General features: G+C 37.6%; 4 protein-coding genes across 5 annotated transcripts in view; all 4 read left to right on the top strand.

Annotated features, from left to right (window-relative positions):
• pprc1 (PPARG related coactivator 1) overlaps positions 1-14,966 on the top strand; it is a 16,780-nt gene extending 1,814 nt beyond the window's left edge. The window contains exons 2-14 of the mRNA XM_056471025.1: positions 1,209-1,346; positions 1,485-1,637; positions 1,764-1,829; positions 2,282-4,019; positions 4,092-4,145; positions 5,285-5,345; positions 5,620-5,684; positions 7,064-7,718; positions 9,358-9,555; positions 9,801-9,876; positions 9,968-10,089; positions 10,169-10,320; positions 14,371-14,966. Of these exons, the coding sequence (XP_056327000.1) occupies positions 1,209-1,346; positions 1,485-1,637; positions 1,764-1,829; positions 2,282-4,019; positions 4,092-4,145; positions 5,285-5,345; positions 5,620-5,684; positions 7,064-7,718; positions 9,358-9,555; positions 9,801-9,876; positions 9,968-10,089; positions 10,169-10,320; positions 14,371-14,471 (3,579 nt within the window). The 3' untranslated portion in view covers positions 14,472-14,966. The remainder of the gene's footprint in view (positions 1-1,208; positions 1,347-1,484; positions 1,638-1,763; positions 1,830-2,281; positions 4,020-4,091; positions 4,146-5,284; positions 5,346-5,619; positions 5,685-7,063; positions 7,719-9,357; positions 9,556-9,800; positions 9,877-9,967; positions 10,090-10,168; positions 10,321-14,370) is intronic.
• Positions 14,967-16,737: 1,771 nt separating this feature from the next.
• oga (O-GlcNAcase) lies at positions 16,738-36,385 on the top strand. Of its 2 annotated transcripts, XM_056471367.1 has the most exons (17): positions 16,738-17,400; positions 17,612-17,663; positions 20,244-20,341; positions 20,438-20,568; positions 20,653-20,824; positions 20,938-21,036; positions 21,119-21,403; positions 22,620-22,778; positions 22,869-23,494; positions 24,020-24,194; positions 25,738-25,791; positions 28,716-28,801; positions 29,794-29,898; positions 31,703-31,794; positions 31,886-32,078; positions 34,159-34,318; positions 34,470-36,385. In XM_056471367.1, the coding sequence occupies exons 1-17, from the start codon at positions 17,241-17,243 to the stop codon at positions 34,604-34,606; spliced, it is 2,784 nt and encodes a 927-aa protein (XP_056327342.1). In that variant the 5' UTR covers positions 16,738-17,240; the 3' UTR covers positions 34,607-36,385. The 2 variants fall into 2 exon arrangements, with proteins under 2 accessions (XP_056327342.1, XP_056327343.1); XM_056471368.1 differs by lacking the exon at positions 25,738-25,791.
• Positions 36,386-42,194: 5,809 nt separating this feature from the next.
• npm3 (nucleophosmin/nucleoplasmin, 3) lies at positions 42,195-53,142 on the top strand. The gene is made up of 5 exons (XM_056471583.1): positions 42,195-42,359; positions 42,591-42,676; positions 51,694-51,813; positions 52,278-52,371; positions 52,454-53,142. The coding sequence occupies exons 1-5, from the start codon at positions 42,287-42,289 to the stop codon at positions 52,567-52,569; spliced, it is 489 nt and encodes a 162-aa protein (XP_056327558.1). The 5' UTR covers positions 42,195-42,286; the 3' UTR covers positions 52,570-53,142.
• A 3,291-nt stretch (positions 53,143-56,433) lies between these two features.
• arl3a (ADP ribosylation factor like GTPase 3a) lies at positions 56,434-66,828 on the top strand. The gene is made up of 6 exons (XM_056471606.1): positions 56,434-56,465; positions 59,714-59,857; positions 60,045-60,161; positions 61,769-61,819; positions 62,002-62,187; positions 64,308-66,828. Exons 1-6 carry the CDS (start codon positions 56,463-56,465, stop codon positions 64,353-64,355), a joined length of 549 nt encoding a protein of 182 aa, XP_056327581.1. The 5' UTR covers positions 56,434-56,462; the 3' UTR covers positions 64,356-66,828.
• Positions 66,829-72,089: the final 5,261 nt, after the last annotated feature.

Here is a 72,089-nt window from a genome sequence, read left to right as displayed (position 1 = left end):
AGTGCTGTAATGTTGTAAATATTATTAATTTTGTGTCCTTTTGATTCATAAGACCTCAATTATTTGGCAGGAGCCAGGTGCAATTTAGTTTCTCTCAAAATGCTGTTAGTCACACTCATTATAAATCATGAAAGACACTTTACTGTTCTGCTGAAAAAGGACAAGTTATATAATCTACATATTTGACTTGAGTGTGTAAATCTACAGCAAATTGCAATTTTAGGGGTAACCTATTATTTTAAATGTTTTCTAATGTTATATTTGTTGTATTAAAAGTTATAATATAAACGGCTTATTATTTGAGGCCTTGTAAATAAGTAATTCTGTGAGCTGCATTAACATCAAAGCTGACCATAACATCAGCTGCTGAAGGACTGACCAGCATTCATAAGCCTCAAAGAGAGTGGATTGTTTGCTGTTGTGCAATATGCTTTTTAAAGCAGAAATATGAACTTGTTTACTGTCTGACCTAATGCATGTGCCACCTTAGTTATTTATGATTTTAGAAGCATTTATATTTCTTGTATTATTATTATTATTATTATTATTATTATTATATCTTGTATTAATTATTATTAAATCTGCAAGGTTGCCAAGTAAACTAACTGAAAGGGCTGCCTGCTGTCAGTTATGTTTCTTTTGAGTGGTCTGGTTTAGGCATGGGACGATAACTTTTATCAAGGTATACTGCGGTTTGGAAAAGTCAATGTTAAAACTGTCAAAATCCTTTTGCTATAGGTGTGTAAGTTTTTTTTTTTTTTTTTTTTTAAGTTTATTTAATTTTTTTTATTTCATTTGTTTAGTTTTTTTTATGACAACAGTATCTCCAGCAGAAAAGATATCAAATGATGCCATTTTAAATGGTTAAAAAATCTGTCTTTTAAACAATTCAAGATAGCAGAAGTCAATGATTCATTAGAATTATTTAGCCTGACATGTTTACTGCTCCAAAATATTTTGTGTTTTTCAAAATAAAATATATTGTTCAAAGCGGAAAATTTTTTTATTTTTTTTTACCCGAACATTTAAAAAAATATTTTAAAGCAGTAATCACAGTACCGTATTACCGTAAAAACTGCGAAACCATGATATTTTTATCCAAGGTTATAATATCGTCAGAATCTTATAGCAGCCCATGCCTGGTCTGGTTTACTGTAGTTTCAATGGAACAAAAATAGGCATTTCTTATTTGTTATGAAATGTTACAGGCAGAGACGCTTCAGGGAAGTTTCACCAGCAACAGTCTGGAGTTTACCGGCTTTAACAATGGAGATGCACTGGAGGCTTTGCATGGCTGCCTGGATTCATCCATTCTGTCCATTTTTGAGGACAGCCCCACTGGAGAAGTAAAAGCATTTATTAAACCGTCAATTGTGTTGAAAGCAAAAGCGTTTGCTACATTATATGTTATATATGATTATAATTCATTTTATGGCATAAAAAGCTAGCTGCGTACTATTTACAAAGTGTTTTCCATGTTCCAGGTTAAAAGTGATCTTGATGAAGAAAGCGAAGCGACGCTGCTCACAGCTCTCACTGAAATACTTGACAATGTTGATGATGAAAACCTGTCCCCTTTTGACACTTTGCCAGATTCTGACCTGTTTTCTGGCCACAAGGGTCAGGAACACTCACCGGTGAGTGTCTAGCTGGTCTTCGCCTGTCCAAGAATGTTAGGAATGTGTCCGTGTATGAAAACATTTACGCTTTTTATTAATAAAACATCTTAATGAATTTTTGCTTTTATTTTTTGTTCACTCCAGCTAAGAAAATTATTTACACGCTCTACTCCAGAGTCAGTTATTCACACAAGACAGTTTCCTGGAAAGGTAACTATAAATGTTTTTATAAATATTTCACAGATGTAGTGAATCATTAAATTAATATTAATGAATTAGGCTTTAAATATTGTGGGCAGGAATATTATATGGTTAAAATGATTAATAAGAGAAATATTGCAAGACATAATATTTGTTAATTAACCATAAAACTGAATTGCTAAAACTATAATAGCATTTTTTGTGGTACAAAATATAGCAATAAAGTGTATTATACAAAGTATATTGATAGCAATGCTAACATTAATCTAATTCATCTATTCTTCAAATGTTAAACAATCAGATTTATTTCATTGCAAAATAGTTGGAGTCCCTTAATAGTTCTCATTTCTTGGGAACTATTTCTTGATAAGTGTATCTTACAAATTGTAGGAAGAATGTTGGGTGTATGTTAATTTCCTGTTATAAGCTATATTACTTATGACATGTTCTGTGTGTTATAGAGTCTCCCACGAATGCAGAGACTTTCTCAGCAGAACAGTGAAGGAGAAGAGGAGGAAGACGGAGATGCTAGTTTTTCAATCCCATTATCCAATATTGATTTGTTGTCTTTGGATGGATTTGATTGGTGCCTTCCTGTGTCCTTGGAGCAGGACGGAGAGAGCATGCCCATCTCTCTTAGTGAATTAGTTAAACACATGCACCCTTACTGCATGACACTGTGTGTGGAAGGAGAAGAGGGCCAAGAGCATCTCCTGCCAGAGAGGGGGCTTGTTTTGGAAGTGGTTGATCAAGGAGAGCATGGTGAGCCCATCCTGGCAATCCCGGATCTCAGCATGCCTCTTTCTCAGGCAGACTCCACAGAATGTGAGCAAAGCGTTCCAGAAAATAGGATTGATAAACAGGAAACTAAGCATGATGATCATGCTAAAAAAGTCACGTCACCTTCTAATGTGTCTCCTGTGGAGAAGGAGAAAGAAGTTGGCATGGTATGTATAGGAAAAAAGAGATGCAAATCTGTTGAAACCCCTTTGGTTGAACAAAGAATTTTGAGAAGCTCAAAAATAAAAGAGGAGCCACAGAAGAAACCGCAAGAAGAACAAAAGAAGAAAAAGGTGACTTTTTCTCCATCGCTCAAATTAGCAGAACCTGAGAGACCTAAACTTGATCCTCCAACAAAGGAGCCTGAGCCATTTGTCGAGGAGAAGCAAATCATGACCTCTAAAGCTGAAACAAAAATCATTAACTTGACAGACAACAAATCACTTGAAAAGCCTGTAGAGGAAGAACTGCCCTCAAAACAAGAAACTCCCAGTGAACAGCCTAGTGTTTGTCAGCGCAATGAAACAAAGCCCAAACCTCTCAGCTTACAACAGTACCGTCTCCTCCGCCAGCAGAAGAAACCAGACCCAGTGGACAAAACAGAGGATTATAGCACTAAATGGCCCACGTTGCCTGAGGCTCCCAAAGAACTTCCTCCAATACCCTGCCTGCCAGAACCCAGCCTCAGAGATCCACGTAAAACATCCCATATTCCTGTTAAAAAAGACCCTGTACCTGAAATCATGCCCGCGTGGCACCCAAGAGGGCCTGCTGCTCCCCCAACACCTGAAGCTTTACTCGTCCCACCAGCTTCCTTGATGGGTTCGTCTAGGAAACCTGTGAGTTCTAAATCAACGTCTTCTGAAGGTTCATCCCAGTCAGTCCACCCTTCACCTCTAAAACAACCTGCTCCCATCACAGTGCAACAAAACACTATTCATACTGAGACCTTGTCTCCTAAAAGGACAGTATCACAGCCAGTGTTCACTACACCTAAAGTCTCTACCAGCCTCAAAACACCCAGTCAAGAGGAATGTTTACATGGTAACCCCAATGCTGCTCATGCGGTTGCTTCATCTAAAGTGTCCTTAAAGCCTCAGATGATCACTACACACGTTCAGAGCTCAACCACTAGCGCTCCTAAACCTTGTGCTGCTGTGCCTGCAAAGAGAGAGACCGAGCAGGTTGTTTTGGCCCCTGTGTGTGAGCAAGCCAAAACCACCCCGCCAACTAATTCTAAAAAGCTGACCTCACAATCACAGCCTCATGTTGTGCCAATAGCTGCTCAGCCATTTTTCACAGCTCAGGTTCAGGCCAGAGTTGTTGAATTGGCAGAGCAGATGAGGATGGCTTCTTCTGAGACCCCTAAACCAAAGACTGCTACGGTTGAGCTGATTGAGTCATTCACCAGTGAAATTGGTGGGCATGTTTACCTTTTAGAAGTAGGCCATGATTTTATTTGGATTGTTTATAATGAATGTTTTCCTTCAGGTATTGAAGCTGCTGATCTCACAAGCCTCCTGGAGCAGTTTGAGGAGTCTCAGCGTAAGTGACCTTCCTTCTTGCTCTCAAAGTATTTGTTTACAAATGAGGTTTGTGAAAATCATGCCACAAGTCAGGCTGACTATTTGAAGGATGTTAATACTGACAACAGCAGAGCTTTCTTTGGAAATCAGTGCACTCTAAAGTGAACATGCGCACACATACTGCCGTCTTTAGAAGGTAGACCATTCGTTTGTAAGCAATTAGTCCAATAGTTTAATCTTGGACAAATGAATGATTTTCTCCCATGAATGTCAGCTTTTCCTGTGTTGCCAGGTCAAGCACAAACTGACAGAGTTCACAATTTAACATGAATCTCTGGATTAAGCTTATCACAAAACCATGTTTGTTTTATTGTTAATAGCGCTTGGTTCTAATGATGTAATATTGTCCATAGGTTGGTTTTATTTTCCTAGTAAAGCACAGGGTTGGATTTCATGTCCCATTTGTTACAAAATAATAGTGTTATACTGACTTTTTGTTTGGTCAATAAAATGGCTGTTTGATTTCTCTAGCTTCAACAACAAAGAGGGTGTGTTTGGGTGTAGCTTTAGCGTTGCTCAGTGCAAATTTCAATGCAAAATCCAGTCATTCCTGTAAAAAGCGGTGCAATTATGAGTTTTGTGTGAGGGCTGGAAACATTCCCCTAATATAGGTTGGGTGCATAAATGTGCTACTCCTTAAATATGTCGAGCTGTTTGGTCACTTAACTATTTACAATTGGTGATGGGTCATTGTTTGCCTGTAAACTGATCCTGTGACCACACCTTAAGTATACGGCCTGTTCCTTTGAGAGTGTGTGGCTTAAATGAAAACAGCTGCTGTGCGCTCATGCACATTGAACTGCTGGAATTCTGCCTGGTTAACAAAACCATTTTACAAACCAGTTAGCTGTCTTTGTTTGAGGATGTGCACAGGCTGAGAACAGACTGCACCTGGTAAACAAGCGTTTGGCTTTGGTCTGCTGTTTCTCGGCTGATGAGGGTATAAATGCGGTGCAATTTTCTTTTTTGTCACTACACGCTGTTAGTTGTGCTCCTGTTCTTCTAAATACTGAGCAGTCTGATGTGGCCATTATTTTAAGGGTCTGTCCCTTCTTCACCTCCTGTATAGTCATTCATAATCCTCCATTTTCTTTCCAGCCAAGGAAGAGCCGTGTGTACCGGAGGTCTGTGGTAGAGCAGCCGCTGTAGGAAACTCCAGGTGAGTATCATGACATGGAGTGATGGAGTTACCCTACAGCCCTTGTGCTGCTCTCACACCAAACTCAATGTTTGTGTGTGTGGCTGTAGGCCACTTTTCACCAAGACCTACCGAAACAAATGAAGCCCTTCCTCATGGCTTTAGAATGTGAAGGTGGATGTTAAACACAAAATAAAACATAACTTGTCAATGTGTGGTTTTAGTAACAACAGAAATTCTGTGCTTTTGACATGTTGCTACTGCAGATTAACTTAGACATTTGTTTTTAATTCAGTTTTGAGCAGGTGGAAACTAAAGCGCTTGGGAAAACACGCAACCATGACCTGGGAAGCACAGCAGGTAATAGCTTTATTTTTTTTTAATAAATTAAAGTTGTTAGTTTTTTTTCTTAATACTATACAGTTCAGGGTTCGATGCTAAGGATCGGGCTAGTAGTGGCCCCACCAAAAAAAATAGTTTCTTAGCCAATGAATTCATCTATTAAATTAATCAATCTATTTAAAATAACGTTGGCTAGAATTATGCATTATAGGCTTAAATTATAGAGAGAAAAAACAGATGAAGCGAGACAGCAGTCAGGTCATGAAGCAGATCAATGTTGATCTTTCTTTCAAGATGACATTGCAAAAATGAACAAAACAAGAGGTCTAATACAAAATATTATAAGAATAAAATATGGAAAAATAATCTGATGGTAATTTCGGTCAACTTTCCAAACCGATAAACAGCACTGTAATATTTTAGCATGCTTTCACTTTCGTATTCGACATGAAGCGCACATTTACTGCTAAGAATGACATCCTACCCTACTCTTATTTCTCTCTCTCTCTCTTATATAGCTGTATATGTGGCTATTACACAACCATAATACACTGTGATATAGCCTGGTTCATTGTATCATTTTGCTTTCTCACTACAATAGATCCTCTCTATAGTTCATTTCAATCAAGCCGAGACCGCCTTATTCAGGTGATCTCGTACAGATTGTTTTGGGGTGGTCCAAGCGTGATTACGTGATTCACATATGCCAATCAAACCACGCTAACTAGGTAAACAAGACAGGTTTCAAAACAAATGTCTAGGTGTGAAAGCATCCTGTTTGCATGCAATTGACAAACAGTCAGCCAAATTAAACTTTATTGACAAGGCAGCACTGCCCCAATTGGGCCAGTAACTATAGTCTCTACTGTCCCGAGCGTCTTGCACCTGGGCCATTGGGCAGTCTGTATTGTTGAGCCCTGCAGTTTTTGTAAAGTGTTGCATGGTCTTGCAGAGAGCATCACAGACCTATGCCATGTAGATCAATCCCTGTAGAAAAGAAAACTGAAAAACACCCAATTTTCTCCTACAGTTAAAGCTAACGAAGACTAATATTGCCTTGATGGATGTTCAACTTGTTCAACTTAACCAAAATTGAGATTTCTACTATGCAGAGTAGATAACTGATTTTATTCTACAAGTTTAACTGCTAGAAAACTGAATGGAAATATCTAGATCTTTCTTTTCCAAAATGAAAATTTGAATTTCCAAACATTTTTCTGATTGCGCTATATTTTCTTCTAACAGATTAACACATTAAAATGTGCATATTTAAGCTGATGCCACCAATATGTTGTGCATCACCTATAAAAATGTATATACAAAAACACTCTTAAATTGTGTATATCAAAATTCAATCCTGAATAAAAGTAAACCTTACTTCTCTGACTCCTCCATAGGCCTCACACCTCCAGCCACACCACCACACCAGATGTGGAAGCCTATTGCACCAGTTTCACTACTAGGGAAAACCAAGAAGTCTGAGGTCCTTAAATCAACAACCAACAAGGCCATTCAGATAGAGGCAAGACCATTGCCTTCAAATAATCTGCGTAGCAAGCCTCAGACCCTTACTGGACAGACTCAACCTTTCTCCCTTGACCACGACTACTGCCTCCCTCCTAAAGAGCCCAGTCAGAGTGAAGTTGGCAGCCGGTGGAATGTTAAACAACAGTCAAGCATTGTTATCAAGACTGTTGAGCTGCCTTCTAACAAGCCGCTGCAAAACAATGTCTCCAAGGCGGCTTCAACTCATTCAGTTACAGAAGAGACACAGAAGAATCTCAGCCTCAGTCAACCATCTACAGAAACAAGCTGTACACTAAACAGTTCTGTTCTGGAGACTCCAGACGCTTCTCCAAACAGGCCTGACTCTGAAAGCTCCTTACTCAATGAAGTAAACCAGCAGAAATCTGTAGACTACTCTAAGTGTTCATCCACTAAGTACCAGCAGGACAGAGGGCGTCAAAAACGAAGATGCAGAGCCCCGTCCACTAGTAGTTCAGACTTCAGCTCTGAATCCTCCTCCAGATCACGCTCGCCACCCAGGAAAAGGTCAGCTTTGATGTGTTGCGAATGATTACTGATATTGTTTGATTGAGGTTTATGAAAACTAAGTTTTAATTACTTTTATTGTGAAGTTCACCTCATAAAACAAATCTTTTATAAATTGAACGCTCTAGAAACATCACGGAAGTTGAACATCACCTTCAGACGACTGCTGACACAACTTTATTTTTTTTATTATTTAAAACCAAGTACAGTGGTGCCTCGTTATTCGCAGCAGTGGCATTCTAAAAATAACTTGCAATAGGCAAAATCCACATAGTAGGATTATAGATGTTTTAAGGCTGTAAAACCCCTTACTACACACTTAATACACTTTTTCTCAGACAGGCATTACATTCCTCTCGTCTAAAACACTCAAAGTCCAGTAATATAGAATGAAACCAAAGCTCAACCTGTTGTCACATGCAAACATTCATCGCTGTCAGCAAATGGTTCATAAAGCTTTTAGCTTTTGTGCAGATAATGTTGCGATCAAAGATTTATTTAATTTTGGCCAGCTAAACGCATTCTGTACTGTACAGGAGACACAGAGGGGACTGATTGACAATGGTCTACAGCCAATCAGTATGCAGAACACATTGAAATGTAAAAAAAATAATAAAACAATTCGCAAAACTGCTGGGGACAGCTGTATTATTAAAACGCATGTCGACAATTTTAAGTTAATCACAGAAAAAATTATCCAAATCCTTCATGAAGAGTAAAGGGATAGTTCCCCCAAAAAAGATAATTTCTTCATTTTAAACGTTTATAGATTTCTTTCTTCTGTTGAACACAGAGATATGCTGAAGAATGTTGGAGAAAAAAGCAGCCACATCCATAGTAGTAACAAAAAATACGTTGGAAATAAATGGCTGGGTTTTTCCCCAGTATTCTTTAGTCAAAACTGGTTTGGAACAAGTAGAAGGTTGAGTAAATTATGCCAGATTATTCATATTTGCCTTTAAATATTCAGTTAATCTAATGTTTCTGATCTAGCTTGACAATACCTAGCTAAATATTTTTAAACTGTCACTTGACAAGCCTAAAACCTAACATAACAAATGTTCAGCCATTTGCTTACATTGGGTGTTAACATTAAATCTTATTAAATGTCAAAAACATGCTAGTGAATAGAATGAACCTATTTGAAACCATAGCAACATGTTAATTAATGCTAGTGTAGTTATGTTTGAAGCATATTAATTCTCGAAAGATATTACAAACAAAATTCATTTTAGCAAAATGCTAATAATAGTAACTTCCTCAACATGCTAGTAACAATACAGCAAAATGTGAAAACATAAACAATGTGCTAAAACATCTTAGCCAAATTATAAACCATGTTAACAAGATAAAACATAATAGAAATGTTAACAGCATTATAGAAAATGTTAAACTCATTTTAAAAAAACACTTTGCTTCATTAGAAAATGTAACTTTCATAAATTATCTATTTATGCATTTGTCTCATATGGATTTGAAACTTTTTTAATCTTGCTGTTCAAACTAGAGTTTCTCAAACCAACTTCATGGTTTGTATACATGTATAAAACTTTACTGTCTCTTAATGTTAAAATTATTCTGTTCTCAAGGATGTTGTCAAGTGTTGTTGTTGGTTTTTTTTTTATTTTTTTATGTACAGATACAGGTCTCGACACTCAAGCAGCAGATCCAGTTCCTCATCTCGTTCTCGATCCAGCTCCAGGTCATTTTCTCCACCTCGCCGTCGACTGTATTCGTACTCCAGCTCACCTTCTGGGTCTTGGAGCCGCAGCCGCTCTCGATCCAGATCCCGCTCCACTGATCCTCATGAACACCGCCGCTGGAGAAGTCGAAGAAGGTGAGCATCTTTAGCTTGACTTGAGTTAATAGTGTTGTCAAAATTTAAATATAGTGCAGCATGTTTCAGATGAGAGGAATGTGACTTAAAATCACTAATAATACACATAACTTTTCTTTTTTTTTCCTACATCAAGTTGAACTACATAAGCTACACTTTCCAGAAAGCTCAATGTTTAGGTGATTAATATTAGGTTTTATATATCATTGGTAACTGTAATGACGCTGTTTTAATTTCCTTGACAGCCCTGATCAGAGGCCTGGATACCACCATGTTCAAAAGAGCAGTGAGGATACAAAAAGGCGCAAAGAAAAAGCCATTGTGAGTACTTTAATCAAGAAAGATGCGTGTTTGTTTGTTTTTCCAGAAGCACCTTGGTATTTTCTTATTTCAATTGTAATGGGATTTTAAGGAGGAGCGACGGGTTGTTTATGTTGGAAGAATTTGTGGAAACATGACTCGTATGGAGCTGAAAGAGCGCTTCTTGTACTTTGGAGACATAGAGGAGTGCACCGTACACTTCAGAGAAAATGGGTATGGCTTCTCTAGACTGTCTATTTACCTCATATATTGTTTACAATGAAACAGACTGTTGACACTTCTATAATTTCAGGGACAACTACGGTTTTGTCACATACTACAGCGTAAAGGATGCGTTTAATGCTATTGAAAACGGAAGCATTCTGAGGAAGCCAAATGAGCTTCCATTTGACCTGTGCTTTGGAGGGAGGAGGCAGTTTTGCAAGGCCAGTTATGCTGATCTTGGTGAGCTAACGATCATGGTTTTTCTCTTAGGTTAAAGGTATTTGGTAGTAATGCATTATTATTATTATTATTATTATTTTTGTTGTTGTTGTTTAGTTTTTTTAAATAGCCAAAATGAATATTTTTCATTGAACCTAAAATTATTGTTTAGATAACTGGATTAGGAAACTTAACAAGTATCGTTTGAACATGGTAAAGTGCATCAACACAACTGACATGCTTAAATTATCCATAATGGTACATGAGTGACACTAACACAATGCTACTTAAATGTCAGTGGGTGCTTCTCAATTCTTTTTTGAGCATCCTCGTTTTCTCTTCTCACTTCTAACTTTATTGCATCTTAGCTCCAGACCTTTGCGATGTAAGGGAAGAACGAAATTATATATCCTCGCTAGGGGTGGGCGGTACACCGGTGTCATAGTCATCACCGGTGTGACATTGCGCCACGACATGGATTTTCTAATACCGTCAATACCGTGATAAATCAATTATGCGCCTTGAATGGCTGCATTTACATCAATAATAGCTAATTCTAAATAATAAGGCATTCAATTTTCTTCAAACGTTCAGTTGTGGTCTGAATACATGTCCTTATACTACAGGGCTCGAAATTGCAACCATTTTGGTCGCATGACAGCCACAAAATTTAATCTATGCGCCCTCATAATATATTTGGGAGCAATTGTGTGTCTGAATTAGGGCTGTGACAGTAATGGAAGAAATCATGCTGTATGTCGGTTAACCACGCAGATATATAAAAATAAGCATTTTTAACGCACCGCTGTAATTTCTATATCCCAATCCCTTTATCAACATTTTTAATACAAGTCATTATTTTAAAGATTATGACTTGAGAATATGATTTTACCTCAGCGCTGCACTTTTCTCCTTCTCCCTCGCGCTGAGCAAGTGACGGAGTGTTGTGAAGTAGTTAAACTCTCCTCAGTTTAATTTACAGTGTCAAACCGGCACAGGAATATCAGTATATTAATATAGGCTTTGCTAAAACGCTGGTCAAATGTAGGTATTTTTTACAGAAGCTATTAACAGACGCGCATGCTGCGACCACGGTAATGAGTCAACAATCGCATATATTTTGACTTAAAGTAGGCTATAGCATATAATAATTTTGTGTGAAGACATTTATAAAAAAATGTAGCTAATATATCACAGGGGTTTGTGTAGCAATTACAGTGGAGCATTAATTAAATCCTTTTTTCCCGTGGAGCGAAACAAACACTGCAGTTGTGTAGCGGATGGGGACGCACAAAAATATACAATTCAGATATTTTCGTCAGCAGAAAAATATTCTTTGAACGAATTTTGTTTTGTACAATTTGTATCTTAGTTTTTGTCGGTCAGTTATTTACAAAATAAACAAGAATAACTAATAAACTGAAGTGAAGCGATGTGCCTCAGGGTCCGCTATATGCCGCGGCCAAAACACAAACTGGTCTGTTAAATACAATCGTAATATAAATAAAATAAAAGTGAAATATTCAGTTTAGAATATTTCGAATAGGCTGCTCTTTTAATTTTGATCATACAGTTAACAAAGATTCCATATTCGAAACTGAATATTTCACTTATTTTATTTATATTACGATTGTATTTAACAGACCAGTTTGTGTTTTGGCCGCGGCATATAGCGGACCATGAGGCACATCGCTTCACCTCAAAGGTTATTAGTTATTCTTGTTTATTTTGTAAATAACTGACCGACAAAAACTAAGATACAAATTGTACAAAACTAAATTCGTTCAAAGAATATTTTTCTTCCGACAAAAATATCTGAATTGTATATTTTTGTGCGTCTCCATCCGCTACACAACTGCAGTGTTTGTTTCGCTCCACTGAAAAAAAGGATTTAATTAATGCTCCACTGTAATTGCTACACAAACCCCTGTGATATATTAGCTACATTTTTAATAAACTTCTTTACACACAATTATTATATGCTAAAGCCTATAGCCTACTTTAAATAAGTCAAAATATATGCGATTGTTGACTCATCACCGGTCGCAGCATACGCGTCTGTTAATAGCTTCTGTAAAAAAGACCCACATTTGACCAGCGTTTTAGCAAAGCCTATATTAATATACTGATATTCCTGTGCCAGTTTGACACTGTAAATTAAACTGAGGAGAGTTTAACTATTTCACAACACTCCGTCACCTGCTCAGGGCGAAGGAGAAAAGTGCAGCGCTGAGGTAAAATCATATTCTCAAGTCATAATCTTTAAAATAATGACTTGTATTAAAAATGTTGATAAAGGGACTGGGATATAGAATTGCAGCGGTGCGTTAAAAATGCTTATTTTCTGTGGAGCGATTGATTTGAGTTAGTAGGTCTGCTTTATTAAAATAAGCTTAAAATAAAAACAGCCTATGCTGGTTATTAAAAGGATTCAATGTTTTCGTTTTGTAATCTAAATTTGTAATTTAAGTGGAAAATACTCAGGGCAGGCCTTTTATTCCTTTTATTTAGTTTATTCTGTTTTTCTATACAATCCTGAAAGATTCACAAGCAAAAATAAATACTAAACTAAAATGGGCGGTGATGACTGTAATAACCACATCACTGCGGTTGACATCTCATTATGGCGGTGATGCGGTTACCATCACACCCCTAGTCTGAATATAATGGTTGTAGTGCAATCTGATTTGATTTTCTCTAAAAACTTGCTGAATCGCTCTACCCTGCTGAAGTATTTGTTATTAGCTGTCAGTCACTCAACGCTTCCCGCTGTCAGATAACAGGGAGCTTTTGTTACTGCAGGAAATGCAAACGGCTGAAGAGTGTAAATTGCACAGGTTTGCAAACCTCACCTAAAGTTATAATAATAATAATAATGGCGCAGATGACAGCGATCATAACATGAGGTAAATGTTGATCCGCCAGCTGAGATCAATCGAGTGTTTTCGGAGAAGGTGCCCGAATCTCGATGCGTTGCATTCACCGCGTGTTCAGCGCAAATGTCCGCTAAATATAAAGTCTAATACTGTAGACATCATCGCCAAAGAAACTCGCCTTTACTAAGTTTACACTGAAACTACAGCTCATAACAAAGAGCGGTATTGCGCCGGTGGTCATCATGAGAATCCTGCTCTGTCTGCTCATAAATTGGTGCGGCTGACTCGCCTGCTTTATTCCACCAACACAGAGAAATGAAGATCAGCTCATAACGAGACTGAGCATTTAAAATGACCCAAACCAAAACTTTTAAAGAGCGATAGAAGTGAGACTTACTTTTGTCCGTTCTTCCTTGAGATGTATTTTATTTTGCTATTGAAAGTAATACCGTGATATTATACCGTCACCGTTCAAAAGATGAAAAATACCGTGATATTAATTTTAGGTCATATCGCCCACCCCTAATCCTCGCTTTGTGTCACTTTTAAAGCGTCATAATTTAATGAACGCTGTACACCAATGATTTTTGCTTTCACATTAGGATTTTTTAATATTAAAGATAATTATTTGTATTATAATAGTGTTAACCACCACAAAACACCACTTTTGCTTTCATTATTTTTATTTTACTTATGATTAACTATGAATTATTCCCAGTTATTAACTGGTACTTATTTCTTCTGAAAAGTAAACTACATCAAAATAAAAGAACCTGTGAAAACAAGCCACATTTACAATAACTTCATGTTCATTAGTGTTGTATTCATGTCATGTTACTTTAATATTCACATTAATGTGTGTTTGAATTTTTCTGCTGTAGTTCGAGATTATGGGTGCACATTTGAAGATTAGGTTACTTTATTTCTGCCAAATGTAGATTTGTTTTACAGTCAGTAGTCCTCATTCAAGACAACAGCAGCAACTGAAACCATAACACATGAAACATAAAATGCACAAACAGAAGGGTAGGAGAATTTACATCATGAGTCATGTATAGTGAATAAAAGACCCTCTCACAAAGGATCTACCTGTGTATCCTCGCTCATGATGGAAGCAACCTGATATTTTTATGCATGTTTTGGAAACGGTTTCTTTTAAAGTCTTCGTAAGTAATTGTTTCTTTATCTTTTTCAGATTCAAACAGAGAGTACGATCCAAAGCCTACAAAGGGCAAATTTGATGCACTAGACTTTGACACTTTACTCAAGCAGGCTCAGAAAAATCTGAAAAGGTAACGATTAGTCAAGACACAGGAGAGAAGACGTATTACCTCGGTGCAAAATGCTGCCCCACACTTCCAGTGTTGCCTTTCATTTGCTGTTTTTATTTTTATTTTTTGTTTTATTTTTTTTTTTGGTTTTGTTTGTTTTGCTTTTCTTTGTTTTTGTTTCTGCAAGTTTACACCTTCTATTGAAGTGAAGGTTTGTAAGAAAAATAGAAAGTGCAAAAAAAAATCACTATGGAAAAAAATATGGAATGGAAAAATAGAATTTTTTAAAAGGATTGAATTTATTTAAATGTTTAATCTGAATTGATTGTTGGACACATTTTAAGAGGAATTGAATGAAAACATTATGTTGGGGTATAAAGATTTATAAATGAGTTTGTCAAGGTAAATAAACCCAAGATGAAAGAATTTATTTGTTTTCACTTTTCTCAGATGTGTTCTGTCTGCAATACTGTATGAATATAAATTAGGTATGCCTTGATTTTACAGAAACTGAAAATTGTGTATGGAATTTAATTGTGCATTGTCATTTTAATTGATATTCAAGTATTTTTTTTTTTTGTGAAATATAGCTGCAATGGCTTAAGCTTGTATTTTTATTTTATTTATTTATATATATTTAGATAGATAAAATTATTATTTTGTAAAAACCCTGGTAATAGCTAATAATGGCTCTTGCAGTGAACAGTTAGTTATAAAAAATATTGGATAGTGACTTTGCATTTCCTTGTACTAAAACCACCAGGTGATGCTCATTCACTGGAACTTAGATCTTTACAATCTCTATAAAGGGCACTCGATCAAATACTCATTGAATAAACATTGGAATGTTACTGGGGTTATTACAAGACCTTTGAGCTGCTTTCTAGCTATATATACAATATATATATATATATATATATATATATATATATATATGCATGCATCAATCAATCAATGAAATTACTATATATGGTTCTTCACACAATAAAGGGGTTAAAAGATTTAGGGCCTTGTGAAGAGACTGCAGAAGACACTTACATTGCTTGGAAGCTGTAATTTTTACAGCTGAACCTAAAAATTTGGTTCGTGTAGTTTAGTACCTGCAGTCTGAATGCTGTGCCAAGGTCACAGTGTGTAAAGGGTGGAGCAGTTCACTAAGATAGGATTGTGCTCTACCATGGCATACCTTTTAAGAGAATGACTAAGAGACCACTCTTGCATGTATGCTAGAGGAAGCATGCAGCAGAATCCTGAATAGGTTGCAATCAATGAGCAAAGATAACCTTTACTGTATCCTACCAACTCTGTCATGAACGTAAATAAGTTTATGATTTGAATGTTTGAAATCCCTGTGTTTGCCTGTCCTATCAAAGTTTGATTTAAAGATTTAGGCATTGCACTTTCTCAGACTGAAATTGTTGTTGCAAGGAACCAAATTTTCTTAAAGGGGATGCCCCATTACAGATCTCTGTTACTCTGTTGATCAAGAAAGATTTAGATCTGTGTTTTCCAAAGGTGATAAATTGCTGCCCAATCTCAGGGGTAGGGTTTCTCCTGCTATACCAATAATAACTAGGTGATTTATTTAATTTATAACAATCTGACAAGTGCTGTCAAGAATAATATAGGGCGACAGCTGGTAATTGAGAAAGACTGCTAAGGACAATGGCCAGGTTTGTCAGGTGTTGAGAACTAGTTGCTAATGTGGCTGATAAAGAAATCCAGCATTTTTACAGGGTTTTATAGAAAGGTTGATGCAATTTCTAATGTGAACTAGAAAATTTTAGTCTTTCCAACAATACAGATTACAAAACATTACTTTAATACAATTTGTTAATCTTTAAGCTATTTTGTACATAATACAAAATATATTTCTGAATGGAATCATTATTACTGACTACAAATGCACATTTTGCCTAATGTATGTTTGCATTAAATCAAAAGGGGGAAAGAGATGTTGATAAAATCTATTTAAAATAGTGAAAAATACAAATTACACAACACATTGGAATGGTTTTTTTTTTTTTTTGTAGAAGTGATGATAGTTGTAATATTGTAACTATGTTGTTGTCTCCTATATAATTCAGCAATACAGCCGATTTGTTTGGACTAGCAAATACATGTCTATCTTATTAAAAATGTTTATAAGATTAATTAAATGAACCTTTGCCATCCACGATTCTCACTCAGGCTCGACAAGAGCTGAAATTCTCGCTGTTGTCCCTTTAAGAGGCAGGCTAGAGATCTGTTTTCAGACTCACACAAACCGCCCGTTACTGGCTCAAACCAGTTTCCTGAGTCTGCGCAGTAAGTGTAAACAGGAAGAAGAGTGCAAAATTAAACACTCGATAAACGCTGCGTTACATTGACAGTCTCTATTTCGTGTCGCGATGCATATGTACAGTTCTTGGTAAAATTATATAAATGCATTATCCGTACATGATGTGACGTGACTAAACAAAAGCGGAAAGAGAAAATAGCGGGTTATGCTAACGTTAACTGGCGGTACAGACAAACGCATCGTTAAAAGACAGATCGCAGACAGACTATATACAGTCCCGAAAGAATTTAGTATTGTACGCGAATGACTGTTGTTTTAGCGAACGAAAATATCTGCATTTGGTTCATGCAGATAATTTCAATTTCATCCGACTGAATTTCTACCTACCGGTGACTCAATGGCCTACTAACCCAGAAAGTGAATTGGGTGAAGGGTCTGTTTTCTTGCGGAAGAAAAGCGTTGGCTAATTACAAATCTGACATCTGCGACAACGGTTATTAGGAACGATTCAATATGGTTCAGAAAGACAAAATAATCGAGTCGTCGCAGCCAGAGGTTGAAGTTAATCCAGTACTAGTGGAAGCGGTTGCAGAAACGCAGTGTCCAGTTGATGAGCCCACCATCGAGGTTGAGCGAACAGGCCGCAGGAAATTCGTCACTGGTGTTGTGGAGGGTGAGAATTTGCACAAACCAGTACAATGCCATTATACATTACGTGGAATCATCTGTTACAATAGCTTCAGTTAATTGTCGACTTTAACGCAAAAACAAAAAATATAACGTTATGTATATATTTTAAATATTTATAGTCTGTAGCATCAGTGTGTGGAATTTGTTGTGTTTGTCAAAACCCATTTCATTTCTGTGTTTGTTGCTTACAACAGGCTTTTATGGACGGCCATGGACTATGGAACAAAGGAAAGAGCTTTTCAGGAGGTATTGCAAGCATGTGCCCTTTTCTTTATTCCCATTTCTTTCCATTACTGTACTTGCATAGGTAAGTTTTGTAGTTATTTTGCATAGTTTGATTATAATGTAAGTTTGTTTTGTCTACTGGAAGTATTCTGGCATTATAGCACGTGTTCACCAGTGGTAGGTTTGGTTCAGTTAGGTGTCGTTTACACTAGTGCATTTTAGTTCTAAAATACGTAAGTATTGTTGTGGTTGTTGCTGGCAAAAAAGTAAGTATTTTAAACACGCCAAAGAACCCAGTTTAATTCTGAAATTCTGGTGGTCTGTTTCATTATGGCAACTATTCAATATTGACTATGGCAACATCTTAAAAAAAGGAATCACCATTTCTTTCTCCAGTTGAACTTGATGTGCTCATGTAGTTATAGCAAATATGACCATATATTTTAAAAAGCAACACCACTGCATCAGTGGAACAGAGACCGTTAGCGTGGTTAAACAGCTGCTCAAGTTAATATGTAATTTTACAATGAAAGTATTTAAGTATAATAAAAAAAATAATTAATGTTATGTGTGACGTTTCTAAAAAAAATTTAAACACGTTGATCAGTTTTAATAGATTTAAAAGTGCACTTGCCTTTTTCATTGATCAGGTGATGGAGGTTGATGTGACATTTAGAATGTAAGCAGAACTAAACAATAGTTTTTAGAAAGAATAATAATCCTATTAATCTAGTTACAGTAAATGTCCTTGTCGAAGGTCAGTAAATTTAACATAATTATTCATTAAAAAAGGATAAGCCATTCTCGTACGTGACTCTGTTCTTTGTGTGACTGAAATGTAGGCAATAGCTGTTTCCATCCAAATATATTAATAAAATTTATGTGCAAAACTGGAATTACGCATAAAAATAAAGCAGCCTTTCCATCCAACGATTCAAAGAGAACAAAATGATCACTTCCTGATTAAACGGGTGCCAAATATCAACAGTAAAAACAGAATTTACTGCGGTAGAAGAAGCTGCATCAATCTTTTCTTTATTTAATAAATGTACTTGTGCCTCAGAAGACAATGCTCACACTAAACGCGTGGTGGCGTTTGAAGCCATGAGACGTAGAGAACAGATGCTCTTGACCCACTCCAAACTCTTTGGAGGTCATTAATAATATAATAACACTAATACTGAAACAGTTAAGGCGTTTCAGAATGAATGACCAAAACAACATTTAAGATGTTTTACTGTGTACTCAGCCTGCTGGTTTGTCTATTCAGACACATTTTCATCATCACATGATCATCTTATAACAAACCTTTTTTTAATGCACGTACTGTAATTTGTTCAGTAAAAGTGTTTCCATTTATAGTTTAGGCACATCTTTTCTATCAATAAAAAGTTCATTTTACTTAGTTATGCGTATTTTCGAAAGTTATGTGCATCATGACGTTTCCCTCAATCGTTTTTATGCGCATATCCAAAATGAGCATTAAAATAGGTGGGTGAAAACGTAAGGCTAAGGCGAAAGATACCGCTTTGTCTTCAAAAAAAGGAGGAGACCAACAGAAACTCAGAGTTTAGAGAATAAAACCTGCTCCTGACCAGGTTAGATTCACAGAGTAAGTTACCGCAGTAACTGACTCTGAGTTTAAGTTACCTCTCTTTCAGAAACATGCTTGACTTACCCTGCTTTCTCCAGTTTAACAAACCTGCCATTTTGAAACGGGAAACCCAGTTTCTCTCATTTTAGGGTTAAAATACTCTTGAGTTTTCACTTAACCTCCTTTCTGAAACAGAAAGCCCCTCTCATATTAGTACACAAGTGGTAGACTGCAAGTATGTGTGCCAGCAAAATATGCGTGTGAGCATGAATGATCATTTATCTTGCATTTTTGGCTGTTTACAAACGTGGACAAACATTAAAAACAACATACTGGACATGCAGCGTTTACATTTTAAAACACTGTTTTAGAAAGAATATGCACTGGTGTATATGGCACCTTAAAACAAACTTTTGTATGATTGCCCTATTGAGTAAACGTGTGTGTGTGTGTGTATATATATATATATATATATATATATATATATATATATATATATATATATATATATATATATATATATATATATAACAAATGCTGTCTGGAACTTGGTGCACAGCAAACAAGCAGTCCAGTACCACTGACAAGGCGCTTGCAGTCCATTTCTAGACAAATTTTGGTGCAGTTTGACTAAAATATGAATGCAAAATGGATAAAGGCTGAACCAAATAGGATGTTATGTTGCAAGATGATTCTTGCTTATTTTAACTTTTATATTACATTCATGATAAATAGATGCATGTGCTGCTCAGTGTTAGCAAATTGAAAGTGAAGCTACATTTTAAAGTGCAAAGTTCAAACTTGAGGCATCCTAGCAATGGTATCCAGCTGTTTCTTGGCTTCCACTGCACTGGTGTTACATAGCAACATCTTCCGTTGTGATGATGTAAACATACTAGGGTTCAGAACCAAAAACTACTGTGTGAACACAGTCCAGTGGGGGGAGGGGCGTTCAATCGCATTCTGGTGTGTACCTGAGTTTTTTTGTTATATTTATTGTGTTTCAGGCAGCAGAAATGGGGTTTGAACACTTATTTGTATGCCCCAAAAGATGACTACAAACACAGAATGTTTTGGAGAGAAATGTATTCTGTTGAGGAAGCAGGTAGTAATTCCTGTCATTTGAAATTCAAAACGTTTGTTATGCTTTTATGTGGTTTAAAATGTTTAAGTGTAATTCTCTCACTTGTTCTTTTTAAAGAGCAACTCACAACTTTGATAAGTGCTGCTAAAGAGTATGGGATTGAGTTCATTTATGCCATTTCTCCTGGCCTGGACATTACATTCTCAAATCAAAAGGAAGTGTCGACACTTAAAAGGAAATTAGACCAGGTATGAATGAGCTTTTTCAGAAGCTTCATGTGTGCCAGTGTTTTTATGACATGCATAATAAATCTTCATCTATCTTTTGTGCAGGTCACTCATTTTGGGTGCAAGTCCTTTGCCTTACTCTTTGATGACATCGATCATAACATGTGTCCAGCTGACAAGGAGGTATTCAGCTCTTTTGCACATGCCCAAGTGTCTGTCACCAATGAGATCTTCCAATATTTGGGAGAACCTGAAATTTTTTTGTTTTGCCCTACAGGTAAGATTACCATTATTCATTACCTTAACCATGTTGTTTTACATGATGGCAACTGCTATGTTGTTGTTTTTTTTATGCTTTATCACACTCATTTCATGTTTCCACTTCCTCAGAGTATTGTGGAACATTTTGTTATCCAAATGTGTCACAATCGCCTTACCTGCGCACAATAGGTGAAAAGTTGCTTCCTGGTATTGAGGTGTTATGGACAGGTATTGTATTTGCTTACAGCTATGTTTTCATTCAAGTTTGAAGATTTATTTTATTTAAAAAAAAAATATTTGTGTTTGACAGGTCCCAAGGTAGTATCTAAAGACATAACCGTTGAATCGATTGAAGAAGTCACAAAGATACTAAGGAGAGCTCCTGTAATCTGGGACAACATCCATGCTAATGACTATGATCAAAAGAGACTTTTCTTGGGACCTTATAAAGGCCGGTCTACAGAACTCATTCCTCGGCTAAAGGGAGTCCTCACCAACCCCAACTGTGAATTTGAGTCTAATTTTGTGGCTATTCATACGTTAGCCACATGGTATAAGTCTAACATGAATGGAGTGAGAAAAGATGTAGTCATGAGTAAGTATGTCTTCATGGAAATGCTGTTCTGTAATAAATAGTTTGTTTATAAATTTAGAGGTTTTGTTAGTTTTTACAGAGAAATATACACTACCTGACAAAAGTAAGAGCAACAAATATAACTTGACTTTTAATTTGATCATTTGGAAAAGTGTCAAAAGGTAGATTTTTTTTCAAGAATCATCTGTTGAACTGCATCCCAGTCCTCACAAATACTGTAGAAGACCTATTGCAACCCAAGAAGACCCAAGATTCTCACAGAAATCAGTCAAGTTTGGGGGCATGCGAGAGATCTGCACAGTGCAACACCAACAGCCTGAGGTATGAAGACATTTGTGCTGCCCATTACATTACAAACCACAGGAGAGGGCAAATTCTTCAGCAGGATAGCGGTCCTTCTCATGCTTCAGCCTCCACATTAAGTTCACTTTAAAGAAGGTCAAGGTGCTCCAGGTTTGGCCAGCCCAGTCACCAGCATGAACTTTATTGAGCATGTCTGAGGTAAGATGGAGGATCTTGATGAACTCTGGGAGTCCTGCAAGAACGCTTTCTTTGCCATTCCAGATGACTTTATTTGAAGTTATTTGAGTCATTGCAGAGATGTATGGATCCAGTTGTCCAAGCTCATGGAAGTCATACACAATATTATTTTTCCACTGCACCATGACTTTATATTCTAAACTAGAACAAAGACTGTTGTCTGAATTCAGACTTTACTGTCCTTATTAAATTATTAAACATTAAGTCATGATCATATTTCATTTTCGTAAAATTTGCGTCACATATAGGCTTTTGCCTTTCATATAAGCCACTTTTGATACCAAATGATCAACTAGGAGTCAAGTTATTATTTGTTGTGCTTTAGATGGGTGACAAGACTTTTGTCAGGTAGTGTAAAGGGCTTTTCACACTGACTGCTTTTTTTCAGATTTTACAGTGACTTAAATCATTAAAGCCCTAAGTTATATAAATAATTATATAAATTATTAGGATTCTAAACATACAAATTTCTGCATGCACAATATAATATTATCACATATTTTGAATTTAAAAACATCGTATTGTTGTCATCTTTTTGGCATGCAGTATGAAGTTCTGTAAAAATGCTGCTTACATACCAAAGACTTTTAGTTTCTCTTTATTTCATCGTTATTGAACAGTAGCATATTATATTTGAGCATAAATCCTAATCTTAGCTTTTCATTTCTGTATCTAGCTGACAGTGAAGACAGCACTGTGTCCATCCAGATAAAGCTGGAAAACGAGGGCAGTGATGAGGAGCTAGAAACCGATATCCTCTATAGCCCACAGATTGCACTCAAGCTAGCTCTCACTGAATGGCTGAGCGAGTTTGGCGTCCCTCATCAGTACAACAGTAACTATTTTTTATATCTAATACTTTGTAATAGGATCTGAGTTGTTATGAATTTGATTGTTTAATTTACCCTTTCTCCATTTTGTGCAGGCCGGCAAGTGCCTCACAGTGGAACAAAAAGTACTACTATGGATGTTCCCACGCTCACTGCATCCACCCTGGTCACTTCCACTTCAGTGACCACAGTCTTCCAACAGCCCATCATGAGTCCGGTGGTGCCCCTTTCTGATGAGCCACATGTGCTTGGCAAAGAAGAAGAAGAGGAGGTGGAGAAGAAGGAGTTTGATGAAGAACCCATGGAGATGGTTGTGGAGAAACACGACGAGGTCGAGGACACCAAAAATGTCAACCAGATTCTAACAGAGATTGTCAAAGCCAAGATGACGGAAGATCTCAAACCCATGGACACTGATAAAGAGAGCCTGACAGAGTCCAAATCGCCAGAAATGTCTATTCAAGAGGATTCAGGCAGTGACATTGCACCGATGCAAACTGATGAACAGCTCAATAAGGAATTGTTTGTTCCAGGCCCCAATGAAAAACCGCTCTTCACTACTGAGGCACTTACTCTGGAGGATCTGACGCTTCTGGCTGAACTTTTCTACCTGCCTTATGAACACGGTCCAAAAGCAGTACAGATGCTGAAAGAATTTAACTGGTTGAGAGCCAATAGCAATTATGTTAGTGTCAACTCCAAAGCAAAGGATCCAGAGAAGGTGAGAAATGGCTAATTTTAAAAAAGTGCATTATGGATAGAGATCTGGTCAGTTTGGTCAGTAAGAATAAATACAATTTAATAGACATCAAATGCATTTGGGGGAGGGGGGTATTTTCTTGTTTTTTTTTTATAAATCAAATCCTTTGTTAATAAATCCAAATTATTATTTGCTAAATTATTTACTCATACAAGTCTTGGATGTTTTGTATTAAGATATATGTGCTGTTTTTAATATATAATTAACTTTTTGTTCATGTTGAGTCAAATATAAACTAAAATGTTCAATAGACTTTAGCCAGACAAAATGGTGGAAGTGCAGTAATTATTTGCACCACACGGTGGTGCTTTTATGATAAAAAAAACTCACTTTATAGATAATTAAATCTAAAAATAAATATTAAATAAACATTTTTGGGAATTGCTACTAAACTGTATTAAAGCACTCGAACTTTTATAGTGTGTCAGTGACAAAGTGATTTTTATTTATTTGTGTGTGTGTGTGTGTGTGTATGTGTGTTTATAGGTAACTGAGTGGCAATCCAGAGCGGAAAACTTTGAGGAGATGTGCTGCTCTGTCATGCAGATGTTCACCAGACTCTCAAACTCCGCAAACAGGACCATTCTTTATGACCTGTATCCCTATATCTGGGATATAAAGAGTATCATCTCAATGGTGAAATCATTTGTTCAGTGGTTAGGTATGTATGGCCAAACATCTCTTTGCTGCATCTCTAGCTATGCCCATCAAATATTTAACAGTTATTAAGTAAAATCTAAAACAATAAGCATTAAGTTGAAGTCACAACTTCACCTGTTTATATAATGTTCAAATCTAAACTCGCACCTTTATGTAGTGACATTATTATGATTTCAGATACTCTAAAACATTTCTTAACAGATCGCAGAATGTTTTTTTAGACTTTAGTAAATGAACACTTTTCTACTTTAAGACCTCAGTTCTCACTCAAAGTATGGAGAGCTTTTACATGCGATACTAAAAAGTTTTGGGCAAGGTTTTTCTAAAAATTCGGTGCACAATTGCTTTTCTTATTTTATAAAGTCCTGTTTTCCTATACTGACTGGATGCTGTCTTCATTGCTAGCCATTCGTTCTCCTTCAGGCATGTCTTAATCTGGTAGTGCGAATTGGACTGCTGTGGTCACAGTTGCCAGGGTGGGTCCTGCTGCTTGCTGTGTGTTCAGTATCATTGTGCATTAACTTTGCAACATCTGTTGCAATCTCTTTTGATCAAGGGTGTGATCATGGAGGAAAATAGGCCCCTAATGCTCTAGTGCGCCGCGCATGCGAACTTGAAAAGCGAGGCGGCTGTATAAGGCTATTCTGGTGCGTCATAAGTGATTATATTGTATATGATTGATTGTCGTCTGCCATATGATTATGTACATTACAGAAAGATGCTCCACAAACATCCTCAGCACATGCTTTACTCTAACTGAACTGGTCTGGTCGACATTGCTGTGAACTGTGCACAGTTCTCAAGATCTTAAATTCATTTGCACAGTCAGCCAACTGAAGGGTCTCCTATCAAAGAGGCGCTTGGGTCATTAGCCAGCCATTTTATTTACGGTGATTTTATTGAAAGACCTGTCACTTGCTGAGAATGCCCGTGTTTGTTTTCCATATAGCTTCTGGGCATCACTACAGTCCAGTTAGAGTAATGGATTCTGCTCTAAATGAGGGTTTTGTTGGAAGTTGCTTGAGTAATTATAGCACCAGCATGGCCTGGGTTACCTTGGTAACCACATTTCATTCACAGGTTTCTGTCCAGCTATATAACAAAGCAACACAGCAGGCAGCAACCAAAACTGGCATGCCACATTTAGGTTGTTGTAAGCTGATGGAGGGGAAAATCAAATATATAATATGTTGCACTAATGAGTGGGTTCTGGAGAACTCGAATCAAACGTTTTTGACTCATTTTCATAGAAAACCCCATAAAGGCTTCTCTTTATGGGAGAACATGCCTATTGAACAAATGTGATGATTATTTAACTGTGCCTTTAATGTAAATTTATCAGGGTTTGGTTGGGGACTGTCCCTTCTCAATATGCTTTTCAGCCTCTGTTTGCATGGGCAGTCCAAATACCAGGGCATTTTCAGCCAGCATTTATACCCCGTCCAAAGCAGTGCAGATGGCATTTAGTCAGTGGCTCGCTGCTGTTGTGCTGAGATCAGTTACTAATGAGCTCTTTTATTGTCTTTTCCCTTCATTATGTACAGATGGAAGAATCCTCAGCACAAGCTTCTACTGCTATTGGATGGACAGTGCCCGATGTATGCACGCACAGTGCTGCAGTACTTTTCTTTTGGGGGTTTTATAGATTTGATGTTCTTTATGTCCCCAAATGATTTTATTTCAAAATCTCAGGAAAGGAAAGGGTTTTGTATGAAGTCACATTTGCGCAGCGATAGCTCAAGTGTTAGGTGTTAACCCCTCAATTTTTTTTCTCTGGCAGCTCTAACATGGTTTTTGTTTCTATCAGTAGGCCCAAATGAAATGGCTCAGACCAACTTTACCACATCATCTTAGGGGAAACATGATATACGTTGCCTGAATCATCTAGACACACATTGGGCTCTATGAAATCTGCTCTATTTTTTATTAGTTTTAGTTTTTTTTTCACCCAGAATGCTATATACTGCACTTTAATAATTAAAAGTCTGACAAGCAGAGGGAGAAGGAGAGAGAGAGAATCACCATTCAGTCGTACATGTACGACTCTGACACAGACCAAGCAGAGAGTACAAAATCATATGTGTCTTTGTACAGTTTTACAGCCAACTGTGTGCTAGTTTCAAGTGCCGAGCTTGCACACAGAAACTAATAACCACGCACACTGAATTAACTTTGACTGAGGCACCGGATGCGCCGCTCGAAGCCGCGACATGGCACACCAGACACTCTCTGTGGCGCACCAGAAGCATGAAGTGTCCCGAATCGTCGCGCCACGCATTTTTGAATTCTAAACATAGGTTTCTGCAGCGGTCCGCGGCGCCCAGCCGTCGACTTGAGTGTATCCTGATAGTAACCTATGTTTAGAATTCTAAAACGCATGCTAGTTAAGATCACAGGGAGCTTCTGGAATCGCGAGAAATGCAAACGGCTGAAGTATAAGGTAGACTCAATGAGAAGTACACATGTTTGCAAACCTGCCTAAAGATACAACCAATAATTCAGATTAGAGCGATAATGTGGAGAATATTGCTCTTGTGTTGAGCCCAATGAGCCTCGCATCTAAAAATAGAGCTAGGGTGTTCCTTTAGTGATATTGCTTCGACTCACGCTGAAAATGGCTGACGTGAATTACCAAACTGAGGATATGATGACGCGCCTGTCAATCAATATTGGTGGGCGGCGGGACCGCTCTCCTACGTCAAGTAGCGGTCGGTTTGAAAACAGCTCCAATTGGTCCACCGTTTTTTTATGTTGTTAAATTAAAAAAAAAAAGCACTGGGTGTGCTTATATCACCCCAATATGACAGTCTATACACCATACATGCACATATGTCTGTCCAAACAGCTTGAAAAGTAGATTTTTTTACCATAGGTGCCCCTTAAGTTTTTCTTTTTTTTTCTCATATTTGATTTTATTTGTTGAAAACATGGAAGAATAATTGTTTATATTTATAGGCTTTATCTTTAAATTGTTTTTTGTGTGTGTCTGTGGTTTAATAATCACATTATAATCACATAAAAGTCCACGTCATTATTTGATAAGGTGTACAGCACCTAATTGCCACTTTTGATGTATTCATTTAAATCATATATATATATATATATATATATATATATATATATATATATATATATATATATATATATATATATATATATATATATATATATATATATACACTATATAAATATATACACTATATAAATACATACACTATATAAATACAGTAAGAGAGACTTTCACTTCGCGCATAGTTTGTGAATGAACAGACTTGCGTGTAGCTGCAGACGCAATCATGAGGCTGTTTTTGCTGTTTAAAGTAATCAATCACAGAACAGGTGAAAGTGCATTACTTTGATAATTTTAATATAGCATATTAATAATGAAATCCAATAATTATAGTATAATATTGAGAGTTATTTTTAAGCTATCTCACGGCCCACCTGCAGGATCGCTGAGGCCCACTAGTGGTTGAGAATCTGTGATTTAAATAATTGCCCAATTCCGTGACTCTGTGAATTGTGTAAATTCTTTCGTCATTTGATCCATTTTCCATATCAGAAATCATAGAGCCCTGCACAGCATAATAAGACTAAATTTTTAGAACACATAATTTAAAAAAAACTTATTGGATGTGGTTAAATTCCCCTCAGATGTTGTGTGTGGTGTGTTTTGCCATTTCACAACAGGATGTGTTTCAAGTATGATCAAATTGAAATGAGGAGAGCTTTGTCTCTCCGTTTTTGCGCTGCATTTGCCTTGTTACATGACGCTCAGTCCTCATCCCTTCACATTGGTGCTGCTATTTAGAAACCAAATAATTTAACTTGCAGCATAGAGCTTGTGTCTGCTTAACAGCACTCATCTGCTGTAGGAACAAATAGACTGGAAAGATTCAGTTGTTGCTGGTGTTTTGCTAGATCTGCTGTATTGTCATGTAGAATTCTACATGAACTTTAAATTGATCCTAGAAAGCGTCCGCAGTGGTGGCTGATGCAGAACCCTTGATAGTCATGTGACAAGGCAGATAGGTCTAAATGTGACTTCAGATTTAGCTTAGAATTTAATGGGCTTGAACAGCTGAAGCTTATTTAGTATCAGCGAGCGAACAGACGGTGTATAACTAGCATAATGCAATACAGCAAATAGGTCTTTTAACATCCTATTTCCTCATAACAGACATTAACATTGAGTTAAGAGTTGCTTGGTGTCTCAATCTAGATTGCATCGTGAACCTCACTTAATTATAATTCTTTCAGAGTCTGATAAGGCTTGAGGGGAAAAAGTAATGTGCCCAAATCTGGCATTACATTCAGTGTGAGCCCTCTGGCATTGTAAGCTGAAGCTGCTTGAGCCCTAGGCAGAAGATGTCCACGCTGTTCACTGTTGTAAATCTTGCGGTGTTTTCCATGAATGTAGATTTTTATTTGGAATGAGACACTTCTGTTCAATACCCCTTCCCCCTCATTATGCCAGAAAGCCCCTCACATAACGTTCTCCGCTTGGATCTGATCTCAACAGGGTGTCGTAGTCAGTCGTCAGCACAGTTCTTAAGTGGCGACCAAGAGCCCTGGGCCTTTAGGGGCGGTCTAGCAGGAGAGTTTCAGGTATCCATAATTGAATTTCCCGCAATATGTTTCACAAAGATATGTTTTCGTTTGTGTTAGATGTTGGTATTGTTGCAATTCACCACGGGTTGGTCTGTTTAAGGTGAACTGTCTGCAGCTACACAGAAAAACAAAGGGGTGTTAAGCCACTTGGGCTTTTTTTCGGAAGTGTAAAAAGCTACTATCAGATCCAGTGTTCGGGGTGATTGTGTTTTCTAATCTAGCCTAAATTTGGATTTCTTTCAGCAGCTGCCCAAATGAGATGCTGCTTTTCCCCTTGCGCTCGCGATGACGCAGCATGGCTAGGTTTTCTTTTATGACATCTTGTTTCTTTGCAGGAAACAGCGCAAATTTTATCACCACATTTTGTCTGCGCTTGCGAGCTCTGCGTTTGCGCATGCGACTGCGAGTATGACAGCTCAAAGCTCTATGAACAAATGAATGGTTATCAATCCATAACTATGCTACATTTTTAACATCTCAAAATGAATTGACTATTTTAAGTGGTATGGAAAATGTATGACGTTTTTAACTAGTAATATTTGGTCATGGAGTTTTGCTTCGCGCCAGCATCATTCCTTTTTTTCAACAGGAAATTCTTGCGCAGCGAAAAATATAAAAGAGTGGGAAAGGAGCATCTCCTTTAGCCAGTTAAGCCTTTCTCAGACCAAGCCTGCACACTTTTGTTTAATTTTGGTTTCTCTCAACAAAAAAAAGGTTGAAAAATGATTTTCATTGGTGCGTATGTTAAGTATGGGGTTTTACATGCTCTTGCTGTACACTGACCTACCAGAGAAGCTAGCTTACTTACATAGACAATACTTTCCATGCCAGTTTTAGGCATACTTTTGATCAGCTCTTTTGTGTGAGGTTGGATCAGCTGGAGCAGGTAAACTCACTCATGCCGGCTGATGTTTCAGTAGCAGTGGAGTCACATGGTCAAGTCAAGAGAGATACTAAATTGTGCCATGCTTTTGCTTTGGTCTCCACAGAGACTGTTGCCAATTGATGGGGCAAACGATCTTTTCTACCAGCCACCACCATCAATGCCAACTTCCAAAATCTATACCATAAGGCCTTACTTTGCCAAAGATGAGGTAAGTTGTGGCTCGGCATCAACCCACAGATTTTTTTTTTTTACTTTTTAAAGGGGTGCTTTACAATGTATTTTATAGGCTTAGTTGTGTTTATAAGATGCAAAACAATGTGTGCTCATTCTTCACTTGTAGAAAATCACACTTTTTTTTCCATATACCTTACTTTGATTATATACAGCTACTCAGCTAACATAAAAATGACTGTCATATTTTCTAGTTCCTCCAAAAGGCCTGCCCTCAAGAGGCTCTGATTGGTCCACTAACATAAGGTGCTGTGATTCACGAATTGGCTCCACGTCACTCCCCTACAAGCACGCGCTTTTGCGCTGAGTAAACAGTCCACTCAGAGCAGCTGTTAGCAGCGTTAGCTGCCTGAATCAGACAAAAAAGAAGAGCACACAGCTCACGCCTGCTCTCTAAAATAAAATCTGACAAGTGTCTTTTACATATATTCGGGTTATAAGCATGTGTAAGTAATATGCAAATGTCCACATATCTTTAGCGGGTTGGTTATTTGAGATGTAGAATGCATGGAAAGCAGCCACATAGAGAGACACTGCAGCGCTGGTGACTGGTTTGACTGATAAATATGAATTTGTAGCTAAGTTGTAAACGGTGCCAATCAGCATTTCCTATTGTTCACATTCTTGTTTATGTCCTCGCTACAACATAGTTAACTACAAACTACTGCCTGTAGTTGATCAATTTTAACAAACAAAAATACTTACAGGTTGTGGCTTACAATCCACAGCTTCATCTGTTGGAGAAGTTTGAGCCGAATTCAGCACTGAACTGGGAGAGATTCTGGAAGTTCTCCTAAACATAATTAAAATTAAACTGAAAGCAATTCTCTCTTTGTGTCGTGTCCTTTGGAAGCCCAAATACAGAAACAGAATGAATTCTGAAAATAGCAGCATTTGGTCGCCATTTTAGCGTTCACTGCATTAACATTACAGCACCTCTGGCCACACCTCTTTGCTTCGCAGGGTGTGCGCACGAGGTGAATGCGCATAACCTAAAGCATTTGTGTTCTCACTAGCCCGGATGTATTTTTTTGTAGTCCCCAAACTTTGTTCGCTGGAGGCTTTGCTAAGCTAACTCTGTAAAAGCCAATGTCTCCCTTTGCTTTGAACTTTGAGCATATTACATTCAGAGATGCTGTTTATGTTCACACAGCTACACTAGACATCAACTAAAGTTTAAAATATGATATCATAGTGGACTACCCCTTTAAGACAGTTTTAAAATATCGATAAGTCCACTTTAAGGGGCTAGAATCTACTAATTTGTAAATAGCTCTGGATTAAGTTTCATTGCATTATTTGTCTTGAGGAAGATTTTAGCTAATAGTTTGTAATCAAAAGTTGTTGAATACATTGAACTAATAGTGAAAAACATTTTAAATGAAAAAATATTCAGAAACTGTTTGAAATTAGAAAGAATGACTTTGTTTAAAACCTATAAAAAGGTCTTAAAGATTTAACTTTGTGTCTTTTACTATGTCAAACTAGTAACTTGCTCACTTGCTTTTGTGCTTTGTTGAAGGCTTGACCACAGCAAGTGTCTGCTGTTTGAAATCTCATTAGATCCAGAGTTCTATATCTAAATAAAACAATGTTGGCTTGTGTATTCCCAGCTGAGATGTCCCAGTTTACGCGGTGCTTTTAGGTTTATTCGCAGATCATCTGAAGTGTTGTGCTGAAACGGCAGTCTGGTCCACCTGTTAGCCCTTAAAGGGCTCACAATTTGTGGACCGGGAGATGCCAGATTCCTTCACACTGCATCTCTTTTTTTCTGTCCTCAGTCCGCCATCTATAAGATCTGCAAGGAGATGTTCACTGAGAGCTGTGAGGGCATTTCTTTCTCAGATGAATCACCGGACCTTATTGGAGACAGGTGCAGTTTGAGCTTTCGTTTCTTTTAGTCACATTATTATGTTTTATATACTGATTAAAACTCATGTTATTAATGGTCTGGCTTATTATAGGTTAGTGGGAGGTTTCCTGACGCTCAGTACAGACTATGGCTTTGTGCTTGAGGATGAGGAAGGTGTGTGTGGCTATGCTATGGGCACAGTGGATGTCAAGCCTTTCGTGAAGAAATGCAAGCTTAGTTGGATTCCGTTCATGCAGGAGAAATATATCAAGCCAGACACAGAGAAGGACCTTTCAGAGGCTGAGGTCAGCATGTCATCTTTTATACATCATTGCCTAGCAAATAAAAACCTCATTTTTCTCTGATCGAATCATTTTTAGATCTCAATAACATGTAAAATGTATACTAACATGCAATTTGGTAGTTTTTGCATTGTTTCTTCTTCAGTCATTTGTTAGACTATAATAAATCACAACTAACTTCATTTCATGACATTTGTTTAAAAAACACAAATAAGACATTATCATCCGGTTATTATCAATTATATCTATAGGCTAACCCAGGGATGGGCAAACTCGATCCTGGAGGGCCGGTGTCCCTGCATAGTTTTGCACCAACCCTAATCAAACACACCTGCTTGTAGCTTTCTAGTGATCTTGAAGACACTAATTAGGTTCAGGTGTGTTTAATTAGTGTTGGAGCAAAACTCTGCAGGGACACCGGCCCTCGAGGATCGAGTTTGCCCATGGCTGGGCTAACCTGTAGTGGAAATATTTATAGATCTGTTTTCTCTAGCAAAGTAACAAGACGTGGATTGTAAACATTTAAGTAAATATAATGTTTTTTTTATTTTTATTTTTTTATATGTGTTCTGTGGTTGAAAAACTGATTGAGAATTTGAAACATAATGAACCCATACCAAAACTTTTCAGCGCAAATGCATGGACAGTTGCATTGATAGTATTTGCATTTTTACATGATTTCACCATTTTTATACATGAATAATTAAAATTAAGATGACCTCAACAATACTCTCAATTCATGATTCAATATCAATCTTGATTTAGAACTTGCAATATGATGTTATGGATAACATTATTATAATGGCATATATAATAAGTAATTTTTAAACTGCCAGTGCTGGGTAGTCACTAAAGATTAGGACTTTAGTTTAAGACCGTATGCGTGCAAATGCGATCAGCACGACTGATAATTGTTTGTGCAAACAAATGGAAGCAGGTAACTACCAAATAAAAGAATCATGAGAGGAGCCGATTGGCTCTCCTCACTCACTGACGAGAACCTCAGTGTGCTTAAAAGCTCCTGTGTCCTTGTGCAAAGCAACCGTGCCTAGAAACGCAACTGGTGCGATTGCTTTTCTTTAAAATAGGCTGGAAAGAAGCAGTGCTCGTGCACCCAGGGTCCTGCTGCTTTCAAGAGCGCCAGGTGTTTTGTAAGCATCATTGCTGCTTTCCCTTTAACCATTCTTTGAACAGATTATTAATGGGCCTGACGGTAACCATGTGCACACGATCATTCTTTCATTATCGCACACAGGTTTTTTTGCCTGATTTCTTTTGCTTAGTTGTTTTTGTTTTTATATTTTAATTATCATCCTTTACAAGATCATTGCTTTAATAAGAGATTAACTCACAATTTGAGTATAGTTAACTGGTGATCAGATCTGGGACCTTTAGCCTGGACAAACTACTGTGCATTTAGAAACATCAAAATCATTTTTTAAATGTCTATTGTTTTTTAAAAGAACATTTTTATTGAATAAAAAGTCTATGTCTATAGCTATGTTTTGCTTGTTTTGACGCATTAATTAAATTTAGTGGTAAGGGAATTATTAGTTTGGAAAACTAAGAATTATGAAAACTAATTGCAATGCGACTCTATAAAACCACAACACATTTGCTCATGCTCATTGATCAAGGTCATACACAACACACAATGAAGTGAAATGAATGAGGAGGCATGTGGACGTAACACAAAATCGAAATCAAGTAATTTTAGCATACCAAAGTCAGATTTATGCATATAAAATATATAATCCCAGCAACAAAATTGTAACTAGTGAAAATGGCGAGTAGCTGGTAACATTGTAAATCTATTAGCCACAGTGGCTGGTGATCAAAAAAGTTATATATATATAAATTACTTTTTTTTTGGTTAATTATACATTTTAAATGCAATAAGCTCACTGTTGGATAAAACATGCGCAATATCAAGAATCATATTGTTTACATCAGCAATACTAGTTGGCGCATTTTTATTTAGCAATTTCTTGATATTATGATAAATTGTTATATCTCTGTTATTCAATAAATTTGAATAAAATGGTGTTTATTGCAACAACAATCTTTTATTTTCCCCATATAGAAAATGATGCTGAGTTTTCATGAGGAAGAAGAGGGTTTGCCAGAGTCATTCCTCAGGAACTTCCCATCACTCATAAAAGTAGATATTCATGCAAAAGTCACTGACCCCAGTGTTGCCAAAAGCATGATGGGATGTCTACTCTCATCACTGAAAGCTAATGGTAGGTAAAATTATATGGCATGTGAACTTTGTTATTAACCATTATGGTAATTATGATGTTATTAAACAATAAAAAAAATCAGTTATTACTTAAATGATGCTGCAGTGTTAGAATGCTTTCCTTCATAAAAATCTTTTTCTCCAATCATCAGGCTCACATGGTGCTTTCTGTGAGGTCCGGCAGATTGACAAAAGAATGTTGGATTTTTATAGCAAACTGGGCTGTTTTGAAGTGGCCAAGATGGAGGGATTCCCAAAAGACGTTATTATAATGGGGAGGAGTTTGTGAATCTGAGCCCCCTACAAAAAAAAGCATACAGAAGGAGCCTCTTAGAAAGTGCACAAAGCTTTGGCCCCAACTTGCTACCTGTTCATGTAAATCTCATGTTTTGTAGTCACAGCCATCACTTGTTTAGGCCTGTAAAGGTAGCCTGATTCACATCATTACATCCAGTGCACTTCTAGAGTTTTAGCTGCTGTTGATTCACTTTGTGTTGATTCAGATTGCGGTGGATGCTAAAAGAGTTTGAAAGTGAGTGTGTGTGCACACATCGGTGTGAGAATGGAAAAAGAATTGAAGTGAGTCTGCAAGAGTAATTCGGCACGCATGATTTACTCTGACTGTTTTCTGGTGGACCGAGAGCTTGAGTTGGCCGAGTGCCATCGAACCCACTCAAATCTCTTAGATGTGACCCAGTTGCGGTTTGCGTTATGTGCATGTTTAGGTTAACATCTAAATTCTCCAAACTAAAAGCTCACCGTTACTTGATAAGAGCCGTCAACACTCTACTGTTCTTAATTGTTCATTTCGGTAATTTTACAGTGTTCGAAGCAATAATCTAGACTTCACAGCGGTTGGGGAGAGGGTTTGTTATTGCTTTCCAGGACATTGTAATAAATTCTGCAGTTTTCCAGGTTCAAATGGTGCCGGTGGGCTCATATGGGGAATACGGCAGGCTAAAGCTGTCCTGTGAGATTTGGGTGTTATTTAAAAAAAGAAAAGAAAACAGAGGCTGAACTTTCTGTGCTGAGCAGGCAGGAGTCAGTGGAGTCGAACCATACACATTTATTGATTTAAGACTGCATGAGATGCTTTTGTGTCAGCCTTTAGCATGGGTATCTTTTAACGATACGTTTTGTTGTTTTGTACAAAAAATGCTTTATGGCTCTTGCCCTACTATGTAATATATGTGAGGGTAATGACACATACTTTTGCACACTTCTGCCTTTGTTTTTAGTGGTGAATTATACAATTCTGAGGCGTAACAGGGTTGCATTAGGATTGTGAGATGCTGATGTGTTGTTTACAATAAGAACTTTTTGTTTTATCTTAAACCTGAAGACCAATGCCCTGCACAGTTTCTCTAATTCGAGGGAAAACTCAAATTTAATGAAGGTACATTCGTGGATTATCTTTAAAATACCCAATATCCTTTTTTTCCTGATGCCTAAAGACAACAACACCATTGCTTGTTAATTATGAGTGTCAACTTGTGAATATATTTAAAAGCCCCGCATTTTGAAAGTTTTTTTTTTTTCTGAAGGATAAAAATGAGACGAACTGATTTTTATGTTTTTTTACTTTAGATGTAGTGCAGATGGTTTATTCTGTTTCCCTTTTTAAACCTTTACTTTTTTTGTAAAATTTCCATCATCGTGCTGTATCCTCAAAACACAGGAACATTAAACTAGATTAGCACAAAAGGCTCCTGCAGATTTCCATATGTAATGTTTTTGAAATAATGCGTGGGTTTAAAAAAATAAATAAGTATAATAGTTTTGTGAATTTGACGGGCCAACAGTTTTGACCTTTTGTCACATTTTCCCAACCCTGTTTAAGGGATATTTGTACTCCATAATTGCTTTTTGTTTTTTTTATTTTAGTTATTCACATCAAAGTGTAAAGGGCTTTTTGTTTCTTTTTTAAAGGTCATACAATGCACATATTTAATGAGTTGAAGACCTTTCTGTACTTTGATGTAATTATGATCATGTATATGTAATATAGTTGTAATTTCTGTAAGGGTTGTATGTAATTAAGATGGTTATTAAAATGTTACATAGAAAATCATTGAGTCATGTGCAAAGTGCTTTCTAGGGGATCTTTCTAACAGAAACGTATATTTTCACTTATAAAAATAAGACAGGGACAGACTTTTAAGCTTGTCTTTTAAGAGCGAGTCCTTGATCACTGTCGGCTTTTTTTTTTTTTTTTTTTTTTTTTAAATGCAAAAAGTGAGAATATACAATCACAGTACATTATAAAGAAAATGAAAAGCATTAAAAAAAAAAGATAGTAATTCACAAATTTCAGTTTTGAAGCCTTTTTTTGGTAAAATAATTAAAAATAGTTTCAAAGTAATACTGCATTTCAGTAAGCAAAATATCTATTAAAAATGTTTTTTTGTTTGTGTATAAAGGTTTGCTAATAAGATAAGAAGATTAAGGAAATATATTTTCTTTTCATGTAAAGGTTCGTTTTGTAATTAATTAAAACCAAACAAAACTTTTTCCCATAGTAAGGAGACGTCTTTACTCTCAATTGCAAAAAGGCAAAAATCTTTCCAAAGCAAATTAGAATAACTGCATTGCCAAAATAAGGGAACTAGGAACTCAGGGTGTTGCTTACAAACGGAACAATTAGTATTGATATCTTTTTTGTATTTTACTTAGAGAGTATTCACTGGATATGTACGATGAATAATTCAAAATGAAACTTCTTTTATCTTATTTGTAGCTATTTTGGGTGAGGCATATTTTTTTCCAATCAATGTCAAGAACAAAAGGATTCCAATGAAAAGCAACATTTGGAACTGAAACAATTCCATTAAGAAATAAAGAGCGGATTGATTTGTTTGAAGAAGTAGCAGATAAACAACATTTTTCCAACCCACTGTCAGCTTCTCAATCTAATGATGCCACTTCCTTTGAGTCATAGCCTTGCACACATTTTATATTAAATTTAATGCAAATGTGACAGGGCTGACAGAAACATGGGGAAAATTGTACATTTGTATTATGTATTTGTAGAACTTATTTATAATTTAATGTTTTAATCAATAGATGTGAATGATAACAACTTAAACTTGCTATTTCTGAAGTTTTTTTGTCTTCTAAATAACAGTTTTTAGCAAAACAAATCTAATAAAGTTGTAGGTTCAATTGGGCTAAGGACAAGGACAATGACAGGGTTTGTACATTTGTAACGTGTTTTTAATAAAGAATAAAAATCTGAGAACCAAATGAATGACATATACCTGTACAGAACAACTCACAGAAATCAGCCATCAGTCCATTTTAGACATTTTTTTTTATTTTATTCACTGTATTTATGTTTTTATTTCAGGGACGTTTCTGGTAGAATGTCCCCTAGACATCAAATTTCAGTACCAGGAAAACACTTTCTGTCTTTTGGTTTATCAAAGTTTGTGAGTGGTGTATTTTAAAGAACTTGCTTCAGTAAGAAATAAGCCACAAGAACTGTTTCTTAAACCCCAAACTAGCATATTAGACTGGTTTCTGATGGACAATTAAGACTGGAAGAATGATGCTGAAAATCAGCTTTGCTTTTCACAAATATTTTACTAAAAATTTCATAACATTAATATAGGCATAAACAGTTTGTATTTGTAACCCTATTACTGTTTTTACACAGCTAAACAGTGTTTAATAGTATCTATACAGATTTTTTTTCTGCTTAAGTTCTGTGTAAAACATCTCATGTTTATGTTTGGAGTGTTATCAGTGTGTGTATATATATTTTAACAATTACCTTCACATTTTAATATATAAGTTTCACAACTTAATACAATAAACCTTCTTTTATAGATAATGTTTGAAGATATTGTGCCAAATATTATTCAGGAAGATTTCTTTTTTTACTGATGCATGAATGACATACAAAACAATGCCAGGGGTGTACATAAAAATATGAAAAGCATAATAGAGTTATATAAAAGTGCATAGACTCAATAGGTAAAACAAAATAACAAATAAAGAAAATAATATTACAAATAATGCTAGGCCTTGTAACACTCAAAAACTTAAATGTGTCAAACAAATCTGTTTAACAACTTTTTGGTTTGTACTCTAATGGTATTTATATAAATATAGTTCTTTAAGTACCACTGAAAAAAAGAGGTTACTGACTTATTATTCAGGAAGACTTTTTTTTAAATTGGAAATACAAAGTCCTAATACAACAAAATGGCATTCAACTTTACAAATTGTGTATCCCACATGGAAGGCTGAACACAAAATAATATACAAAAATACAAAAAGCTTAAATTACAAAAATCATCCAAACTAAAATAAAATTAAGAGGGAAAAATAAGCATAAAAAAGAAATCAATATAAAACAGATATCAGCTACTATGGCAAGTTCTATGATACAAATAAATTAAACATTTTAAGGCCATTTTTTGTTTTAATTTTAGCCAGGGCATCCAAAAAGATTTTAAGTTCTTTTATAAAGACACTGTGTAGTGGAACTGTTTTGAAATATCTGCATTTATGAATAAAATATTAGGCTAATACAATGATAATATTTATCAAATCGTATTATTCAGGAAGACTTTTTTTTTACTTTTATTTTGAAAAGAAGAAATTTACAATATAAATCAGGAAGTATTCTGTAAGAGATTGGGATATAAGTACATAAAATTACAAATTCTTAAGAACAATGGCCTCACAGCCAGAGCCTCGGCTGGGTCAGTTGGCATTTCTGCGTTGAATTTGCATGTTCTCCCCATGTTCGCGTGGGTTTCCTCTGGGTGCTCTGGTTTCCCAAACAAGTCCAAAGACAGGTGAAATGAATAAACTAAATTGGCTGTAGTGTATGTGTGTGAATGACAGTGTATGGGTGTTTCCCAGTACTGGGTTGCAGCTGGAAGGGCATCCGCTGCGTAAAACATATGCTGGATAAGTTGACGGTTCATTCCGCTGGGGCAACCCCAGATTAATAAAGGGACCAAGCCGAAAAGAAAATGAATGAATGAAGAAATAGAAAGGAAAAAAATAAAAGAGAACAAAATAAAGAAAGGGGAAGTACAAAATTAAATAAAAAACACAGAAAGCATCAAAGACCAATTTACTGGAAGCATTATGTTTTCATACATTTCTATTAACTTGAAGATTTCTCTATGTTTGTTTTTGGGACTAGAATAATAACAAATAATATCTTTCAATTTGAATAGTTGTTTCGTTGATTGTGGTTTGTTAAAATAGTTATGTAAATCTAACCAAAACTTTTGTGAGATTTTACATGTAAAAAACATTTGAGTCAAAGTTTACACACTTTCCTGACAGAAATAACAAGCATCTGCAATATAAGTACATTTTGAGATAAATGCATTAGCTCCATAAAACAAATGATGGAGAAGTTGTTGGTTCATTCCGCTGTGGTGACCCCAGATTAATGAAGGGACTAAGCCGAAAAGAACATGAATGAATGAACATATAGTAACGTACAACAACTTGGCATTATCAGTACACCTTTACATTACAAAAAAAAGGAAACAGGTGCAAGTAAAGAAGTATTTGTTATTAATATGTTACATAAAACAATTATAAGTAAAATAATACATGACTAAATATAAAAAACATAAATAAATGAAAAGGACTAAGGGTTTTCTTGTAATTTATACTTTTCTATCAAAGACAACAGATTAATAGCACTTTTTGTTTTCATTATCTTAAGGGATTTTACATATGAAAGAATCTCATTATAGAAAGCACAAAACATTGGTTTCACCTTCTGCATCTTCCTTACTGTCCATTACAAGTCCATAAATGATGCTATTCACATTAAAGAGGTGAGAATGTTTGGGTAAAGCCAGTCATAAACGTCTGACCACAATGCATCCACAAACATACAGTGAAAAAACAAATAATCTGCTTCAATATCATCACAAAACATACATTTATTAGACTCAAATGCAAATCTAACTCTTAAATGTTGACTTGACGGATATATCCCACTTAAAAAAATTTAATGAACTTTTTTAGTTTTTGGAGACAAAGAAAACTTTAAATGTTTAGTTCTAAGTATGTGAATGGTATCTTTAGAGAATGTATGTGAAACTGAGTTTCTATAAACCGCTAGAGGATATGAGGATATATATATATATATATATATATATATATATATATATATATATATATATATATATATATATATATATATATATATATATATATATATATATAATACATTATACAGTTGACCTCAGAACTATTAGCCTCCTTTGAATTTTTTTGTCTTTTTTAAATATTTCCCAAATGATGTTTAAGAGAACAAGGAAATTTTCACAGTATTGCTGATAATATTTGTTCTTCTGGTAAACTCTAAAATGGTTTTTAAAAAATTAAAAAGTGATTTTTTTTAGCCAAAATAAAACAAATAAGACTTTCTCCAGAAGAAAAAATATTATCAGACATACTGTAAAAACATTTCTTGCTCTGTTACACATAATTTGGGAAATATTTAAAAAAGAATAAAAAAAATGGGGCTAAAGGGGGCTAATAATTCTGACTTCAACTGTATATAATGTTGTTAAATAGATTTCTAATCTTTTTGTTTGTAAATTTACTTTGAAATCACAGCCTTTAATTAACATAGGAGAACAGTTGGGGTTACAAGGGTAGAGTAAAAAACTATTTCTTTAATTTCAATGATAAAGGTGATAGGAATGGCTTTAATGTTGTTGCATTTATTATTCAGTAAGATTTATTTTAATTATTGTTTTTTTTTGTTTTGTTATTAACAACAAATACAGAGTTATACAGTAATATACAAAAATATATGCCAGAGTGTACATAAAAACATTCCATAATTAAAAATCTTATATTCCTTTAGAATTTTTTCCCTCTCCACTGTTGCCACTGGCTTGCATGGTTCGGGATCTGTAGAGCTGCACATCGTTGGATTTGCTCTTCAATATTTGGACTCTCAGTAGTGATTATTAAACCACACTGAACTGAGCTCGACTGAACTGAACTGAACTTAAACACTACAAACTGAACTACACTGTTCCTATTTACTATGACCTTTTATGTGAAGCTGCTTCGACACAATCTACATTGTATAAGCGCTATACAAATAAAGGTGAATTGAAAAAAAAAAAAAAAAAGAATATCACAAGTCTTTTTTGCTTTTTTATTAACAATGTCCTCCAAACTTGTGCTGTAGTCCTTAGTCTCTTGAAGGACATGAACACAATTTGGCTTTGATCCAGTCCATTTTTTATGTATATGAAACTTTCCCATAATAATAAAAAGTTGTTCTAGAAAGGTACATTTTTTTGCATGTATTGACATAATAAATGCAAAAAAAAATGATATTTTGTAACTTGAATACAATATTTGTTTTCTTTCTGAGAAAATTTTCCACATCTACCCAGAAAATCCTTGTGTATATATGATCACAAAACATATGGACAAAAGATTCCTGTTCCATGAAAAAAAAATAAATAAATAAATCACGAGAATAATCATTATATCCAAATTAAATCTCTCTAAAACCTCTTTAGCTGGATATACACAGTAAAATGTTAAATATAACTTCTTTCACTTTGTTATTAATACATTTCATAAGAACACCAAACTTTTTTCCAATTTATATTTATGAATACATTGGTCTATTTTAAATTATTATATATAACTGTATCACTGTTATAATATTTCTAATATATTTATTAGTATAACTTTGTTTAATAATACCAATATCTCCTAAAAATGTTTTCTTTAACATATTTTCCTTCTAAAGATTTATTTCCATACTCTCTTATAAAATGAAGAAGCTGTTAGTAAGACTCATAGGGTAACTGCGCTTTTATGTCCATGCGGATGACGTCATGATTCCTGCGACGTTATTTTGCGTACGCGTCACGTGTGTTTTGAAAACGCGACGCGACCTGCACTGTGGATATTTTCCCTCTATTGAAGCGATATTAATTCCGTTTGAACAGTAATGTCGTTTGTGGAGGACGAAGCGTCAGACAGTGGAGTGGACTCGCGCTCGCGGCTGGAAAGCTACGTGTTCAGTAAGACCCATTGCGTGATTTATACGTTTAATAAGCTAACACACGTGGTGCACTTGCATTGTGAGAAATGTCTGAAAATTGTTGCCAGTGACGATTAAGATTAACAAACACACCCCGGATTACTGTGCAGCAAAATGTTGTTCATATTTAATCGATTTCTGAGTTTACTTATATAATCCATATGTTAATTGCACGGTTTAGTGTTTAATTCTGTGGTTTTGTGTTCTTCAGGTTGTGAGTTGTCTTCTGGAGTGCCATTTTACACATTTCAGGCAGATGAAGATGAAGACGTGGAGCATTTTCTCGAGCTTAGGACGGTTTGTAGAGTATTTAAATATTTATTGAATATGTTAAAAACCTTTATATCTCACCTTTCCTTTTTTATTATACTTTTCCATAAAGTACTAGTAAATAGGGACTTAACCCTGTTATATCCAGAAGCAGACATACACATTTCAGGAAACACAATCCAGGCTTCCAAGTGGGAGGGACTTTCACCGCTATAGGTTAACGCTATTAATGGCTCGTTTCCACTGACTGGTACGGTACGGTTCGGTTTGGTACGGGTCACCTTTATCAGGCTTGCGTTTCCACTAACAAGGGTACCCTTTTGGTGGGCGTGGTGTACGACAGAAAGTTTCAGTCGACGTCATTCTAGCTCGAGGAAATGTCTACAATAAAGCTGTATGGGTCGTTCACATATCATATGAGAAGCACTTCTCACAAAACAGATGCTTTACACACATAAATACTTGTGTAGAAATGTTTATTACTAACTTTTCAATGAACATGAGTTGATTATAACTGCAGATCAAAGACAGTGCGAAGCAGCCTACTGTAACGTCTGTAATTATATTAAATAACTAAATAAATGAACATATATAAACACATACAGCCCCTTACAGTCTCCGATATGTTCCCAACTACAGAAGAACTACATAAAGTAGACATTTCGCCCGTATTTAATGTGCTCCTTTTTTCCCGGCTTCTCCTTTGTTTTTTCGCGCTTCACTCTCGCGTTTGTCAGTGTCTGACAGGATCGGGTTTCAAAAGCACATCAATAATCAAGCGCAGGTTATTATCATCAGCTCAAGAAGTTTGTTATTTCAGATATAATGTTAGACGCGCGGCGAGCGCAAGCAAGAAAGCGAAACCGCTCGCGCCTCAGACTGGCTCGTAAAAAACTACGGGGCACAGAGTAAATCTGCTCTTCTTCTTGGATTTGTGGCTGTCCATCAAGACGACGACAAGGTTTGTTTGAGCCCAGATCGACCATGGCTCGTTATTATATGTATTTATGATTCCGCTAAAATCTCTCGCTGTGTTTTTTTAAACATGGCGGGTTTGTTGTTTTCATTCTGGCTTGTTGCGTAAGTGAATGACGTATCTCTGTAAACCAATAGCGTTCAGCTGCGCGTGTGGCTCCGCCTTTTGGTACCCTTTCTCGTGTTTGGTACCCTTTCGAAAGGGTGCCGAAAAAGTGGTACGGTACGGTTCGGTTCGGTACGCTTTTTGACAGTGGAAACGGCCATAAAAGCGTACCAAACCAAACCGAACCGTACCGTACCACTCAGTGGAAACGGGCCATAAGGCTAGAAGTGTTACAGCTGCAGTTACTGAGAATGTGCGCAGAAATATAGCGTCTTTTTTGTCACTGTACAAAATTAATTCATGTTTTATTTTTCATTACTGTAAGGGGTAGGTTTAGGTTCGGGGTAGGTGTAATGGCCCATTTCCACTGAGTGGTAAGGTTCGGTACACTTTTATGGCTGTTTCCACTGTCAAAAGGTACCTAAAAGCGGACTGTACTGTACCACGTTTTGGGTACCCTTTGCAAAGGGTACCTAGCACAACAAAAGGGTACCAAAAGGTGGAACTACACGTGCAAGCAACTGGACCCTGGTGGATTACAAAGATGCGTTACTCGCTACTGCAACAAGCCAGGAAAATTAAAACAATGAAACCACCATTTTTAAAAACACAGCTGGGACATTACACTGTAATACTAGATGCATATAATAACGAGCCATGGTTGACCTGAGTTCAAACAAACCTTTCATCGTCTTGACGAACAGCCACAAAGCCAAGAAGAGCAGAATCTGCCATGTTCTGTTTTTGTTTTACAAGGCTGTCTAAAAGTGTAAACAGTTTCACTTGCCGTCGCTCGTGTATATTTGAAATAACAAACTTGTTGAGCTGATGATGATAGCGTGCGTGTGATTATTGAAGTGCTTCTGACATCCGATCCTTTCAGAAACTGACAAACGCGAGAGTGAAGTGAGAAAAAAAGGAGCAAATGATTCTTTCAGCAACCTAAAACATGAACAAACTGCTATGTTTAACTATTATCATCACCTTATGGACTATTATGAACTCGGAAAGACGGAATTACTTTCTAACAGGTGGTTACACAAGCTGGCGAAGATTAAAGAAACAGATGAGAGGTTTGCACTGACTGTGAGCTATATGTTGCGTGTTTTTAAAGCCGAATAAGGACTAAATAAATGCTGTGTGTAGTTTTTCTGTAATTGGCAGCATATCGGAGACTGTAAGGGTCTGGATGTGTTCATATATGTTGCATTTTTTTATTTATTTTATATAATTGCAGATGTTACAGTAGGTTATTTTTATCATTGATCTGCAGTTATAATCAACTCATGTTCATAGAAAGGTTAGTCATGAACATTTATACATTGTATACACAAGTATTTAAGTGTTTTAAAGCCTCTGTTTTGTGAGAAGGGCTTCTCATATGATATATGAACGACCCGTTCAGCTTTACTTTGACATTTCCTCAAGCAAGAATGTCGTCGAGGGTTGGGGTAGGTGTTGTGACATTAATATAACACAATAGATTGAAACAACAAACTAAATATCTCCCCATAAACTACGGTCAAAATGGTATAGTTTATTATTGACAAAATATAAATAAAATGAACATCATAAAAAAAATCTAATTATGCATTTGTAGTATTTTGTGCATTGTTAATTAATATGTACATAGGCCAATAAATCACATCGACATTCTTAAATTCACATCGGGTACCATAGGTGGTGATAATGCTCCTAAGGATTTAGTTGCGATATGAACAGAAAAAACAAGATGACAATCCGTCATTGCCCATATATGGTTCGCCCTGCCTAGATTGTGTGGCGGGAATTGTGTGTCCTGAAAGGTGTGTGGGTTTCTGCGGGTCTGCAGCTGGATATATAAACTTAATTTGGAGATATATCCTTAGTTTCATCAAATGGAATGATTTTTGGTGACAAATTTTGTTTTGAGACATATTTTTAGAAAATGCTTTGAAAATTTTTTTATTTTAATTATTTAAATAAATTTTTTTTTTACACTTTCGTTATGTTCGGGCTGTTTTTGCCCCAATGACTTCCATTATAATCACATTCTTTGATTGCAAATCCATGACACCATACAATCATGCATTCTTGATTGTTCGTGTTTTTTCCTGTTGGGAAGAGTTAAATTTACAAATTTTTACTCTTAAGCATTATTTACAGTGCATAAAAAGCTTAGTTGCTGGATAAAAATTGTATGATTATATGACATATATTAGATTAGATTCAACTTTATTGTCATTACACATGTACAAGGTAACGAAATGCGGCTTAGGTCTAACCATTAGTGCACTATCAGCAAGTGCAGGATATATCTATAATTTAGAAAGTGCAATTATAGAAAACGATAGTGATATTTACAGATGGATGTACTATGAACATTATATACAGGTTGTATTAACTATGATCAGAGATTTACAAGATATGTCTGTCACACACACACACACACACACACACACACACACACACACACACACACACACACACACACACACACTATATTTGCGCACTTACCTTGATATGTTTGAGAAAATAAAAAATAAGAAGCTCAGCTCTAAGAACATGGTAAACGTAGTCAGTGTATTTTTGCATGCACATTATAATCTTCTATTTTACTCCATATAAAAGCCAGAAACTTTTTTGCACAGGCCCATCTAAAGGGTTAATACTGCCAACTGATGATCAACTGTATAAATGAAAAGTTTTACATCTTCCAAACAGGGAAAAACAACGACTGCGTCCGAAACCTCATACTTCCATACTATACAGTACGCTAAAATCAGTATGCAAGCCAAATATCAGTATGCGAGAAGTACCCGGATGACTTGCTACGTCCGGCGAGATTCTGAAGTGCGCATCCCATGCATGCTGCGCTATCCCATGATGCCCCGCGAGCGAATTCATGAATAGAGTGGAGGAACTATGACGTCACCTTGTAGGCTAATCGGCTGATAGCATTAAACTGGTTCCCTCGATAAAATCTCTATAGGATTTTCGAGTATTGCAAATAATAAGCTCTGTGTTCAAACACTGTTCTTTACACTTACATGTTTTGTCCAGCCGGATAATTCTCACACGAAAATACAACTTTTAGGACTTTTGGATTTTGGCCTAAATGCAAACGCAAGAACTGAAAAGCTAACATTAGGCTACAAACGAACTATAGTGCTTTCGGGGCACTTGCCTGTGACGTCAGCACCACCCTGCTACGGACAACTTTTCTATCTTATTTTTTAGAAATAATGTCCATGACAGAGTTTATATTATAATCCACGCTCTATATTATAAACAAATAAATACGCAAATACACATAGACCTACGTGCCTTTTGGATCGTTTATACGTGGGAAATACATCTGTTTTGCTTTAAGGTTGTTATAAACGTTTTAAAACTGTATTTATAAACGTGCCTACATAATATTATCATAAGACACATTTAAATAAGTGTATCGCTCGCGTGCACACAGCCCGCTTACCTTAACAGACGACAGAAATGAGGCCGAGGAGCAAGTCTATCAAATGCCTGCAAGTTCCATCATGGACACAGAACAACATTCAATATTTTTTATGTCACGAAGTAGCCTATACAGTCACATATGCTATACATTTTAAGGAGGAGTGTAAATACTGCAGTTATGACAGAGTTAAATGTGTTCAGATGAAGAAAAAACCGATGAAAAAACACTTGATCACGTTAAAATGACAGTTAATATGTATGTATTTTTACACATTTATTGACACGTTTGCATTACTGAGAGCAGGAAGGAGACATGCTGCACTGGTAAGTTGTATCCCCATATCTTTAATTAAAATAAATGATGAAAAATGATAAATATTTAATGATACATTTTTAATAATTATTAATTATAAATAATTAATATTTTTTAATGATAAATGAAAAACACTACAAACTATAATATACTATTTATGAAAATACTTAAATAACAGAGAAATCCAAATGCCTAAAACACAAGCAAGCTGCGCTCCAGACGACTTCAGCTCGATGACGTATAATGTCTCCGACACCGCCTGTAGTCCCATTTAGCAACTTGATAGCAACCGTCTTTTTAAAGAAGCGTAACCGTTTTAAAAACTCAAGAGTGTGATGTAACTGATGTGTTTTATGTCGTAGAATAAAACGTGAAAGTATATTGAAGTTGTGTTTGCCACGAACCTTATTTAAGCGATTTAACTGAAATGCCATTGAAAAAAAAACATTGACTTTGGGTTAAGGGAACCGGAACTGCTAAAATGCTAACTCGCTTCTGGGTTTTTGCATATAAATTGACGTCATAGTTCGTCCACTCTCAAAGTGATGCAACTGACGCAGGTAGGTCACGTGACAATGACAAAATGGTGGATGTAGTATGTGCAAATTCCATTCATGCTTTTCACATTCATACTGTATATAACGCACTTTTCTAATGGCAGAGTAGTACATTTACATTCAAATGCAGTACCTACTGAGTAGTAAGCGGTTTCGGAACGCAGCCAACAACAGTCAAAAATGCATTACTATTTGGGGTCATGGCTTTGCAATACAAAATGTAATTATAATGGAAGTCAATGGAGCAAATACAGCCACGAACATAACGAAACGGTAGACAATTTGAACAGTGCACAAGGATTAATGCAGAAGCAAACCTCAAATAGTCTCAGGATTTTGGGGGATTTTTTTATTTGGATTTATTGTGGATACCAACAAAATATTAAACAATGTTTAATGAGTGTGTTTTTGTGATGCTATTTTAGCTGGTTTATTATTGTCACGGAATAATAAATATGACACTAAAACTGCCAGTAGGGGACAGCAATTCTGTCTTCTGATTTATTGAATCATTCAGTCAATTAATATGTGATTAGTTGCATCATTTCTTTGAAGGATTCATTTAAAACTGCTGATTTACAAAGAAAAGATGCAAGTGGCTTTCTTTATGAAGGGATTATTGAATCACTGACGTATAAATTCATTATGGAATGAAGTACCACTGTGTTGCCCTGAGAAAAACGGACAATATTGTGTCTAAAATGTAACTCGCACAATGATAACCTCTTGTTTGTTGCTCTTACATGTGATAGCCAGCATAAATATTGCTTAACTACAACCACAAATCAGAAAAAGTTTGGATGGTATGGAAAACACACAAAAAAATGTGATTTCTAAATTTAATTTGGCTTAAATTATTCAATTAATTTGTATAATTTTGACTTAAATTACATAGTTTCATTGCAGACTGTATGAATACAAAATAGTTAATGTTTTGTCCAGCCAACTTCATTTCATTTGTAAATATACAACCTTTCCTCTCATTCAGACCTGAAACACATAAACAAAAATACATTTTCCATACTTATTCTGATTTGGGGTTGTACATTTATATAGAGTCTGATAGACTCTATTATACAGTAATTGCATTTGATTTCTCAAGTTTGCTTTCTGCAAAGTGAGTGACAGTTGATAATGTCAGCTTTACACATCATGATGAATTGTTTCATTGTTTGGTGAATTCGATTTGAACATAGCGTGGTATCTTATTGGGAAATCTTCCTCTCTCGGACACAATTTCAATTGCATGGATGTCTGTTGAAATAACCAAAGTTTGCCTGCAGAAATTCACTGAACAATGGTTAAATCTGTTGTTCCCTTTGAACTGCTGTCTGCACTCTTTTAAATGCAGTGCCACAATGCCCACTATTTATCAACTACTCAACAACCAGTGGAGAGAACGACCATATTTTTGCTTTTGACATAGATAAATATCAATATGATTATTTGCATATTTTAAATGGTTTATTATTTTATATTGGGTTTGACAGTAAAGATGTATGTTTAGTAGGAATGCACAGTTTTCATTTCTATAATAATAATAAAATTCATTCATATACTTTTCAAATCTATTACTTGAAAAAATAATATGCATAATTAAAGCTACCATGTCTAAGTGACACATCAGCAAAAAGCCACCAGCTAGGCATGGAGTAAGGGTTGTTGCTAGATCGGATATGGTTGTGGCTGGAAGTTAACGAGAATTATGTCTATTATTTATTAAATTACTCGATAAATTGTATTTTTTAACGTCTGCCCCTAACCCTAAACCCAACCGTCACAGTACTGTAAAAATATTAATTATTGTTATACAGTGTCATAAAAAAATGCTGCTAAATTGATGTGCATATTGCACTTTCCGCCGGCCGTGTGTCCGATCTAGACTTTAACTGGAGTAAGGTGGTTGAGTAAATTTGAAAAGGCAACGAAATCCTGAATGTTGGCCACCAATTGCAATCATTTACAAAACTGTGGCTTTTGCTTTGGGGCTGTCCTTGTCAAATTTTTTTGTATTGTCAAGTGTTTGTTGTATTGGCTTTTTGTAGTTGCTGTTTGACTTTCATCTGATAATCTTCATACATTTAGAGATGGCAAGACTACAGATGATTTATGATCTACTGCCCCTTTCCATTACGGCTGCATTTTTTTCTTTATTAAAAAACACTGCAGTCTTATGTTCTCTTTAGCACTACATTAACCATTTTACAAGAGCTAATCTATCGGCTTAAAGATATTGGGCAAATTTGATTATCAGAGCAGTAATAATAATTAATAATAAAAATAAAAAAAAATGTTTATTTTCCAATATATGATCAATTCTAGCCAAACACCCTCTGGCTCCAGCTTTTACAGTAGCCATGGTCCAATTTCTTGCTATTGGTCAAATTGAAAGGTGATTGACAGATTCAGTAGTAAGGACCCACAATTCATTGTTTCAGCTTCATTATCGCAATGTGTGCATGTTTGATAGTCAAGAATCGTACACAGGGTTAAAATTTTCACTCATGCTTAACTGCATTTTTCACGAGTTTTTGGCATTCAAACACATGCAAGTTTTACTAAGGATGAGCAGAGTGAATATGTAAAATCACTGCCTGAAATTAGATTGGGGGCGTCAAACTCAACCTCATTCATTCATTTATTTTCTTTTGACTTAGTCCTTTTTTTCTTCAGGGGTCGCCATGAACCGCCAACTTATCCAGTATATGTTTTACGCAGCGGATGGCCTTCCAGCTGCAACCCAGTACTGAGAAATGCCTATACGCTCTTGTATTCTCACACACGGCCATTGTAGCTTATTCAATTTGCCTATACCGCTTGTCTTTGGACTATGGGGGAAATCGGAGCATGCAAACCAGAAATGACAACTGGTCCAGCTAGGGCCAGCGACCTTCTTGCTGGGAGATGACAGTGCTAATCACCAAGCCAACGTGTGTCCCCCCTACACATTTACCTGTAGTTTTTAAAGTCTAATCAGGTGTGTTTAATTAGAGTTTAATTAGAAAACTGTGCAGAGCTGCGGCACTCCAAGAACTGAGTTAGATGATGCTTAATGAAAAATAGAAATGCCCCTGTAACCATAGTGGCACTGCACAACTTTGTGCTTCTGATACTCGCATGTTGCACAGAAGCAGAAGTCACCCTCACACTTTTTCATTATTTATTGCATACGCATTTTCACTTCTGTTTAACCTCCTCTACTACAGCACAAAAATACCCGGTCAAAAGTTTACAGGAAGAAGTTACATGCTATGAAATAAAATTAAACCATGTGAAGAAAAGCATAAAGCACTGTTTACATCATTTGTGTCTTTGCACTATTGTATTTATCTGTGCCTGTAATTTGTTTATTATAATTTGCTGCAGATGCACTATCCTACAAAATCTTCCCAATCAAAATAAAATGGTGAATTTTTTCAAAAAGAGCTATTCAAATCGTCTGGTGAAATTACATGCACATCACAATATATGGTGCAAAATGTCACGATGTCAGTATTTTTCCAATGTCAAACATCTTTTCAAGGAGGAAAAAATCCAAAGTTTAAAATTTCCATATTGTGTTAAAAGAATTGATTGTTACACACAAAATCACTTTTAAGATTTGTGTGACCGGCGCTTTTAAAGGTATGACCATATACTTTTCTTTTGTCATTAGATTTGTCTGGGTGATGGTGCCAAAGAGGAGAATAACGTGGTGGAAGTGACCGCTATGAATCACCAAGGAAAGAAAATATCAGTGCCTGTAGCTAATCTCAACATTACTTGCCTGCCGATGGTAATGATGTGAATTTCAGCGTTACATTTTTCTGTTAATATTGCAACAGAAACTAAACATGTTCTCGTGGAATGCCTTATTTTTAATGTTATCAGGCAATGATTTTTATCTGGAGAGACTTTAAATAATATATATATTTTTAATGTGAATCTTTGCAAAATTGTTCAGTTTTTATCAAATGTAAACCTTAAACTGTTTATTTTTTATCTTATGTTATTATTAGTAGTAGTATTTATGTATTATATCTTATATATTATTTATTGATGTTGATGACTTTTTATTATTAAAATATTTCTATAATTATAGAAAAGTGTTGTTTATAAAATGTTTTTTTTCACCATGGTATAGCCAGAGAAGTTGATAGGGCAATAAACCCTATAAACTATCAATAAACAAACTATCTATCTCAATTTTTCTGTTATAATTTTCCGATCAGTTTTTTTTAAATGTCTGTTCGCACTCAGGTAAGCCTCGGAGAGTTTGAGTTGATGGCTCCTGTCACACTGCGTCTGAAATCCGGATCTGGACCAGTGACTATCAGCGGCTTACATTTAGTTGGTAAGGAATAAAGCAGCAGCCACTCTCTATATCAGCCTTTTCTTTGATGTTGTAAATGAATAAAGCTAATTAGTTATTTCAGCCACAGAGAACGAAGAGTCTGAAGTATCAGATGAAGATGACGACGACGATGATGAAGATGATAGTGAGGAGGAAATGCCCTCAGTCAAACCAGCCAAGAAAAAGCAGAAGCTTTAAGTCTCATAAGATATGATTTGAGATCTTTGCATCAGACCTTTCCACATTTTTCTACATTAGATTTAATGTTCTTCTGTGCCACACGTCTGAATGCGGTGTAGACGTTAAAGGAATTTTGTACTGTCAGATGTTGAATCAATACAGCCAGCATCATAAACATCTCATGCTCTGTGTTTTGTTTTTGTTAAACTGTTACTAATGTGTATGTAAGTAACTGCCCTCATTATACCTCCAGTTGACTCTGTTAGAGGCACTCTGGTGTTTACAGTCCTGTCACCATGGTGTCAGTGAGACACCTTTCACCTTGGCTTGATTTTTAGATGTACAGTCCCTGAAACACTGAAAGATGCGGCGGACAGGGAACAGCCTGTTAATCCGCATCTGCCTTAAACACCAGCATATGATATGATGTACTTTTTTGGCAATCTGGGTTTTTAAATTTTAGTCACTATTGAAAGGACTGATATAACTTTGCATGGTGTGTCTGAAGCCGAGATCAGTCAAGGACTTGCCATTTTTGTATTTTTACAGATTTACTTACAGATTCTGTAAATAAAATTTGTTTTAATAGAATCTCTGTTGTTACTTCTCTCAAAAGATCACTTAATGACTGGCAAATTCAGCAGGGTGAACAGGGTGTGCACTTTTGTGTTACCGATGGATGGATAGATGGGGTGACAGACTGACAGACAGATATAATACAGATAGGATAGTTATGTATAAAATGATCCTGGTGGTTTTTCAGTATCATAAATGCTTTAATCTGTGGGTCTCAAACTCAATTCCTGGAGGGCTGCAGCTCTGCACAGTTTTGCTCCAACCCTAATCAAACACAGCTGATCCAAATAATCGAGTTGTTCAAAAGAGTCTGAACACCTTGATTAGTTGCATCAGCTGTGTTTGATTAGGGTTGGAGTAAAACTGTGCAGAGCCGCGGCCCTCCAACAATTGAGTTTGAGACCTGTGCTATAATCATTATTGATAAATGATCAATTTATCACAATATTATGTAAATATTTTCGTCAATAGGTTCAGTTTAATACAAAATACGCATAAAGAAATCTGAGCACAATAGCAAGAGTCTAATATAATGAAGTTATAGTTTAACCTAAAGTTAAATGTTGTCAAACTGAATACAGTTTCTTTATTTTTGTCATTTGTTGCTTAGGTGTTAGATGAACACTGGCTATTTCTAGTTATTTATGAGTAGTTTTTCACCGTGTAGCTCAAGACCGGTTACTCACTGCAGGCCTAAGCTTCTTCAGTACCTGCATGGGAAAACTGAGTTGCTGTTGGAATTGGTGTTAGTGAGGCCAGCAGGGGGTGCTCAACCTGCAGTCTGTGAAAGTGAAGTGAAGGGGACACTAAACTGTCAGACGCCATCTTTTTTGATGAGACGTTAAACCGAGGTCCTGACTCCCTGTGGTCATTAAAAATTCCATGGCACTTCTTGTAAAGAGTAGGGGTGTAACCCAGGTCTCCTGACCAAATCCCCTTTATTGACCATTACCGATCATGGCCTCCCAATCATCCCCATCCACCAAATTTTCTCTATCATTGTCTCTCCACTCCACCATTGGCAGGTGTGTGGTGAGTGCACTGGCTTTGTTGTCCTGTGGCTATCGTCGCATCATCCAAGTGGATGCTGCACACTGGTGGTGGTATGGAGAGACTTTGCCAGTTCTCCCCGTGTTGGCATGGGTTTCCTCCGGGTGCTCCGGTTTTCCCCCACAGTCCAAAGATATGTGGTATAGGTGAATTTAACAAACTAAATTGGCCGTAATGTGTGTGTGTGTGTGTGTGCGTGTGTGTGTGTGTGTGAGAATGAGTATGTATGAGTGTTTCCCAGTAATGGGTTGCAGCTGGAAGGGTATTCGCTGTGTAAAACGTATGCTGGATGAGTTGGCGGTTCATTCTGCTGTGGTGAACCCTGATGAATAAAGGGACTAAGCCAAAGATAAGTGAATGAACGAGAAAACCATTTAGGGTTGCCAGAGTTAAAGCCATAACTGTGAGAACTATAAACTCACAATGCAAAGAAAGCTAGTATTGTTGAGAAATTATGCTAACAAAAGTTATGTAATGCTGAACGAAATGCTGTTACCATAACTATTGCTTTACTATCACAATTCATATTTATTTAGTTAACATAAACAAATATCAAGTAATGCTTAACAGATGTCTTGTTCATTATCATGACATTATAATTCATGTTAACTATTACATTAACAATAACTAATGCAACCATTTTGTAAAGTGTTTGGGTACATTGTACAGTTATTTGACTAGTATGTGAGCCATGTTTACATTTTGACATAAAACGTCCACTCTTGTGTGTCTGTAAGTATTTGTTACAAAACAAACATGAATTTAAATATTTTATAACTACAAAATGAATATCAAGTAAAAAACAATTTATCTGTCTTATTTCATGTATTGTAATAAATTTATTATTTACTTATTATTATCCAATGCAATAAGCAGCTATATACAGTTGAAGTCAGAATAATTAGCCCCAACCCCCCCCCCCCCCCCCCCCCCCCTGAATTATTAGCTCCCCTTGTTTATTGTTTTCCCCAATTTCTGTTTAACGGAGAGAAGATTTTTTTTCCAACACATTTCTAAACATAATAGTTTTAATAACTCATTTCTAATAACTGATTTATTTTATCTTTGTCATGATGACAGTAAATAATATTTAACTAGATATGTTTCAAGACACTTCTATAGAGCTTAAAGTGACATTTAATGGCTTAACTAGGTTAGTTAGGTTAAACAGGCAAGTTGGGGTAATTAGGAAAGTTATTGTATTATGATGGTTTGTTCTGTAGACTGTAGAAAAAAAAGCTTAAAAGGACTAATATTTAGAAGGAGAAGAAAAAAATATTATCAGACATACTGTGAAAATCTTGCTCTGTTAAACATCAATTGGGAAATGTTTAAAAAAGAAAAAAAATTCAAAGGGGGGCTAATAATTCTGACTTCAACTGTAGATTTTATTTATTGTATATGATGTGCTCTAATTTCTGTGCTCTAAGTGTTTGTTTCAAAAGCAAACATTAACTAATATCTCATTACCTAGTAAAACATGTTATGGTTTATTAGATTGATCAAAATGAATATCAATAAAAAACGTAAGATTGATAAATGTTGATGAATGTAGAAAAATGTAGATTAAAAATTAATTATAAATATCATGTCTTTAGTACAAATCATATTACCATTCTCGAGACAGTGTATATGCTATGAACCCCAATGGATTAACCATATATGGTTAGCCTCACTTCCTGCCTAGATAGTGTGTGTGTGTGTGTGTGTGTCTAAAACGTGTGTGTCTGCAGCTGGATATATCTCAAAAAACGTACTGTGAGATATAAGCTTATTATAAAATCCTTAAAAGGATAGTTCGCCCAAAAATGAAAATTCTCTGATCATTCTCTGATCTCACCTTTTACTTGTTTCAAACCTTTTTATTTTGAAGTAAGCGGTAAATATCTAACCACTGACTTCCAAAGTATTGGTTTATTCCACTAAGGAAGTCAATGGCTGCAGGTTTTAGGCTTACTTCTTTTCTGTTAGAAAGAAACTACTTTGGAACCACTTGATAAGGAGTAAATAGTAAGCAAGTTATCATTTATAAGCCTAATAAAGTCTTGACTTTAAAGCAGTCAAAAGGTAAGTTGCAATGTAGGCAAAATGTTTAAATGTACCTTTTAATATATTCAGTTATGAACACATTTATTTTCATACTTATGTGCTGATACAGAAAATGACTGGAAACCCAGTTGTGAAAGGACAACGGCGGCTCCTTTAAAATGACGCCACCAGCAAGTGATGTCACTTAACTCCCCCTAGTAACCGTCGTCGGCGTCTCGGAAGGTACTCGAAGAAATATGGTGAGCAGTTGTCGCTCTCTAGTCCTGTCTTTGTGTTGTTTGTTATGAATTGAGATTTCGAAACCAGAAGTTGGCGCGTGAAGTTTTGATCATTAGCCGAAGTGTCGTGTTTTCTGTAGAGATGAAGGCTGATGTATAAGCGGGGCTCAGTCTCAGTTCCATTCCTGTTACCTTAAGTTCATTAAGCAAATCTAGTCAAGAAATTATAATACAATAAACTAAGCACAATTCTGAAATCCAGAGCTGCTGTGTTTCAATCGATCTTCTGTGTGTGTAAATACATTTAATGTTACAGTAGTAGTGTTAATAAACAATTATTATATTTAGTCTCAATTGTTAAGCGACAGAAAAGACTAGAAAAGATTAAACCTACATATTTACTTCTATCAGAAAATGACAACGATATACAGTAGTCAACATTTGAAGTGTATCAAACCCTTTCGTCAAAGTTGTCCTAAATCTATGGACCAGCACTCATTCTTGTCTTAGGATGTTTTTAAAAAGGTTTTGTGATCCACTTCAAATGTGGAAGTACTGTAAATATTACTCTGAAAATTGTTCCAAGAAAATAAATGCATTTTCTAGCATAAATGTTTCCTTTCAGGTGAAAAAGGTGATCAAGGTTTTATTCTGCAGTAGTTTTAATACTTATGCTTATGTAAAATATCCGCTAGACCCCTGTATGTAAATTTTCTTACACTTATATAATTTCATAGACAATATAACATGAAGGAATTAATCTAGAAACACCCCAGTACAACATGTGTAACATTTTAAATAGCTATATATATCAGGGCTGGGTGATTTGGCATAAAATCAAAATCTCAATTTATTGAGCATTTTAACTCAATTACAATTAATGAACTATTTTATTTTATTTATTTATTTATTTTTGCCCTCATAGTAAATATGCTCACATATTACAAAATGAGAGATTTCTGAATGAAGGGTGCATTACTTGATTTTAAAATAATTGAAGGAAACACACACTATCTACTATCTATGCGTATTTATTGAACATCAATGTTGAACAACTGAATTTAAAACACACATTGCCTAAACCAAACTTTTCTTATAAAAAAGTTAATAAATAAGTTTTGGAAACTATTTTCAATGTTTTCAAAGTAGAAAAAATAAGTATTTCAAATAAAAATAACTCTGGCATATCCTGTAAATAATTTTTTAAACAGTGCATTCATTGCATCTGCTGTAAACAAATATTTAAATGTACAGTTGAATTCAGAATTATTAGCCCCCTGAATTATTAACCCCCTGTTAAGTTTTTCCCCCAATTTCTGTTTAGTGGAGAGGGGATTTTTTTCAACACATTTCTAAACATAATAGTTTTAATAACTCATTTCTAATAACTGATTTATTTTATCTTTGCCATGATGACAGTAACTAATATTTGACTAGATACTTCTATACAGCTTAAAGTGACATTTAAAGGCTCAACTAGGTTAATTAGGTTAACTAGGCAGGTTAGGGTAATTAGGCAAGTTATTGTATAACAATGTTTTTTTTCTGTAGTCTATCAAAATAAAATACAGCTTAAAGGGGCTAATAATTTTGACCTTAAAATGGTTTTTAAAAAATTAAAAACGGCTTTCATCCTAGCCTAAATAAATTACCTAAGTTTTTCCCCAGAAGAAAAAATATTATCAAACCAACTGTGAAAATTTCCTTGCTCTGTTAAACATCATTTGGCAAATATTAAAAAAAGAAGAAAAAATTCAAACGTGGGCTAATAATTAATTAATCTTAAAATATAATTCTAAAAAATTTAACTAAATAAATAAAATAGGTTTTTTTCCATTTCAAAATGAGATACAATAACAAGCTAACTAAAATTAATATCAACATTTAAATTGTGAACTAACAGATTTGGACTTGCTGATAGACTGGGACAGGGTGTGGTCTAATTTAATCCTAACTGTTAAAAACTTAGCTCATCTTATCCATTTTAAAGTCATAAACAGTACATATATAACTCCTTGTAAGAGGTTTAAAATGAAACTGCAGTCGAACTACAACTGTCATATCTGTAACACTTTATCTTCAGGTACTTTTCTCCATATGTTTTGGGAATGTCCAATTATTGTTGACCTGTGGTCTCATGTGAATTCTTTTTTGTCCTTTTTTCTAAAAGTTGGTTATGTGTCTAATCCTGGTTTATGTCTTCTCAATGATGATTCTAGTTTTTGTATAAGTACACTAAAGAAGAGAATGTTGTTTGCTGGTTTTACAGCTGCAAAGAAGGTAATCATACAAAACCGGTTTACGCTGCACATGTGTGCAAAATCATTTTGGTTTCATAGCCTCCTTAAAATAGTGATTTTGAAGGTACAATAGCTCAAATTAATAAGGCTAAACCTAGTACCATTGATGCATGGCAATGTTTTTCTTGCAACATTTTAGACTATATAAAGCATGGATCTCAAACTGGATTCCTGGAGGAACTCTAATCAAACACTTCAACTGATTCAACTAATCAAGGTGTTCAAGACTACTAGGAACTATTAAGCAGGTCTGAGTAAAGCTGACTTTTGTCACTTGACTTTTCTTCCCATAGACTTCCATTCATACGCACGCGAATGCGTCAGACTGGAAACGCAGGGTTATGCTTCAAGTTTTGCATGTTGCTGCGGTGCAAAGTTCAAGCTTGGTGAACTCTAACCTGCGAAATCGCATCACTTGACTGCGTGAGAACAATCGAGGATCAAAACAGGACCTCTCTGGACAGAAATTTAAAACATGGAGCAATCGCTCACTTTTTTAATGTCTAATCATCTTGTTTAATCCCGCCCCTTTTCACAGTGCCACATGACAGAATTTCGCACACACAAAGCCCGTTGTGACCGTAGCTTTAGAGGTAGTTGGAGCTAAAATCTGCAGAGCTGTGGCCCTCCAGGAATTGAGTTTGAGACCACTGATATAAAGGATTGACGATATAATAGTTTTTGTCTTCTTTTTTTCTCTTCTTTCAAATTGGAAAATTGTTGATGTGTCTGTTGCTCGCCCTTCCTTGTTTGTTTGTTTTTTTTGTTTGAATGTCATTTTTTTTTGTTAATCTAAAGACAATAAAACGTTGATTACCAAAAAAATCTACATATTATTTAGATTTTTTCATAATTTGTTAAATACGTTTTTTTCACTGAAAGAAACTGGTATTTTTCTCATCAATGTTCTGGTACAATCTTAATTCAGTTTTTGTTTGTTTGTATTTTGCCATTCTATGTTTATTCCAGGGTTTATTGTCAATCCTTCGTAAACTAAAAAGTGCCCCAGACCATGAGGTGCGCATTCTCCTCCTTGGTTTAGACAATGGTGGAAAGACGACACTTCTCAAACAGCTTGCTTCTGAGGATATTAGTCACATCACCCCAACGCAGGTAAAACACACAAAGGCCTGGGAATTATCTCTCTTTTGCAGAAACTACAAATTGCTTTGAAAAAAGGTGCAAAGTTTCTTTTACAGTTTTATAGCATAATCTCTTACATCCTTACACCTTTATTGTTCTCCCGCTTTCACACTGCACAATTTTGCCCAGTTGCTTTTAATTCTTCTGTCCTTGGCAGGGCTTTAATATTAAGAGCGTTCAGTCTCAGGGCTTCAAACTGAATGTCTGGGACATTGGAGGCCAGAGGAAGATAAGGCCGTACTGGAGAAACTACTTTGAAAATACTGACATGCTTGTGAGTGTTTCCTATGTGTTTATGAGTGATGCATGTCCACACCACTGAACAAAGTGTTCAGAATTTCATTACAATGTAAAGTAGCTGTTTATTAACATGTTTAATACACTCACCGTTCACTTTATTAGGTACACCTTACTTGTACTGGGTTGGACCCACTTTTGCCTTCAGAACTGCCTTAATCCTTCGTGGCACAGATTCAACAAGGTACTGGAAATATTCCTCAGAGACTTTGGTCCATATTGACATGATAGCATCACGCAGTTGCTGCAGATTTGTCAGCTGCACATCCATGATGCGAATCTCCCGTTGACTGAGGAGGCCATTTGAGTACAGTGGACTCATTGTCATGTTCAAGAAACCAGTCTGAGATGATTTGTGCGTTATGACATGGGATGTTATCCTGCTGGAAGTAGCCATCAGTAAATGGGTACACTGTGGTCATAAAGGGATGGAGGTGGTCAGCAACAATACTCAAGTCGGCTGTAGTGTTGACACGATGCTCAATTGATACTAATGGGCCCAAAGTATGCCAAGAAAATATCCTCCTCACCATTACACCACCACCACCAACCTGAGCCATTGATACTAGGCAGGATGGATCCATGTCTTCATATTGTTGACACCAAATTCTGACTCTACCATTCAAATGTTGCAGCAGAAATCAAGACTCATCAGACCAGGCAACGTTTTTCCAATCTTCTATTGTCCAATTTTGGTGAGCCTGTGCGAATTGTAGCCTCAGTTTCCTGTTTATAGCTGACAGGAGTGGCACCCGGTGTGGTCTTCTGCTGCTGTAGCCCATCGGCCTCGGTTGTAATGAGTGGTTATTTGAGTTAATGTTGCCTTTCTATCAGCTCGAACCAGTCTGGCCATACTCCTCTGACCTCTGGCATCAATAGGGCATTTGCGCCCACAGAACTACCACTCACTGGATATCTTCTCTTTTTCAGACCATTCTCAATAAACACTAGAGATGGCTGTGCATGGAAATCTGAGTAGATCAGCAGTTTCTGAAATACTCAGACCAGCCCGTCTGGCACCAACCACTATGCCACATTCAAAGTCACTTAAATCCCCTTTCTTCCCCATTCTGATGCTCGGTTTGAACTGCAGCAGATCGTCTTGACCATGTCTACATGTCTAAATGCATTAAGTTGCTGCCATGTGATTGGCTGATTAGGAATTTGCGATAACGAGCATTTGGGCAGGTGTACCTTATAAAGTGGCCAGTGAGTGTATACAGTATGTTAAAATGTAATTTATTGCTGTGATGCAAAGCTGATTTATACAGTAATCTCTTCAGTGTTGTGATCTTTCAGAAAATATTTTAATATTTGGTGCACATAAACATGTCCGTTATTATCAATGCTGAATACAGCTTGCATACTCATTTTTTAAAATTCAAAATATATTTTAAATCTTGAAATAGATATTACACATGTAGCAAACTGCCACCTGCAATTACTTGTATTCCTTCTTTTATTTTGATTTTAAGTCATAAAAAATTAATGGGTAGTTTATTTAAATTTCTTATTTTAAGGAATATTTCTTATGTACTAATTTGCTCTGTGTGATTATTTTTGACATTTTGGTTTGCATTTCAGATTTATGTTATAGACAGCGCAGACAGGAAGAGATTTGAGGAAACAGGACAGGTATATAATTTAGCAAACCTGCTTATTATTGCTTGTCTTGTGTATGCATACGTCTCATTCTTTCCACTATACAGTTCATTGCAGCGTCTGTATCCTACTGATTCAAAGAAAACTCAAAGAAAGAAAATGTGTAAGCTTCTACTTCCTAGTTGTTTTTGTTGAATTGTTCATGTGGTGTGCAGGAATTGGCTGAGCTTCTGGATGAGGAGAAACTTAGCGCTGTTCCTGTTTTAATTTTTGCGAATAAGCAAGACCTGCTGACCGCTGCCCCGGCCTCTGAGATCGCTGAGGGACTGAACCTGCACATCATTCGGGACAGAATATGGCAAATTCAGTCCTGCTCTGCACTTACAGGAGAGGGAGTCCAGGTCAGTCACTACCATAAAGCTGGGCTATGCAATTTGTTCCAAAAACATTTTTTGTTAAACTAGTTGAAAATGGTTTACATTTTGATTGCAATCTGAAATTAAAGTGGTATGTAGTGAAGAGATTTAGTATAGAAGCTATTTTATAAATAAAATTAAAGATGGAAAACTTTGTTATCTCGACAAAGCCACATGAAGTAGCATTTTTCTACCATGACTGGACATGTTGCTAGTGTGAATTAATGTTACTGTTTCTATCATGAATTAGCATGTTTCTAAAATGAATTTCCACGATGTTAGCATGAACTGACATGTTAGTAGTTTTTTTGATGAATTACATGCATTAGCATTTTGCCTGCATGTTTCCAACATGAATTATAATGTTGATTACATGAATTAGCATTTTGTTAACATGTTTTAGCCTGAAATAGCATGTTTCAAGCTGTCAAGAATGTTGTTACTGTTTGTCATTAATTAGCAAGTTTCTAGCCTAAATTAGTATTTTGTCATCAATTACTATGATGCCAGCATGAACTTTGAACTGACATTGTGATAGTATTTTTCTATGCTAAATGACATGTTTTTGGCATGTGTTAACGTTTTGTTAGCTTGAAAGCATGAACATGTCTTACATGTGCTGTCAGAAATGTTGGTGGTGTTTGACATGGATTAGCATGTTTCTAGTCTGAATTAGTACGTTGACATCATTAAGCATGTTCCTCATATTTTTAGCATTAATAGCTATGTTGCTAACATGACTTACCATGCTTTTACATTAATTAATTAGTGTTATTATTAATTGAATTGCCTCAGCTGGATCAGTTGGCATTTCTGTGTGGAGTTTGCATGTTCTCCCCATGTTCGCGTGGGTTTCCAAAAATGCGCTATAGGTGAAATGGGTAAGCTAAATTGTTTGTAGTATATGTGTGAGAATGAGTGTGTATGGGTGTTTCCCAGTGATGGATTGCAACTGGAAGGTTATCCGCTGTGTAAAACATTTACATTTACATTTAGTCATTTAGCAGACGCTTTTATCCAAAGCGACTTTAAAACATATGATGGAAAAGTTGGCAGTTCATTCCGCAGTGGCGACCCAAGATTAATAAAGGGACTGATTCGATTCAAGACCAACGACGAGATGATCCCAAGGTTTCCATATCCTGGACCAGGTCGTATCATGAGCAGCTACTGTGGGGGTCATGGAAGAGTGGAGAACATGAGACTGATTCCTGTTACGCTCCAGGGACAGACAAGTCTTAGCTAAGGCTAGGTTCCAGCCACCGCCGCTGAGACTGCAACTCTGCACAAGACGTTTGGCCATTGGAGAAATTAAAATGGTCATGCCCAACTGAGCCTGGTTTCTCTCAAGGTTTTTTTCCTCACTTTCGCCAATTATTGAATTTTTTTTCCCTCTCCGCTGTCGCCTCTAGCTTGCATGGGTTGGTATCGGTAGAGCTATGCATCGTTGGATTTGCTCTTCAGTGTTTGGACTCTCTGTAGTGATTTTTAAACCACACTGAACTGAGCTAACTGAACTGAACTTAAACACAACAAACTGAACTACACTGTTCCAATTTACTATGATCTTCTATGTGAAGCTGCTTTGACACAATCTACATTGTAAAGCGCTATACAAATAAAGGTGAATTCATTCAGCTTTGAAGCCGAAAAGAAAATGAATTAATTATTTGAATTGTTGCTAGCATGTTTCCATCATGAATTAGTCTGTTTATAGCATGGATTAGTGTTATAATTTGAATCAGTATGATTAAAGCATTTATTAGCAAGTTGCTATCAAATATTTGAATGTTGTTAGCACATTTCCACAAAATATCATGTTTAATTTTTAAGAATTCAAGCCAGTTACAAAAGATATGCAGCATAAAACATCAGATCAGTCTGAAGCAGGAGTTGCCATTATAAATTTGGTCTCAGAAGAAGAAGAAGCTTAAATAGGATTTCAGAATGTTGGCTTTGTCAAGCTTTGTTGGGAGCTTGGAAGGGAGGTTAGGATTTTGCTGTTGCATCTTAAATGCCTAGCCTAGCTTTAGTATTAGCTTAAATTTATTTTTCCATTATTTCCTTTGGATCTTCATTTCATTTAAAGTGTTTTCTTGTTTCAGGATGGCATGAGTTGGGTCTGCAAGAATGTTACTGCAAAGAAGAAATAGTGAGCCTTCTTTTAACCCCAGCAGGGAATGTGAAAAGCAAACTTTGTGGAGTGTGTGGATTCTTTATCAGCTTGTCCAGGTTAAAGGAGGTTAAGGGAGACATTTCTGACCCCTGACTCCTCTGAACTACTTCAGCCTCTGCCTCGATGCCTCAGCCACCAGGTCTGTCTCAGCACTGGCCCTGTTTCCACCTGGTAGTAAGCATTTTCAGTAATCTGATCTCAAGTGGTCAGCCGAGACATATTAACATTCACTCAAATGTGTCTCTTGTGACCACTTGTCTTCAGATTTTGTCAAGATCTTTCATTCTTATTTCATCAGACATTACATTACATTTGCAGGAGCATTTTATGCGGTGCATAAATACCGTTGCATGAACAAACCAATGTTACAAACGGGAAGGCAAGAGAATTAAATCTATGATTTTGATCATGATATGTGTGTTTTGGTACAATACCGTAAAACATGCATGCATCTCATAATGAACACATAATTAGTGGAGGAAAGTAAATAGTGTTGGACTACCTCAAAACTGGACAACCTCTAAACGTTTTAGACATTGTTTACGTCTGTATTTAGCAACGTCCACTTGTGTTTGCCCTTACAGGAAAATCATAGCCATTATGTCAAACACACATATTACTGTCTGTAATACTTGATACTGAGCAGTCTATCACAATATTTCAAGCTGTTTTGTTATGCATGGTTGTTATCACAGAATAAAAGGGCTTCATTTTGCAAGAACAACCATCATGAATATACTTTATACTGCTTATTTCACCGCTACTTGCCACAAAACATAAAAATTTGACAAAACATTGTTTTCAGCCATAATAGTTTTTTGATTATTTAATTAAACATAAAGCTGACAAAAATGTATGGCTGAGTGAAGCTGATTCAGTCACAAGATGGCACCAAACTGTCATAAACACCTAGCTGACAACAACGAAACATATACTAAGCATATATTAAGCTACGTATTATTCATTCACAGGATGGCTCCAAACAGTCAAAAACCGTGACATGACAGACAAGCAGATGCTAACTAATGTGGTTGTAAGTATATGGATGTAAAATCGTATTTACTGACGGTAAAGGTCATTTGAAGTTTCCGGATGAGCCTGTTTTATTTAGTGGTTGTTATTTCAGAATAACATACCTTGAAATGTCGCAACTGACTAATCAGAATCGAGTATTCAAGTAATTGAGAATTTGAGTGTATAAGCGATAACAACCGATGAAACTAATTACTCTCGCTCATCCGGGTACTTCCAATCCTCTTAAAGTGGAAGTGAAGCAGTCAGTTTACATTATTTTGTAAACTAATTTCCACTTTAATGAAAATATATTAGGCAACGCAGTGGCGCAGTAGGTAGCTGAAAAGAAAATGAATGAATGAAAATATATTAAACAAACTCGATTAATGTAACCATTTTGAAGAAAAGGGCATGTTTTACTATAGTATTTAGAGCTGGGGCACCGCCATCTTTGAATATAGCTGTGTCTGACATCACGGGGTTGGTTCCGTTCCCTCAGCTGAACAGACACAGTGGAAGTAAATGGGTTAAATTAGGCTTTGCGTCTTTATGTTCAGTCCACGAGGGGCCGATCACACAGAACCTTTTTGTTGACAAGAAAAAAAGGAGCTGTGCGCTTTTATTATATCCCTAGGCAATGACTGAATCAGCTAGGTATTAAGCGAGAGTGTTGCTGTTGATGTTAATATAATTTTAATATTTAATAATATTGTGATATTCAAGATTTGTGAGTTATAGAGCTCCGGATAACTCAAAACAGCAGCCACAAGTCTCTTCAACACCTTCAAAAGTCTTCTTTGTTGTCTTGACAACTCAAACTCTGCTGTCACCTCAACGGAAACCCCGCCTCTGCTTTCATTTGATTGGAGAATGAAAAAGACCCAAGTAACGTCACACGATTTTTCTACTCTGACAGTGCACGGCGCGCAAGGGCAAAAGCACAAGACACGTAGGGTGCATTAGCAGCGCGCAAAACGATCGCGGACGTTAGTAAATCATTAACAAAAATTCGCCTCTCGACACAAAAAGCGTGTTCGGTGTGATTGGCACCTTACTTCCACTGTATCTGTTCAGCTGAGGGAACGGAACCAACCCCGTGACGTCAAACAAAGCAATATTCCAAGATGGCGGCGCCCTTGTGCTAATAGCTATAGTAAAACATGCCCTTTTCAAAATGGTTACATTTATCGAGTTTGTATAAATATATTTTTATTAAAGTGGAAACCAATTGTAAATTGACTGACTGCTTCACTTCCATTTTACCTGTCAGAGAATACATTAACTTCCATATTAAGATTCTCATCTCTTATGCTGCTGCTTTTGACTGTTTGCCTCCATTTTGTGACTGAAAAATATGTAGATTAGCGTATACTCCATTCAGCCATTTTAATTTCTGTCAGTTTTGTCTTTAATTAAAGAATTAATAAACTACTATATCTTTACTGTATTCCTTTCAAAACGTTGTCTTGGAACATTTTTATGTGGAAAACGTTTTTTTTTACATTAAAAAACATCATTCCAAAACAGCTCATTTTATTTGTTTCACGTGTATTCCAAAGAAATTTGATTTTGATTTCATATGTGAAGCAACTGTGACTCTAATGTGGTTTTTTATTAAGAGTGAATTAACAAAAGTGCATCTTAAAAGATCAGTTTACTCAAGAAAGAAAATTACCCCAGAATTTACTCGCCCTGAAGTTTTCCTAGGTGTATTTGTCTTTCTTCTTTCACACACTCAAAATTGGATTATATTTAATAATATAATGGCTCATCCCAGCTTTGTAATTGCTCACAGAAGTTAACCCCCGCTTTTGGGCAGCCCTCTTCCGACCTCTTTATGCAGCCCAAAGGACCGAGCCGTCCCGGGAGACACCTGCAAATACCCAGAGTTGGACCATGGGCCATATGGCCGTTCAACGCTGGCGCAGACCTGGACAGTCTCGTCCAGCCTGGCACCTCTTTGTGTTTAAAAAGGGATCATTTGTCCCGATGGGCTTTCAACCAAGGCTGAACCTGGACGCGGGCGTCCCACGCGACACTTTTACCACAGGAGACAGGGATCATTTGTCCCAATTGGGGCTTAGCAAAGGCTGAACCTGGACGCGGGCGTCCCACGCGACACTTTTAACAGAGGAGATAGGGATCATTTGTCCCATTCGAAGCTATGTTTTATCACACAGATAGAGGAATAATAAAGACACTGAACACCATATGACCTTTATTGTTCAATTTTTATTTAGGAAGATTCAGAGTCTTCTGTTGCTTCGAGGGGGCGTTTCCCCTTCGAAGGCGGCCATGGCAGCGTCCTCCTGCTAGTTCCCTCCTGAAAAAGAGAAAAGGCCAGTTACCTAACACCACACGTCCCTCTGTTGAGGTCCATGCCAAAAAGGAACTGATTTACCATGGGTGACCCGGGACTCTCTGCCCTCTGGCGCCCCTTCCTTGAGTGGCGTTCTCTGCCCGCTGCCTCCTCCTCCTCCTCCTCCTCCTCCTCCACCAAGGCCCTCTCGAAGAGTCTGCGGTGCTCACGTGCTTGGAGAGGGCCTAGGTGAAGCGCGTAGAACTTGTCTGAGGTTGAGGTATCGTGGCACATGAATTGGGCCACCTTCCTGCGATCCTCGGAAGAATGTGAATTCTTTGCCTGCGTCAGAGACAGACAGACAGAGACTTTTTGTGGTCAAAGCCGCTGGCAGTCATGGGGGTCAGCGGGGGGGGGCACTGGCATAGATACTCACGTGGGTCGCGATGGCAGTTCGGACGTCAGTGAAGGTGGGCTTGCCGGGAAGCCCCATGCTGGTCCATGCAGATTGAAAATATTTGTTCAGGGTTCGACAGGGACTGGGTCTGGAAGTAAAAAAAAAATAGGAGGCCTGGCTCCCCCCGGGGAGGCTAGCCCGCAGCTGCAAGAACCTCCTGAACCAGCTGTATTCTTCCTTGTTGAGAGACAGCTGAACCGCGCCGAAGGCTCGGTTTGTCTTATGCGTGGTGATCTGGGAAAAACAGAGAGAAGATGAGTGAGCCCTACCCCTGGTGGCCCCCACATGCAACGTTCCACTCACGTTTATGACATAGGCGGACTCGTCCGGGCTTCTGGAAGCCTCTTGGACCTCCTGGATGGTCAGGTTCTGGAAGACCCCACAGCGATGGCCCGTGATGCAGGTCAGGTAGCCGGTCAGGTAGCCGTAGAAGCGCCACTGCTGCCTGGTGTCTGGGCTGGACTCGAGGCCGTCTGACGGAGGGAAGTTAGGCGTTAGACTTTTCCAACAAACCATGTTACACACCACCAACGGTTTAAACTTAGCGATAGCCGCTGGTGCCCCAAGGCAAAAAGATAGTCTGCTCAGGGGCGCCAGCGGCTCTCGGTCAAACCGAGCCACGTCAGCGTACCCACCCCTTAACCCGAATGGGGGTTAAGGGGTGGGTACGCTGACGTGGCTCGGTTTGACCGAGAGCCGCTGGCGCCCCGGAGCAGACATTATCTTTTTGCCTTGGGGCACCGAGCCACGTCAGCGTGGTCAGCGTACCCACCCCTTAACCCACGCTGACGTGGCTCGGTTTGACCGAGAGCCGCTGGCGCCCCGGAGCAGACATTATCTTTTTGCCTTGGGGCACCGAGCCACGTCAGCGTACCCACCCCTTAACCCCCATTCGGGGGTTAAGGGGTGGGTACGCTGACGTGGCTCGGTTTGACCGAGAGCCGTTGGTGCCCTGGAGCAGAAGAGGGAAGAACGGAGAGAAGGTCAGCGTTTCCACCGCCACTGGTGGAAACGCAGACGGGCGGGGTCCAAACACTCACCTAGAAGGGCAGGTATTTTTCTCCCAGCCGTTCGATGACAGCGTAGCAGGGTGGCTTTGGAGATGAGTCTGCCTTCTTTGGCCTGCTTGGTCCTAACCTCGTGTACCACGACGCGGCGGCGTATGCCGCGAATGAGAGCTCGAAGCTCCCTGCGAACCAGCACCAGGGTGGTACTGGAGAGGCGGCAGGAGGCCGGGGGGGTTTCGGAGAGATAATCCAGGAACTGCGCCACGTTCTTCAGGTAGTGCTGCCTCGTGGGCTCGGCCATGCCCGTTTGGCCTAGCAGGGCAGACCAGGCTCGGATGCGCGCCGGTTGGTTGAGGAAGGACAAGGTTTCTGGGTCCGCGTGGCCTGTCGCCATGAAGCCTAGGAAGGCCTTGACCCTCGCCAGTTTGGAGGCCACGTTATTCCGCAGACGGGCGGTGGGCTCGCTCCCCAATTGGAAACCCTCGAACTCTGCCAAAAGCAAGTCTGCAGAACGGGGGCGAAAGTTAAAACTCAGCCTAGACGACATACACCCACCACCAGCCCAACAGAGAAGTGCCATAACCATACTCAACTCAAGGCGCGGGCGTGGTCCGGGTACGGGTACTTTGTTGGATCGTAGGCTTCCACAGGCCCGGAGGCCGCCCGGAGACACGACCTTGCCCGCCTGCTCTTCCTCCCCTCTTCCCCCCTCCTCAACTCTCGATAGCGGCGGGCGAATTGGAGCTGGGTGGAACTCACCTTGTCCACCTGCTTGCGGAGTTCTGAGAGCTGGGCCTGTATGCGCTCCGTTGCGAGCCTGCAGCGGGGGTCGGCGCAGGGACGCTCGGCTTCCGGGCCGTCTGGTTCCTGTTCCTCCTCGGAGGACGACGCCAGCCGAGACACCACGGGTAACGTCGGTTGAGTGGACCGCAACCACCGCAACTCTCGAGCCACTTTCCGACGCCTCGCTCGGCCCATAGCCTCCTTCCTGGCCGAGACGGAGAGCTCGGCGTGCTGCTTCAGGTGTCTGTCTAGGCGGGCCGGCGTTCTCCGGCAGCCGGGCACCGGGCACGTCGTCTTCCGCATGTCCACGCGGCCAGCGGCGAGCGCCAGCAAAAGCTTCTTCTCGTCCGCGTTCGACACCTTGTGGACCGCAGACAGGTGCGGCGAGAGGCGGCTGTAGACGTTGAAGCAGAGCGCACATTCGGCCATGACTGTGCAAGACCAAGGCTGGAGGGAGAGAGACCCACATGCCGCGTGGAGCGGTTTAACAGATGGCGGAGGAAGCGTCCGCTTCCGCGTCAGCGACGCTGGTTCCCCCTCCCCCTCTTAAAGGAAGGACCGATACCTACGAGATCCCTTTGATCCAACTTGTATGGAAGCAGTTGTTACGACTTTTGGTGGATTTTTGTCCCAGGAACAACGCACCATTTCAGGCAGCCTCACCTTGCCAGCAGCGGGGACTTTCGCTGCTTTTTGAATTATTCCCCTTTTCCCACACAAAGGGATGGGCATGAGCCCCGCCGAACACGCACCGTTTTGGGCAGCTTGTACTGCGCCAGCCCGCAGGGGGCTTTTTTGCATGAAGCTTTTTATAGTTCCCTTCTCTGCCCCCACAAAGGGATGGCATGAGCCCGGCCAAACACGCACAGTTTTGGGCAGCTTGGACTGCGCCAGCTCGCGGGGGGCTTTTTGAATAAGCCTTTTTATAGTTCCCTTTTCTGCCCCCACAAAGGGATGGCATGAGCCCGGCCGAACACGCACCGTTTTGGGCAGCTTGGACTGCACCAGCCGCGGGGGCTTTATACATGGCTTTTTCCCACTTTCAAAGCAGTGTCGTAGAACCCCATCGAACACGCACCTTTTCTGGGGCTCACCGCATCATGAACCGCAACCATCAAAAAGGAGGGGCCAGACCGTAAGCCCGGACACCACTGATCCCGGCTTGTTTCACCTCGCCAAAGACTACTAGCGGCCACCCTCCGCCTCCACCAGCCACCCCCACACACCTCCGGGGGAGAGGGGTAGGGGGGGGCAGGTGGGGCAGGGGAGACCGCCGAGGGCCGGCAAGGATAAACCCGAAGGGGTGGGCATGCTTGCGGACGGGCGGGAGACGCAGCACTGGTCACGCACACACACAGGGGCTGGAGCCAGCACCAGCCCGTACCCCACACAGCCCCTGGGCTCGACACACCACGTTGGAGACTCTACCGAGCCCACCTACCACCCCCAGCCCTTGTCCAGGGCGAGGGCGGCGCGGACTGAGAATCAGCAGGGGGGGGACAAAGCACAGGGGGTCAGGCGGGCGGGCTGGCGGGCAGAGCGCCGGACATGCTCTTGGTCAAAACCAGACGGGCCATTTGAGTTTTTTTTCTCCCACAGATAGAGGCGGGAAAGGGGGGGGTTGTGTGCGGAGGGACACCCCCCCACGCCTCCCTCACAGCACGCCCGAGGCAGGGAGGAACCAACCACACCCATAGAGGCCGACCCACCCATGTTGGGGCAGGTGTGCCGGGCAGGGGCCTAACCCATGGGGCGTCAAAACAAGCTCCTATCAATCAGCGTGCTTGGTGCAGGCGCGAAATGGTCAAAACCTAAGTCCAACTTTCTCAAAGCTGCCAAACCGTCAGAACCTAAGTCCACATTTCTTCGCCGTCGCCGAATTCTCGATGGGAGGTCAGAGACAATCGGCGCCGGACAGGCACCTCCAGGCGCGGGACGTCCCGAAAAAGGGGTCTCCCTTCGGGCATGGCTTGGCGGGCTGGGGCCTGGGTCTCATAAAGTACCCCGGTGAGCGTCGCCAATCCCTTGCCACCGGCCGTTCCCGAGACCAACCATCTTCCTCATGGCCCCAAATGGACTTTGGTTTCAAAAGCTTGCTGGAAAGACCCAACCATCATCCCAAATGCTGATGCTGACACCCAGGGCCACCGC

Source organism: Danio aesculapii, chromosome 13, assembly GCF_903798145.1.
Source record: "Danio aesculapii chromosome 13, fDanAes4.1, whole genome shotgun sequence".
Taxonomy (NCBI): Eukaryota; Metazoa; Chordata; class Actinopteri; order Cypriniformes; family Danionidae; genus Danio; species Danio aesculapii.
Note: the sequence above shows the minus strand (reverse complement) of the source record. Positions and strands in the feature narration are given on the sequence as shown.

What these genes read in the sequence shown, in the direction of transcription:
- oga (XM_056471367.1), top strand. Translation starts at nt 17,241, where the DNA reads ATGGTTCAGAAAGACAAAATAATCGAGTCGTCGCAGCCAGAGGTTGAA. An exon ending in GAGAAAAGATGTAGTCATGA is followed by an intron (nt 21,404 to 22,619) that starts GTAAGTATGTCT and finishes TTCTGTATCTAG; the next exon opens with CTGACAGTGAAGACAGCACT. An exon ending in AGGACCTTTCAGAGGCTGAG is followed by an intron (nt 32,079 to 34,158) that starts GTCAGCATGTCA and finishes TTCCCCATATAG; the next exon opens with AAAATGATGCTGAGTTTTCA.
- npm3 (XM_056471583.1), top strand. Translation starts at nt 42,287, where the DNA reads ATGTCGTTTGTGGAGGACGAAGCGTCAGACAGTGGAGTGGACTCGCGC. An exon ending in ACATTACTTGCCTGCCGATG is followed by an intron (nt 51,814 to 52,277) that starts GTAATGATGTGA and finishes GTTCGCACTCAG; the next exon opens with GTAAGCCTCGGAGAGTTTGA. An exon ending in CAGCGGCTTACATTTAGTTG is followed by an intron (nt 52,372 to 52,453) that starts GTAAGGAATAAA and finishes TAGTTATTTCAG; the next exon opens with CCACAGAGAACGAAGAGTCT.
- arl3a (XM_056471606.1), top strand. An exon ending in GTCACATCACCCCAACGCAG is followed by an intron (nt 59,858 to 60,044) that starts GTAAAACACACA and finishes TGTCCTTGGCAG; the next exon opens with GGCTTTAATATTAAGAGCGT. An exon ending in TTACAGGAGAGGGAGTCCAG is followed by an intron (nt 62,188 to 64,307) that starts GTCAGTCACTAC and finishes TTCTTGTTTCAG; the next exon opens with GATGGCATGAGTTGGGTCTG.